We start from the raw sequence: 72,089 nt of genomic DNA, 5'->3' as shown, positions 1-72,089 counted from the left end.
AAGTTCCCTTCAAATCTATTTTCAAACATGCAAGAAAATCATCATTTTTAAAATAAAATTTTTATTTTTGATGTCAAACTTGCATGAATAGCTTTTCTGTAGCAATTCAATAATTTCTAGAATGAAATCTCATAATTAGAATCCAAACTTATATTTATTGATTAACTAAAATAATCAATTCTGGTAAAATAATTTCACAAATTAAAGTAATTTAATCAACAAAATATCTAATAATCACATTGTTGTTGTAAAAAGAATTTGCATAAAAATGTAATATTTTAATTAAGGAAGTTTTATTGAAATATCAATTAAGATGCTATCCACTTACTTGTAATACCCTCAAAGCTCAAAACTTATTTCTTACCACTCCATTTGAGCTATCCTTCTTACGATCACCCTATAAGATAATAAAATCTTAATGAATTTTATTTTTGAACCCTTGAATCCTTTTTTTGTCAAAAGAATCAGTTGAGTAGAACTAATAATAATAATTTTAAAATTTTAGCAACAAAATTCACATATAAAGGTTTCTTCCTAGGCTTTTTACCAACCACACATATATTTGCGACATTTCAAACCATTCAATAAAACATACAACATTTAATTCTCTTGCCCAACCATTTTCAACCATTTAAGTGTGACTTCTAAAACAATAATATACTTTATAAATTATAAATCATATAATCCTCAATAATCCAAAGTTGAGATATGATCTTCATAAATTCTTAAATAAACTCCTCTACAGAACCCAGTTTAAATTTACAAATACCAATACCTAATCCAAATCATATTTCTTGAAAAATCAACAATATTATATATACAAAATTAAACAAAATCCTCCTAATAAGCCTTTTATCCAACATCTTGCGAGCATGAATCCTTTAACTAAAACCAAACTTCCTTTTCTACCAATTTCATTTTCCCAAATTTTCTAACGTTCATATTTGAAATAATTTAGCCTTCCAAATTCTAGCCCTTCAACCATAATTAAATTTAAACACCCAAAGAAAATTTCCAACACTACACTACTTACGGTTAGTAGAAAAATAGATAACAAATTCACAATATCAATCCACAGTACACATATCCAGCAACAGAAAAAAATAGAATTTGAAACACCTACCTCAAATCAACGAAGTTAGTAGCAGGATGAGGAAATTTGCTGAGCAAAAATGGAGAATGAAATCGACACACCCACAACCACCTAGACTTGAACACCATGGCAACATTTGAATCAAGAAGAAGCAGGGGAAACCATCGCACGGACAAAGAAGAGCAGGGTAAGGACGATGATGATGGCACCTAAACCTCTTGCAGTGGTAGACAAAGCTCTCTCTTCGTCATGCGCACACCAGCAAGGTTTGGTGACCATCGAAGAAGGCAAAGAAGGCAAAGGGAAAGGTCGGTCGAAGTGCTCTCTCTCCCCCCTCTCACGACAGCTCTGGAGAATTCTGGCAAGGAGACAAGATGGAGATAGGGAAAACAACAGTTGAAAGTTATTCACAGTCGCCGGCGACGCTGAGGAGGATGAAGGCGAAGATCAATGGATGGAGGGTGAGGATTTCGGACGCTGCTCTCTCTGAATCTCTCTAGAACTCCCCATTTGATCGAAGGTATAGAACGCACACACGATTTTTCTGATCCCCCCTTTCTCTATTATTATTTATTTTATTCTTTTTTCAGGGGCAAGATTGTAATTTCGAGCAAAGAAGGTGAAAATAAAAATCTCCGTTAATACATAATGGGGATTCGAACACAAGACCCAAATAACAAGGATCAATAGAAGTTTCATTGAGCCACTAATGCATGTAGTTATCCTCTCTCCCAAGAATTGATGAAAATACAATAAATTTATCTTACTATTTAATCTAATTTTATAATTGTAATATGGGTTATTACATAAGGCTTGCTTGAGAACGGATGTGGTTCCACATTTGTGGATGTGGAAGATTTATCATGTCATATTATTGTGAAATAAATTTTAAAAAGTTTATGGTGATAATTTGATAATGTATAGAAGCACAAAAGACTCTTTACTTGTCCTTAGAAAACTAGTTGGAATGGAATTTATTTCAAGAAAAATTTTAGGATCGTATTTGAACACATTATCTTTGGAGTTTTAGTGGTGTTCACATTTAATTTAGATTATTGAGATTTCTTTGTTATTTTTCTTATTTATAAATTTTTTAAAAAATATAGTGCCTAATAAATATAAGTTTTAAGCAGCAATTTTTCATTGCAAATACATACGATATTCAAAAAAGATAATACATGCTATTGAACATTTGTTTCTTCTTATTTTAGCCAGATAAGCTGAAAATTCTTAAAGAATAATACATTTTCAGTGATATGAATACCTCAGCCAACCATAATCCATAAATAGCCCTAAATATAGTACAGAGAATCTGCACACTTGAGAAATTAGAAATTTTCACGCATGCAACTGAACTATTATTTGGGAAAAAGGGCATTCATCGATATGCAACGTACATTCTGGGCCTAGTAAAATTATAAAATTATTATGATACCATGTGGAGATCGCAAATAGGCACTATTGAAATTAATAGACATAATCTCTGTCACTATTTTAAGACATTATCTTCAGCAAGCAGTTAGCTGGTCAACATAACCTAGAATATGGTTTACATAGGGCTGTTCATCTAGCCCAGGCTGGAAAAAAAAATTTACCCAGCCCCACCTGAAAATAGAGCCCAAAAGAATTTGGACATGTTTGAGCTGGGTTGAACATCAAGCAATGTATATTCCCTACCCATTTGGCCCAGCCCAAGGTTGTGTGTGCATATTTTATTTTCACATGCAATATGCGCCTCCATCTTTTAGGAATTGAGAAGGGATTTAATTTTTATTTCCGACTAGATTATGCCCCTGTGCGACGCACAGGAACACGTTAGTGTTACTGATTTTTTTTTAAAAAATGTTACTGTTTTTTTCACTGTAGAACAAACAATAATAAAAGATTAAGTTTTACAAAAGAAAAGATTTATGCTATAAATTACTAGTGTGCTATAGAATCTTCATATTTTTATTGATAAAAATAATGAGTTTCTTGCATTTGTTTAAAACGCTATCATGATGGGGTAATTTAAATTATGTGCTCTTATAGTTTTTTTAATTTTAAATTAGATTTCTAGAATTTATTTTATTTTAATTCAACCTTTATAGTTTGATTCATTATATTTGTTAACTAATAATTTTATAAAAAAATAAAGTCGAGAACTTTCATATCATCATGAGCACAATAGCAACACCATTTGGGAAGGACGGCCCAATTTTGCCCAACCCAAAATTAAATGCTTGGGTATCCCACAAGCAAGAACGTTCCTCCTTTGGGCTAAGCATCAGGCAAGGGCCAATCTTACCCTTGCATGTACTATATATACATTATATCAGTAGCACAAACTTTATACTTTCTCTTGTCCCTATTTTAAGATGATTTTAAAGATTACATTATTGGAACTAGGAATTGTTAAAATATTTATTTATAGATTAACATTAATTAATAAATTCAAGCAGATTGGTCTTTATAATCTTGTGTGGACTGTGATAGGTGAACTATATAAGTAAGCTCAATGAGCAGAGGCCTAACTCACAACCCAATAGTTATCAATTATTTCCTATCTCTTAACTGACTAAGTCAGAGATAATGAATATAATTATTTAATTAATAAAATGAAGCGATTACTGATCTGATTTTTATTACTCGATCAGTTGATAACCACAAAACACATGATACATTTTTTTCTGATCTATTATCTCTATTTGCTCTGAAGACTCTGAAAACCAGTGGGTTGTGCGTCTCTTTACACTTGAGATAATCGAGCTTTCTCAAGTGATCAATGGATTTTTTAGATCCGCACATGTTTCTTTATTCTATCTTATTAGAACATATAAGAATTGAGATATTAGATTTAACAGGAATGACGTAGTTAATTTATTAAATGTCTTAAAATGAAATTTTTTTAACTTTACCCGTATTAGAAATAAGAAGAGAGATATACACAATATACAATGTGCCATAAAATTAAATCTATAATAGGAATAAAATTATAAAATTATAAAAAATAACCTTCAATGTGCCTTGTAATAAATAACCAAGCACATTGGATACCAATAGGCTACTGGTGGCTGAGAGAAAGTGAGCAGCACCTTGCCAAGATCCTTGTTATTTTTGCCCTCAGTGTTCGTTTAGGATTTATAAGTACCTAAGCTCGATTTTGGATCAAAACGCCCCAGCTGAAACGTTTAAAAATGCATCACTGATATACACGCGTGGCACTCCACATGGCATCCAAATAATGGACATCCAATCAGAAATTAATAAAATTACACTTCAAAAACTTAAATTATCCAAGAAGATGTCCAATCACTAATTTAAATTAATGTTTTGCCTATGACTCGACACAGGATATACATAGTTAGATTAACCCAAAATCAAGTTCAAGTATATATCCCTAAGCGAAAACTTAAAATAAACAAGTGACCTTTAATTGACTGGACATCCAACATGAATGCCACATGGAGTCCAGGAAAAAATAAATAGGTTTTTAATTTTTTTTTCAATGATGTTAAATTTAATGTGTAAATAAGACATGAATAGGTTTTCTTCGTTTATCTTTTTTGAACATCATGCCTGCACTTTGGATTTTCATCAAAAGCAACAATAAGCTTTACAAATTTTCTTACTATAAAATCAACCCTTATCCATCATAAAAGGCAACGACGAAAAATAAAATCGAGAAGTCATGGACTACGTAGCCCATAACTCCCAACAAAAGACACGAGATCACCCAGCATCATGCATACATATCAGTTCTCATTTTTTGAACCGTTCGGCTTCGCAAAATTTTGTAATCTGGCATTCAATGATCACAGTATCATTCCAATAGTAACCCTTCGTTTTAACTGCAATAAGGAACACCCAGACCAACTAAAAATTAACTTCTTGAAAATTAAATGTAAAAGACTTATTATCCCTAACACATACTGTGCAGTATCATTCGAAATATGCACACATCATAACAATAAGCTATCTAAATCATAAACTTCAGTGACGTACACAAATTGACGTACCGCTCCCTTAACCATGGTTATCGTTGATTCTTAATGCTTAAAGTGAACTCGACATACCGTTTCTTTGATGTCGTGCTTTCATCTTCATTCAAAATGAGAAAAATGGACAGACACTCTTTGATCCTACTGCCGTTTGCATGAAGTCTCAAATTCCTTAAAAACACGACACGAACGTTTGAATAATTAGCATCACAAATATCTAATGATTTAAAAAGAAGAAGAAGAAGAAGAAGCAGAAAATGAAATCACATCGCCACCATTTTGTTCCTTCAACAATGAATGATTCAGAGTCACAATATTTCTTTCCGATTTTGGAGAAGTTACATAACTTCCATGCATATGTACCAAATGATGGATCCTTAATCGCTGGGGAAACACATTCCCAATTCCCACAATATTCGTATACGAAGATTTCTGCTCCAAATGCACATGAATCATCAACAAGATATCCATTGGTGACATCTTCGAATGTATCCGTAGGAAGCAGTTCATCAAATCCCTGCTGTGTCTTTGCTACATGATATCGTTTCAACCGCTTTCTCTTCATCTGAAAATGAACAAAATTTCGTCAACGTTAATTAAAAATATGATACATTAATCTATACATTGAAAATTTGAAATTTCAATTGTTCATGGAACTGGGAGAGGCGCTCCTCACTGAACTAGCGTGAATTGGTTTTGACATCATCAATACATGCATATAACATATCGTACACACACATATATTCAATAATTCAATATATATATATGTAAGTGAAGAAAATTGTAATAATACCTTGAATGACGAAGTACTTGACATGGATCTGATCATCAACCAAAAATTTGAAATGAACAAAGACTTCCCAACCAGCAGGGAGATCCTCGGTTTTTGCAATTGCTACATATAGAGAGATACGCCAATCACTATTGGCTTCTTTCTTTCCACGAAGATGCAAGATCATCTTCCTGCAGATGAAAAAAGAGATGGAGATTAATATATATTCTAAACGAAATAATATAATTGTACACCCAGTGACAGACAATTCACCAGTTGTGGCCAATGACTTCAAACACGTGAGATTCATAGATTTCAAGCTCAGCCAGTGATGAATATGACTTTATCTAAATCAAATAGTGCGTTGGTCCATGCTGTCTATCATATCGGATGAGACCTCCACAAACGTTGTAAGGAATTAGTTAATTATAAGTATCATATTCACGTATCGAATGAGACTTTATCTTATTGTTGCTTACTAATTGTTGTTATACGTACCAGCGTTAGTGTCTGCCATGATGGACGTATCTGTTTCCTATTCTTCGCAATTTGCATGAAGACTCGTGAAATAATAATTGTAAAATAATAAATCATCTTCGTATCTGTCAAATTGAATTACTATAGCATATATAATTGTAAAATAATAAATCATCCTTAATCAAACAAAATAGGAAAAAAATACTTAACTTTTCATGGCCAATCACAATCATCATCATCATCTATCCAAAACAAACATGGTTGTGAAATAATTAGTCATCTTTATTAAAACCGAAAGTGAAAAACTTAGTTAAATTTTCTCGGCCAAATATTAATTTTTTTCCCGGGCAAAAAAATCATAGTTAAAACTTGAGTGATGAAGAAGTGTAGAAAGCAAAATGTTTCAACCAGATTAGTATTATTTTTTTAAAAATTATCTCAAAGATTTATATATAACTAATAATTGTTTATTTAATCTATTAATATACTAATATGTGTGTGTGTGTGTGTGTGTAAGTAGATTATGACTAGGATACCTAACGGCCTCGTTTGATTTGGCTGGAATATGAGAGAAGGAAAATGCCAGAATGGAAAAGGCTAAATTCCTGCGTTTGGTTCACTTAAAATTTCCTTCAGTATAATTGATTTACCGACAAGAACCTGAAATTTAAATCCTTTAGCCAGACCCAAGGAAAATATATTTTTTCCTGAGACTTTTTAAAATCCCAACAATAACATGGTCCGCCCACCACTCATTTCCATTAAAAAAATTATATTCTTGAGAAAACATTACTAATTCCTTAAGCACAAATTTCGTCTCCACTAATGTAACACTTGCCTCTAGTGTTATCCAAAAATCACATAATTCAAACAAACTAAGTGTGGTTAAGGAGTTGATCCTCTAACCAACTTAAGAAATAAATCATTTAAAACCTTAAAAATAATTATAGGTTCTACCTATAGCGCACGGAAGCAAGTTAGACAAAAATGGAATAAAAAGATGCTGTCATGACAGTAATTTATTGCTGTCATGACAGCCCTCCTGGGCCAACTTCCAGGAGGCGCCATTCCGTCATTTGACCTCCGATTGAAGTGATTTTAAAGCTCACACGTCACATTCAAAGGGTACTATAAGTGTATCAAATTTTAAAAAGATCCAACGGTCGGATTAAAAATTAGACATGTTAAAAGATTGACTATTTTTGCTGTCATGACAGCTAAAAAGCTGTCATGACAGCACCTCCGGACTAACTTCCGGGGTGCACCATTTCATCATCTGATCTCCGATCGGAGTGATTCCAAAGCCCACATGTCACTTTTAAAGAATACTATTAGCATACTAAATTTTGAAAAGATTCAACGGACGGATTGAATTTTATGCAGGTTACAACTTCAACACTGTAGCTATCATGACAGCAATTTAATGCTGTCATGACAGCACCTCCAGACCAAATTCCGAAGTGCGTCATTTCTCCGTCCGATATCCGATCGACGTGATTCCAAAGCCCACATGAAGCTTATAAAAGGTTTTACTTGTGACCCAAATTTTAGAGAAATCCAACGGTCGGATTAAGATTTGGACACCCAGATGCAAAAGTGCAGCTTTTTGGTAAAAACCATTTTCAAAATTGTCCAAATCTCATCCTAATGGTCACAAACCTGTGGGAACACTTTGGACACGTCAAATAAGATTAAAAACACCTGATAGAACATTCAAATGATGGAAAAACCCCATACATCAAAATTTTACCACCCGGGTGCCATTTCCCAAAATGGACCCTAAATCCCCAAAATGCACAAATCATACAAGAGTGGTCACAAATCAATCCAAATACCATGTATTTATATAAATATATATGCTAAACATTTTCACTTAGCTCAGAGCTTCTTGTGGGGCCCACGCACCCACTCTCTCTATCCAAGGTGTATGTTTGCCCATAGCACACCATTTGCAATGCAACCACTTTGCATTTGCTTATAAAATCACATATATATCAAAATAAAGATCTGCTTGTAATAGAAACTTGGTCTACTAAGTAAATCCATCAAAACCACACACCATAACCAAGTTTCCTAGCCACAAGTCTGCAAACAGATAAAAATTCATACACAAGCACACAATCCACACATATTCACACATACATACATAATCATATCCTACTGGCACCCTAATCTTAAATACATTACAATATATTTGCTCAAAAGAAAGGGGTTGCAGTTCTTTACAAATCACAAGCAAACCCCTAGCTTTGCTCCTTTCCCCGTCCACCACTGGATCCTTCGCCTGGACCTAGAATATTGAAAAGAAAGGGGTGAGACAACCACAGTCTCAGTAACAGTGAAATCTATATTGATTATTACAAAGCAAGCCATAATCAAATAAATGAATAATAAATTCAACATAGTATATAATTTAGCCATTTAAAATGCATGAATGCATGACCTAGGCCGGTATGGCCTTTCATGACCAACAGAATGCCCCCTGGCACTCTTTAACTCGCAGGTAAACCTTATACCTACTTGTACCTCCACAGGCACAAAACATAATCTAAGGCATGATCTAATCCACCGAACCTCCTATGCCCCTTCGACGTGAATCCTAAGCAGTTGAAGCTAACTCCCTCCCAGAGCCAGCCCAACTTACTTTCTATGTGAGGGCTACCTTGGCCTAGGCACTCAACCTCACACTTCATATGTTGGATTCCCTCCCCTACTGAGAGGTGTCGAACACTCAATACACTAACCACTTTAGTGCACTGAGCCCACAATACGTAAGACAACACTGAGTACTGACAGTGTGCCATAGAATATCAAAAATCCACACCTTCTCATTGGTGAACTCCCACCGAGATCATGCCTTTTACTCTTGTCTACCTTTCCTGAGTATTGACCATTCAACACTCTAAAGTAGTATAATATTTATAAATCTCATTTCCATAAAAACATTGTTATTAAACAATTAGAAAACATATTTGCACTATAATCAAAGTAGTACCCCATAACCCCTTATAAAGCACATTTAATCTTTTAAAACATGTAATGCATGATAACTAGTAATATTTATTCAAAAATAGCTAAAACAAAGTAATAAGAAATATAAATTTCCCTGTTACCTCAACCCTTTGATACTAAAAGGGTTCTCCTTGTGCAAAATAGGGCTCGGCTTGTTCCTTACTTCTCAATAAGTTCCACCAACAATTTTCTACAACATATAAGTGATCCACATCACTTATCATGACAAATAGCATTAATAAAGACTATAACTCATACTACACAACTTAGGTCAATGAGTCATAATTCATCCTAATGGTCCATATATTAAACCAACCATTCACATAGTATCACTTAACCACCAAAACCATTTATTAGCCATCACTAGGCTAATTTTCAATTTATATAATTTTTTATCAATTAAAAACCTTCACTTAGTGTCACCAACTTTCACCATTAGCCCTTATAATGAAAACCAAACCTTAATTTAAATCTTATTGGGCTCAAATAGCAAAATTATAACTAAATCAATAGGCTTAAACCATTGAGGAGCAAAAACCCAATTTCTCAAGGTTTATTTTGTGCCCAAAACACCTCTTTTCATCCAATTATTCACTCAAAACACTAGATCACTATATAGAAACTCAAAACATGCTCCCTAGAATCCAAAGAAACAAAAGCTTACAAGAATAAAGCCTTTAGGATCAAAATCCAAAAATTTTCTCTTCCAAAATTGAAGAAAATCAAGAGAAAGAGAAGAGGATTGAAGTAGGGAGTTTACCTATCGTGTAGCCGAGCTCGCAACGGTCGCAAAGACTCCTAAATCCAAGCCTAACTCCCTCCCTTTCTCTTCTCTTCTTCCTCTCTCCCTCTCATACGTTTCCTTTCCTTTCCTTTCCTTTCCAATTCAATTTCTGCATTTCTGCATCAATTTGGGTCTTTAAATTGCTGGTCAAAAAGTTTGGGGAAAATTACAAGAAAGGGCCCAACATTTTTTATTATTGCACAAAAGCCCGGGTCAACTTTGATAATTTTTTCCATAGTTAAAAATCAAATAAAACCAAAATTTTGCTTAGTAAAATTCAAACTCTGGGCCTCTATTAAATTATTCTAAATTTTAATTTAATTATAGATATTTTATTTATTTTTATTTATTTTTTTTAAATAAATTTGAGTCTTAAAATTTTTAGGATGTTACAACTAACCAATTTATTTTAGGTGTGGCAAAAAAAAACTAATTTATTTTAGATCTGTCATTGAATACTTCAGAAGTTTTAAGATTTTTTTTTTTAAGCGTATGGAATAGACACCACCAACTTTCTCGAAATACTGAGAACAATAAATAGATGTGTGTAAATCTTAATTAAATGATGAGAGCTTTTATCACTAACACCAATTTTAATTGGTAAATTTTTAAGATTTATAACCCATGACGATTTAACTCCATCATAGTGAAGATGTGTGTAAACTAGTCGTAGTATTCCCTCCACATCTTTTCATTAAAGACATTTAGCAATTTAAATTTTATTCTTCCAAAGTAACATTTTTTAACAATTTTGTGTGTAAACTCAAAACTGTGTTTGAATTAGATATTAAAATTTAAATAAATTAGTATGCATTTTTTAAAATTAAAAGTCAAAGTCAATTAAACAAACACATAATCAACATTATCCATTAAATAAGATTATGATTATATAAATAAATTATTATAACATTATAATAAAAAAAATTATCCAGGAAATAATGCCATTCTGTACTGAAGCAATATTTGTATATCTTCCATTAATTAAATACCCCCCGTTCAAAAATGTAATACATTTTTTAAGAAATTAAATATTAAAAAATATAAGACATTTTTAGTCTTTCGATGTGTAATCATTGCTTTTTTTTTCAAATGTGTCTCTATTGATAATGAATTTATATTTATTATAAGATATTTAATAAGGGTGAATATTTCAAGATAAGGTTAGTTTGAAAGTAGGTAACTACTTTATTAAGGGTGAGATTCGGTTAAAAATGCCTTACATTTTTCAACGGAGAGAGTATCTCATTGATTGAAGTTTCAAAACAAATATTTAACTTCACTAATGAGCACAACATGTGTACAAAATCCAGAACTATGAACTTTAATTTACTACTACTTTACCCAAAAGAAGTGGGAGTGTTCATTATAATCAAACACAACAGTTTTCTCAGTGTTTGAAATGCTCAACTTCACTAAGAAAAGTAATCTGGCATTCCATAATCAGAGCATCTTCATTAAGATCCTTCAACGATATGAATTAACTGAATCCCCATTTATTTGTCACGTGACTGAACCATGATGCACCTGCAACATCTAAAACAACCTATTAATATTAATGCTCAAAAAAATTGAATGATCACTAAAAATATAAATATAAACATTCGTGTCATAAAGATGTCGAAAAGTACCATTCAATTCGCGAGTTCTCGATGGTGCAGATTGATTCTTAAGGTGTAATGTGTACTCGGCGAACCATTTCTTTCTTGCCATCGAGCTTTCATCTTCATTCAAGACCAAAAATATGGACAGAAACTCATTTTTGGGAGACCTATCACCTCTGGGATAAACTCTCAGCTTCCTTAATTACAAATTAAACACAAAACAGAACATTAGCATTAAAAAATTTATGAAGATTCGGGGGGTAAAAACTAAGAAAAATGATTTTTCTTTTTTTACCATGTTTTGCCTTTAATAGAGAATGCTTCGGAATCACAAAATGCCTCCACAATCTGCGAGTATTTAGACAAATTCCATGTATAGGAATCCTTAAATTTGTCATCCAGTGTTGAAAGACATTCCCAATTTCCAGAACACTGAACAACAAAGACCTCAGCTCCAAATACACAAGAATCGTCAACAAGATATCTATTAGATCCATTACCAATGTCTTTGAATGTATCCATAGGAAGCAAATCATCAAAACCTCACTGTGTCTTCCCCACATGAAAATGTTTCAACTCATTCTCTACATCTGTAATAATTCAAGGGGGGAATCAAGAATTGTTAAGCACAAGGTTGCACTTGCTTACCATCCTCAAACTAACGGGCAAGCTGAGATTTCTAATCGAGAAATCAAGAAGATACTTGAGAAGACGGTAGGAGTGACAAGAAATGATTAGTCCACCAAACTTGACAATGCATTGTGCGCTTATTGAACGGCTTACAAAACTCCTATTGGAATGTCTCCATACCGATTAGTTTTTGAAAAAGCATGTCATCTCCCCGTAGAGCTGGAACATGGTGCCTATTGGACTATCCAAAAGCTCAACTTTGATTTTAAGGTTGTAGGTGAAAAGAGACTTCTCCAACTAAATGAACTTGATGAATTGCGGTTCAATGCTTATGAGAATGCTAGACAATACAAGGAAAAGACAAAGAGATGGCAAGACAAGAAAATTTTATGCAAAACATTTGAACCAAGCTAAAAAGTACTTTTATACAACTCTAGATTGAGGTTATTTCCTAGCAAACTCATGTCTAGATGATCGGCACCATTCACTTTAGTCCAAGCTTTCAATCATGGTGCCGTTGAGCTAGAGAGCATTGAATGAGAAAGATTTAAAGTCAATGGGCAATGATTAAAGCATTACTGGGGTGGTGAGGTACACTGTGAAGCAATCACCTTGCCCATATCTGATGCCTCTTTAAGAAGAGAAGAGTCAGGCTGAATGATTATAAAACAAGTGCTACTTGGAAGGCAACCCAAGCTCGAAACCTTCTCTTTTGATTTTTCCTTTGTAGTTTAGTTGTTTTGGTAAAGTTATGTATGATTTTGTGTCTTTTGTAGGTTAACATGAAGATATATATGAGGAAGTGTGAGCCTTTGAAAAAAAACAAGAAATGTGGCCAAAGATTAAAAGAATCTAAGAGGAGGGAAAATTTCAGGGAAGTCAAGCCACTTAAGTTTCTTTTATGATTATAAACTTGTCTTGGCAATTATTTTGAACTTATTGAAGTGAATGCAAATTTTTTATGGTTTAATTCCCATAAAAAATGGTTCTTTTTTAGGGTTGATGGCATTTTAATTGAAGGAAATTATGTATGGTTGATGAATAATGGTTAGAGATTGATTTTGGAGTGAATATAGTGCTTGGAAGAGGTTTTAAGTAGTAAACAAATCAGATTTTTGAAAACAGAGTGCTGCAGAATTTTGCTGTCAAGAAAGTTCTGACAAAAGTCATGACTTTGGGCTCACGACTTTGAGATTTCAGAGAAGATAAAAGTCGTGACTTTTATTTCAGGCTTAAACCTAAAGTCGTGACTTTCATCTTCTCTAGACTTGTTTTTTTTTATAAAAAAATTTGGGTTTTCTTTTTCAATATATATATATATATATATGTAATAATAATAATAATAATTTTCCTTTTCTTCCCCTTATGTGCTATGTTTTACAGTATTTAAAATATATATATATATATAATATTAATAATAATTTTTTTTCTTCCCCTAATGTGCTAAGTCTTGTAGTTTAAAAAAAATTATTTTTGACCCAAATTTGAAAACCCTCAGCTCCCTTTATTATTTTCCATTTCATTACCTCACCCGTACTCTGCCTCTCATCTCGCTCCACCGCTGTCCGTCAGCCTCTTTGCATCTACTTGCCTTCACCGTTGACCTCCATTTCTTCTCATTCCCTTCATTATTCACCATTAACACCCACACAGCCCCTTATTTCTCATTCCCTGTGCAACCACTGCTTCCTCCCTCACTCCACCATTTCTGTTCAAGCTACCGTCACGTTTTCTGATTCTCATCGATTCGTCCTTGTTTCTTCTTCATAAGCTTCAATCTTAGCTCTTCCCAGATCATCGCTGTCAACCACTTTCTCTGGTCCAGTCGCTCAAAAGCATCTCATTTCACTGCCATTTCCATTGGAGCTACACTATTCACCACAGCTTTCTAGCCGTAGCCCCTGCCACTGCTACTGCTTCTTCCTCCCTGCCATAGCCAATCATGGAGCTCTAGGGTGCTTCTGCTGTTATGAGTCTCATCTCACTCAATCTCCCTTGGTGTTTCCTTCATTCTTGCTTTCAGCCACAGTTCATCATCGTCTTCACCATTGTCCTGCTTGCAGCCACAAGCCTGCTCCTTGGTTCATGATTTTCATTCTTGAGTAGGTCTTCACTATCATCTCTTTCCTTCTTAAACCCATTTATGCTTTGTCTGTAAATCACAAGCTGAAATGTGCACTTTTTTTTCAAGATTCAAGTGCCTTGAATCTTGTCGTTGCCCAGCTGCTGTTATGTGCATTATGTTGTTATGAATTTCAAATCTCCTTTCATTGTTGAGTAAAGCTTTGATTATTGCTTTGGCTAGGTCTAAAATTACTCTCATAATTTCTGCCATAAAGCTCACTGTTTGAGTTTCTTCATCCCTATCCTTATCGTCTTCTCACTTCATAATCTTGCATTTATTATCTCTTTGTACTTTAAGGTATGCTATCATGCCAGCTTCTTTGTGTTCATGTGGTTTTGTTGGTTGAGATATTTTAGTATTAATTTTTGATTTGATTTTGCTACTGGAGCTGAATTCAATGGTGTTATAAATTTATGAGAATGCATTGGCATTTTGATAGTGATTTTGTGCCTTATTTCTAATTGTAATGCTAATTTGGATAGTGGTTTTGAGATTAGGTAGAGTTATATTTTTGGAATTCTCGCTGGGGCAAACTTGGGCATCAAAGGGTATAAGCACATCTCTGCTAGAGATTGAATTTTGGATGACAATGAATTGCATTTGCTCTAGTAATAATTTTTATTGTTTGACTGACACAATGGAGATGCTCGTTGCGAATTTTTCACTGTTAAGACTTACTTTTGTTGATTTTTGTGATTTACTCTGGCAATAAAGTTGCAATTATGATGATGCACTATCCTCACTTTGGGAATTTAAATTGTTCTTCATAATTATATAGCCTTTATTAGGTTTGTATCCTGATTATAGCCTCCACTGGGCCTGAGTCTTGTTTGTTTGGTTGTATGGCACAGCTTATATTTTAAGTTAACAGCAAGTTTTGTGTTGAATTCATTGTATTCTTATGCTTCTGATTTATAGGTTATTTTTGCTTTTGCTGTTTGTGGTCTCAGTTTGCTGTGTTTTGGGCATTTATGCAAGTAATGGGTAAGAAAAGTGTCTCACTTTCTAAAAAAGCCAAGGTCACTGAGGTTGGTGAAAGTTCCAAGGGATCGGGATGGGATAAAACTCGATTTTCCAATGTTGTGATTCAAAATTATTTTGAGCAAAATTTGAAGGAGAGAAAAATAGTCCAAGAAAGACCCTTCCCTTTGAGATGGTCTGAACAATTTTACAATAATTTACATGATGTCTATCATGCCACTAGCCTCATCCTATGAATGAAGTCATGCCTCTCAGCCGCTTGTTGAAGCTTAATATGCCTATGCTACTTATAAGGATACATTGCGATGCAAGATAAGGGGCAAATGGGTAGAGATCACTAAGGACATATTTCGAAAGGTATACAACCTTTCTACAATAGAAGAGTGCCAATATACCATTTACAAGAATGACAGAAATCAATTGCCATTTGATGATGTAGCCTGAGTACTATGCCTTCCTGATAAAAATATTTGGCAACATGACACTCATGGCAATCCCAAGAGCATTTTGCACTGTAATTTGAACAGGACAACTAGCATATGGTGGCATTTCTTGGCATTTAATGTTATCCCAATGATCTATATGAGTGATGTGATGTTGATCAAGTTGCCCTCTTGTATACTTTGATGATGAGGCAACCTGGTGACTTTCCAAAGATCATGTTTAAGTACATGTGAAAGTTACCCAGAAGTAGATATCACAAGCAGGCATTTGGATTTCAACACTTGATTACTCAAGTATGCTTAGAAAATAAGGTTCCCACTTATCTGAAGGATCTTATGCTCCTTCCTTTGCCAAAGTTCAATTACAAAAAAATTCAATGTGCTAAGGGACCAAGAGATGTGCCAGATCAAGCTGCGGATGGCAGAAGGCATATTAATCCACCTCATGTTAAGCCTACACTGAGTAACCTCATAGCACTCATCCAGAATATGCATGAGGGTCTCTAAAGCCAGCTGGATTAGATTGACTTCAAGCTCCACCACATTGAGTTATTCTTGCATCAAAGATTTCAGTTGGACGTGCCAGAGGAAGAAGAGGAGGCTAATACTGATATTGACTAAGACTCTGGCACTCACACTAACTAGCTTCACCCTTCTTTACTTTACTGCCTTTTATTTCTATTTTTAATTCTAACTAGCTGTTGATTAGCTCTTTTTAAATAAATATGGTTAGCCATTATCTTTTGATATCTTTTGTGTAAGGCTAAGTTTGATCTTTTTGTAGTTAATATGTGATAACTTGACTGATCTCTTGCAACCAATTATTCTATGATAACTTATGCACATATTGGTATAGTTAGTTGTATTTTTGGACTGCTTGTAGATATATTTCAATTATACTATTACAAGTTTTTGATTTTTGTGCCTCTTACGCAACTTTTTGGTTACTAAGTTGCATGAGAGAGGGCCCTCATTTTACCCTTTTGACAGTGTGGACACTGTTCAATTTAAGTTTAGGGGTGAGGGTATTATTTTGGTTCATTTGACATGAACTTCAATTTTAAAACTTAGCTATTTATTGTTCTTTTTTTCTACAATTTGAGCTAGATTGAGAAATTATTTATTGAACTGAATGCGTGATCCAATGATAGAATGTTGCTTAAACTGTATGTTTTATAGGAAGTTGTGATCAATATTTTGGCATGCTTGATTTACAGGGTTAAGGCTTGCTTTCTAGTAATTTGTCAATTTTTTTTTTACACTTTTGAATTAGACAATGATTTAAATACACTAGGAATTTTTATGGCAAGTTGATGTCCATTTTCTTTCTCAATTGAGAAACTCTAGAACCTATCTTGAAATCTCTTAAGGCATTTTAATCACTTCGCATGATATTAAAATATGATTTGGGCATTTTTTCAAATGCGTTTGAGCCTTTCAAGCCTACCTATTGCATCATTTCCACTTGAACCCCTTTTTGAGCCTTGAATTGAAAACCATGTGTATTTTCCTTTTGAAACCCACATTAGACCCTAGCCTTTACAACTTGAAAAACTATGAACTATATCCTTTTGAGATAAGTGATAAAAAAAATTATGTTAGTGGTGAAGATTGGTTTAGTTGTTAAAAGAGGTGTTGTTGTAAATTTGGGTATGAGGAATGGCAATGAAGTTTGGAACACTACTAATTGTGCTCCTAAAAAAATGTATAAAAAAAGGGAGATTAAAAAAAAGAGAAGAAGAGAAGTTTTAATTTCAATAAATTTAGAATTTAAAGAATGGTATTTGAAATAAGTTTGGGGGAAGGTATTTAGCTAGCAAGGATGGAATGGTTGGTTTCTCATTGTCATTTATCTCAAGCTCTTTGAATTTCATTTATCCTTTTCTTTCAATTAGCCCAAAACCTTTAGCCACGCTACAAGCTTACAAAGTCCTATTAATTTTGGATTATGTGAAGTGATCTTTTAGTGAAGAGAGAAGAAGAGTTTAGGCATATGAAGTCTTGATATTGAGTTGTTACATCTTGACTTGATAGTTGCAAAAAAATCATTCTCTGGTCTTACACACACACATTTCTAAATTGTTAAAAAGCATGATCTTAATTTGTGAATCGGGCATTCCTTTATATTTTACTGCTGTCCTCTTTGATATACATTTGGAGCAACTAGTGAGGATATTTTCATGCATGCTTAATAGATGAATAATTGGTCAATCTAGTTATTTTATTTCTTGTTTTACTCAAGGACGAGTAAAAATTTAAGTTTGGGGGTTTGTTAACCTTTAGAATTTCATGTTATTTCATCACATTTTTCTCATATTCTAATTCATTTTGGCTCAATTGTATATGTTTTTATTGCCCAAATTAGGAAAATGTGCATTTTGTTTTGGGTTTATACTCTTGGCTTTGATTTGATATTTTTAGCCTAATTTTATGTTATTTTGGTTGAAGTTTTGATTAGAAATATTTCTAGAAATTTGTGGATGTTTTTGGAAGGCTTTTGGATGAAGAAATCAAGAATAAAATGAATGATTTTCGTTAGCTAAAAAAATAGTACAAAACTGCCAAAGTTGTCTCAAAGTTGTGACTTTCGTTCACGACTTTTGCCGCTATTAGAAACATGCTGCGTTTCATTTATCAGAAATTAGTTGGCTAGGACATATATATGCTAAGAGCTTGACCCAAAACACAACACATTCTTCAAACTTTTAAACACATTTAAAACTTGGGCGTGCTAGGGTTTGGGCATTGGAAGTGCTTGAAGCAAGGGAATGGAGTTGTAAAGACATTTGAAGCTCTTTTTCTTCAGTTTTTCTATTCTTCTTCCCTTTCCTTTCTTGTATTCTAAAATAAGTCCACTTATTTTGTATATTTGTAGCTTGTGGATAATTATGAGTAGCTAAACTCTTTGTTTTAAGATTATTTAGAATCCTTGTATGGATTAACATAATGTTCATCCTCTCTTTTTATAATTAATGATATATATGTGTTTATTTTACTCCTTCCTTAATGCTTCTAAGTGATTAGCTATCATTTAGATATTAGGTTCACTTAATTGATACTTGAGAGGGCTAGGTTGAATGTAAAACTTAAGTAAAATAGTGCAAGAACTTAATATTTACATGTTGAATGGATGGTTTTGCTAGTAAGATAGAGATATACTTGCTAGCCTTGCATAACCACATTAGGGTTAGTGTTTAAAATTGAGTTTTATTAATTGTAATAGAAGATTGGGCAATTAATTTAACTAAACACTTGTTCATGACTTGAGAGAGCTTGTCCAAGTATTTTTAAAACCTTAAGTTAGCACTTATTTTTATTAAAAGCATTTATGAGAGGAGGTAAATTTGGTGTTATGAAATGCAAGGGGGATAAGTAATCCTAGGTTTCAATTTGTGTTTGAAGTTTGTGAATCAATTACTTTTATTTATTTTCTTGTGTTAATTTAGTTTAAAAATCATTTTCACCTAATTATGTTTAGCTCAACTTGATTGCATTTACTTAATCTTTTGTTTGATTATCATTGTTTTTGAACAAATCCTCAAGGAACGATACTTTACTTTTATTATATTACTTGTTACGACTCATGCACTTGCGGTGAGCAACAGTAATGTGATCAACTTTCTTTGAGACTAAGTTGTGCATAGGTTCGAGATTTGCCAAACCATCACAATAAACTAGGGAACCATGTTTACCCAGGATAAAACTAAGGAATTCATGAAGGATTATGGGATTACATTGCTCCATTCAACTCCTCATTATATCCAAGCCAACGGACAAGCTGAAGCTTCAATAAGATCATCATTGAAATCTTAGAAAAGATGTTGGAGAAAAGCTTGAGAAATTGGCACACCGCACTTTCAAAAACCACGTAGGCTTACCGAATGTTTTTTTAAACTACCATAAGTGTTAGCCCTTTTGCTTTAACTTATGGCATAAAGGACTTATACCAATAGAAGTGGTAGTGCCATCTTTAAGGGTGATCAAACAAAACAATCTAACTCCGAAGAAGTACACTGTAGCTATGATACAAGAGTTAGAAGATGCTGAAGAACTTCAATTCCAAGCATACAATCACATGACAACATAAAAACAAAAGGTCACCAAAGCATACAACAAGCATGACAAGCACAAAATGTTCCAACAAAGTGAACTCGTGTGGAAAGCAATCTTGCCTCTTGTAACTATGGATAAGGAATAGGAAAAGTGATCACCCAATGAAGGGTCATTCAAAGTTTCCAAGATCCTAAGGTCTAACACATATTGTTATCTAGTATTAAGCGAGAATCTCATAAAAGAGCAATCAACGAGAAATACTTGAAACCCTACCAAAATGTTCATAAAAAGCCTAGCCCCATGGCTAGGTAGTAAATCAAAATATTCAAGGATCAACTTGCTTGTCAAATAGGAAACAAAAGCAAGAAAACATCAAATTCTAACAACTGAACATCAATAAAGAAATGTAGATCACCTTATTTAAAGGTGGGAGAAGATCATCAAAGTTTCTAGTGGACAAGGTGGCCTAAAGTTTCATAAGCCCTTGATGCCTAACTCGAGTTGTTGCTAGCTCATCTTGCTAAATAGAAGCTTGTTCTACTCAACTCACTAAGTTGGTATGCTGCTACATTGCTCTCACCACAACAGCACCAAGCTCATTCCTACGAAGCACTATGGCATTCATATGGCTTCCTTAAATGAAATGCTTCGTGTAATTGAGTAAGATGGGCAGGAGTAAGGTTTAATGAACCTAAAGGGCACTTATCTTAGCAATATACTTATCTTCCTCCTAAAAAGTTACCTAGATGATATATCCAGAAAATCCACCTCATATATGAGTTTCCTTTAGTGATCTTTGAGACTCTTAAGCTTAAACCTATATGCCACCAGGTAACTATTTACTCAGAGATAGGTCGATAACTGTGGACACATGCCCTAACATCAGCCTCAAGTTGTTATAAACCTTAGTGATTTGGGAATTCAAAGTGCAAAGTTGTCACTACTTGTTAGATCTGGTTGATCTCATCTAGGTTTATTACAAGCAAGTCCAATCATAACAAGTCACGTACATAATGAAGCACTGAATGCATACTAGTAATAGTTAGATGAGGAGCCTCAGCAATATATAGATCTAGGTTGCGTCCTGAAAAATCCTTGGCCCTTTCTTGATTGGAAGGGTCATCAAGAGATTATTGGCAATAATGGGGAAATGATTTATGACTAGGCTAGCCAAAGTGATCACTATTAGAAGACAAAACAATGAGAACACTTACAAGAATAGCAAATAGCAATAAAAGAGCTAAGGCCCTAACCTAAATCAAACAGAGGATCAATTGAAGTAAGTGAAAAATCCAAATTTAGTTAGAAAGCCAATGGCTTGTTCATAAAGACAAGGAAAGCCTTAATAAAAAGGTGAATACTTACTCAAACTAAATGTGTGAGCAAAGCGTTGAGAGAAAACTCACAACATTATTTTTTTCTTATAACAACAATTGAAAATTGTAGCCAAAGGCATTAAAACTATTGTCAAAAGCTAAAAACAAGCATTAAAACTATTGTCAAAAGCTAAAAACAAGCATTAAAACTATTGTCAAAAGCTAAAGGCAACATTTTTGAATTTATGCATGTTCCAGTGTTACTTATGATAAAAGGCAACAGTTTTGCTTTCTATTGCTACACATTTCAAGAACTATTACATATATTTTAGTAATAAGCAATAGTTCTTATATCAACCTATTGCAATAGTTCTTGAATGTTGTATATCATATAGTTATTGGCAACAATTAAGAACTATTGCATATATGTAAAATAGGAAAAAAATTAAAATTTTCTGTCCATACCTAGTATTCAAGCCCCAAACCTCAATGAATTAAGGAATAACTCTTACCACTTTTCCAAAGCCATTATCAAGTCATTTGATGCAAATTATTTTATATGTTGATAATTTTTAAAGTTACTTTTTAATTTAACTAATTAATAATTTAATAAATCAATCAATTAATTATTTAATTAATAAAAGTATAACAAAAAATATTAAGTTTAAAAGTAAATTGTTTTGTATATAAAAATATAATACGCAACGGTTATTAAATGTTGCCAAAAGAAACATTTAAAAGCAACATTTATATAATTGTTGCTTATTAGAAAATGGAACAATTCTTAAATGTTATGAAAAAAGTTATTTTATAAACAATAGTTCTAATATTGTCTATTTGAAAAATGTAATTCAACAGTTTAAAAGTGTTACCTATCCTATGTTAAGCAATACTTTTCAAATGTTATCAAATATATTTGCTTAAAGTAGCGTCAATTGCAATGCTTAGAAAATGTTCCTTATATACACATAAGGCAACATTTTCAGAACGGTTGCAAAGCAAAGTATTGCTAGCAGCCAAAAATATTATAGTGGCACCTTGAAAAGTGAGTTGGGAAATCAAGGTTAGATCAAACCTTATGATAGTTTCTGAATCTTGGAACAATAAAAAAACTTGGCTTACCTCATTAGCAACGACGGAAGATGAAGAAACCATTGCAAGCTAAGGACATCGTAAGTTCTAAGAATTGTTGGAAGAAATCGTGGGAGAATAAAGAAAGCCAAAGAAAAGAGTAAAGTGAGGAGAAGAGAAGCCAAGAGTTTAAATATGGTTCTACAACCTAAGCAAGAAGAGCACTTAGGAAAATGATGGTAGTGTACTAGAAACATGTGTGGAGCAATCATTGCCCATATCCAAGCTTGACATATGGATTGTAGAATATGGAAAAGCTAAAGCATATGTAGCTATTTCTCTCCCTTGGCACTGAAACATCGATCATGAGGGGTAATTGTTTGGACTAAAAATGGTCTATTGGGTCTAAAGGAAAATTGGCAGAAACCTAATCCAATTCAAAGAAGGATACAACTTAACAACAAGCCAATTTCACATAGGCAAGATAACGCCTTGTTTAAGTAGTTAATGATGCAGTCTTGCCCACGTTTCTTATTACTCGACTATCTCGGCACACACTCTCTCCTTACTTTGCATGACAAGGCATACCTTTGATTATAAAATGGCACGGGCAAAAATTTACTCCTTTGTGGTGCCAAACTTGAATTCAAAAGGAGTGTAATGTTTGTCACTTTTTGTAAACAGGCAATGAGCGCATGACTAAAGGATTCTTGACACTCTGCCAAACTTATATAAGATTTGCCAAGTACAAAACACCAATCTTAACCTCACATCCATCAACATCTCTCAAGGAAAACTACTTCATCTATATAAGCTTGGCTTCCTAGGCTAGTTGTGTCTGTCCCTTCATATCCACAAAGCATCCATTGTATTAAATCATTTGTAATACAATTCAGCCTTAAGCATCACTTAACGCACTTTCTATTTTTTGCATGCACTTGGCTTTCCAAAGAAATTGTGATGAAGGACTTTGAAAACCCACTTGATCGTTTGATCCAACTCATAATTTTGAGAACACACTCCTCTAACATGCCTGGCACACCCCTAAAATCAAGCTAATACTATATATTAATATAGTAATGTGTGCGCACACGTGTGTAATAAGTAAATTATGACTAGGATACCTAACGCCTCATTTGGTTTGGCTGAAATATGAGACAAGGAAAATGCAAGGATGGAAAATGACTAAATTCTTGGGTTTGGCTGGTTAACTTAAATTTGCCTTCAATGTAATTGATTTACCAATTAGGACTTAAAATTTAAATTATTTAGACAGACCAAAGGAAAATATGGAGAATATAGATTTTCCTGAGACATTGTTTTTATCCCAACAATAACTTCATCTGCCCACCACTCTTTCCATAAAAAAAAATATATTCTTGAGAAAACATTAATAATTATCTTACGTGCAAATTTTATCTCCACTAATAAATTTATTTTAGGTTTGGCCAAAAAAAAAATCTATTTAGGTCCGTCACTAGATATTTAAGATTTATTTTTTTAATAAGCATATGGAGTAAACTCTACCAATAACAACAGAAAATATCTCCTCCAAAATTATAAGAATTATTGTTAGATTTCTTTTAATTAAGTGACAAGAACTTCTATCACTCGGATGTGGATCATATGCAGTAGGAATGGTAAAGTAGATGGAAATTGGAAAGTTGGCTCATCTTATCCATTCATTTCATCTAATGGTTGGGAAGAAAAGGATACATGGAAAGCTTTATTATCTGCAAAACGCTCAAAATTTTTCTATAATAAAAAATTACTTCACAATTTAAATTATAAAAAATTATTTATGATACTTTAAATATTCTGAAGAAATCGTTCGTGTTTTTTTTTTCCTCTACAAGTGTCCCTTCCTTAATGTTTTGTATATATTTACTTTTAACTTTTACTAATATTATTGACTATTTTCCTTAAAAAATTATTTTTATTTTTTATTTTCACATAAAAAATTTTACTTCTCAATTTAAATCTTAAAAAATTATAAAAAATTTAATTTAAATATTTTGCAAAGATTGTACCTATTCTATCTAATGAATTTTTTTAACAATAAAAAATTTATAATTTAAATCTTAAAAATTATGAAAAATGTTAAAAAAATATTTTAAAATATATAAAAAAATCGTACTTATTTAACTAATGAAAATTTTTTTATTTCTAATTTCAACAGTAAAAAAAGTCAACACTCTTAAGTATAGAAAAAGTTTGAGTGTTTTGCAAATAATAAAGCTTTCTACACATCCTTTTCTTCCCAACCATTAGATGAAATGAATGGATAAGATGAGCCCACTTCCCATCTACTTTACTATTCCTACTGCATATGATCCATATCCCTATCACTCACGTTAAAAGTTTAATTTAACTTCATTATAGCGCAGACTTGTGCAAGCTAATCGTGCTACTCCCTCCACACCTTTTCATTAAAGACATTTAACAATTTCAATTTTATTCTTCAAAGTAACCTTGAATAATGTTTATTAAATTTCAGGCCAAAAAAAAATGTAATGTTTATTAAATTAGTATAATATTAATTCTTGATATAATTATTACTAACTGTATAAGAAAAATAATTAACTAATCCTTTTGAAACGTGTACAATTTCTTATAAAACGATAAAAGATATAAAATATGATTGAACTTAAACAAAGTTTTATAAGGAAAGAAAACAAATATTCAAAACAAACAAAACCTACCTGACTCAAGCAAAAACTGAGTTCATTTGTTGAGGATATGAGAAGGCTGATTGGTTTAGATTTAATTTTTTATTTTATTTTTTTTTAAATTAAAAATTAAAAAATTATAAAAATTGTAAAAATTTTTATTAAATTCTATCATTCTAGAAAATTCAAATCTAATATGAATTGTTCACATTTAATTTATAAAAATTATAAAAAATTAATATTAAACCTACACTTTCTAAAATATATCTAAAAAGTCAATTTATAAAATATTAAATATTAAATGTGAATAATTCATATTAAATGGAAACTATCTATATAGGTGAACAGATTTATAAAAAAAATTTTATAACTTATATAATTTTTTTATTTTCCAGACGGTCCAAACTCCACAACTCCTTAGAAAAGTCAACTCCAACAAAAGCCAGACGACACTGGCAAGTAATAAAGTCCATAAACATGTCAACCAACAAAACAGAAAGGTGAGCAGTTCAAAAAACGACACAGCAAAATCTAGACAGAGAAACACCTCCACAAACTGTTCTATAAATATAAATTATCGATGAGGAAAATGGACGAAACACAAACGATTAACCAACAAATAATCAAACTCAATATTTATTTGAATTAAATATTAAAATTTAAAAGCATTAGTCTCCATCCATTTAAAGTTACAAATTGAAGTCAAAACAAACAGATAATCAACAATTACCCATTAAATAAGATTGTGATTATAAACATAAATAATTATAATTATAACATCATCATCATCATAATAAAAGACTATCCAGCAAATAATGCCATTCTGTACTAAACAATATATGTATATCTTCCATTAAATATCTCATTGATTGAAGTTTCAAAACAAAAATTTAACTGTACTAACGATCAAGCACAACACAAGCACAAAATCCAGAGCTATGAAGTTTAATTTACTACTACTTTACCCAAAAGGAAGTGGGAGTGTTCATTATAATCAAACATAACAGTTGTGTGTCATTGTTTGAAATGCTCAACTTCACTTAGGCAAGTGATCTGGCATTCGATAATCAGAGTATATTCATTAAGATCCTTTAGCGACAAGAATTGACTGAATCCCCATGTATTTCTCCGTTGACTGAGCCATGCTGCAACTGCAACATCCAAAACAACCAATTAATAACGCTCAAAAAAATTGAATGATCACTACAAATATAAATATAAACATTCGTGGGATAAAGATGTTAAAAAGTACCATTCGATTCCCAAGTTCTCGGTGGTACAGATTGATTCTTAACGCGTAATGTGTACTCGGCGAACCATTTCTTTCTTGCCACCGGGCTTTCATCTTCATTCAAGACCAAAAATATGGACAGAAACTCGTTTTTGGGAGACCTATCACCTCTGGGATAAACTCTCAGCTTCCTTAATTACAAATTAAACACAAAACAGAACATTAGCATTAAAAAATTTATGAAGATTCGGGGGGTAAAAACTAAGCAAAATGATTTTTTTTTTTTTTTACCATGTTTTGCCTTTAATAGAGAATGCTTCGGACTCACAAAATTCCTCCACAATCTGCGAGTAATTAGACAACTTCCATATATATGAATCCTTAAATTTGTTATCCAGTGTTGTAAGACATTCCCAATTTCCAGAACACTGAACAACAAAGACCTCAGCTCCAAATACACAAGAATCGTCAACAAGATATCCATTAGTAACGTCTTTGAATGTATCCATAGGAAGCAGTTCATCAAAACCTCACTGTGTCTTCCCCACATGAAAGCGTTTCAACTCATTCTCTACATCTGAAATAATTCAAGGGGGCATCAAGGGTTGCTAATGCTAAGTTCACAACAACACACATAGAGAGAGTGATGCAGAAGGGGGCAGGGGAAAGAAAGAAGAGAATAGAAAAAAGAGAGAAAGGGGATAGAGAAAAATTAGAGAGAAGGGGATCTTACAATAGAAGCAATAGATCAATAGCAATTCCTATTGAATAATATACATGTACAAAACAAATGAGTTGAGATAAATAAATGAAAGAATATTTTTAAAATTCTAAAATTAAATAAAAAGATAATAAATGTTGATAGATAACAATAACGACAATTAAAAAATAAACTAAATTTGACAATTAAAGAAAATATATCCAATCTTCTCAAGTCTTCAATATCCTTTTCAAATATTCAATATTTTTTATTATGTCTTTTTGTTCCCATCATAGAGGGAGCTAATTACCTTGAATGACCAAGTACTGATCACGTATTTGATCGTAAACAAAAAACTTGAAATGGACAAAGACTTCTCGAACAGCATTGAGTTCCTCACGTTTTGCGATTGCCAAGTACATTGATATATGCTGATCTCTGACTTGATTCTTTCCACGAAGATAGACAACCATCCTCCTGATAAGTAGACACAGATTTTGCCATAAATATGGAAAGAAAAACGTATATATATATATATATATATCTATATATATTATAATGCACAATTAACATAGAGAGGGAGTGATAGATATAATTCACCAGTTGAAACCACCAGCTTCAAATACATCAGATTCATAACTTTCAAGCTTAGTAACAGCCAGTTTTGAATATGAATTTATCCTAAGCATGTAGTGAGCAGGTCTCTGCCCTCTCTTTGATCTTAATATTCCTGCATATCAGAGACGACGTTAGAATGTTTTCGTTTGCCGTGAGACCAAGGCGTTAATATATAATTTCGTTCTTAATGCTTCCCCCCCCCCCCCCCCCCAATTTTTGGCCTTCAATGATTATAATATCTTATTTGTTAACCATATTATAGAGATGCACATGAGCTCGGTGTTGGCAAGAGTAATCTCGAACGAGGTTAATTTGATTGAACCAAGGCTAGACCCAACTTGAAATTGCATGTTTTTCTAAAAATAAAAAGTTATACTAAACCACAAAACAAAAATAGTTTACAGTGTAAAAGTATTCACTCACCGTTGCAAATTGTAGTATTTGGCGTTACGTAGCGATTTTCTTCCAATTTGATCGTTTCTTCGCTCATTTCCTTTCTCTTTTTCTCCATTTGCGTCATCTGACTCATTATAACTTGGCAAGGGAGAGGGATTCTCCTGACTAGTAGTCTATGGAAAGAGCTGTCAATAGTCAGGAACCTCTGTGTTACACCTCTATTTATAACTCATCATGGAGGTTATTTTATCATTTAATTTGGACCAATCAAATCTCTAAACATAAATACAATCAGCTGATTTGGGCCACATTCAAGATATGTTATTACAATGATATCTTAAATTGATATATTAGATTTAAATCAATGTTTATGTAAATATAATATAATATACCAAACAAGATCAACATTCACTATTCTTGATAGATGAAAATCTCAAGACGTAATTTCTTTGGGAATGCTCTATTAATTGTCCGTTGGAATATGGGTCGATTTGAGAACGAATCTCCTTTAACATTTAAGGATGCTATAGTGGTATTTTTAAATATAAAAAAATGGGTGAAAGGATAACTTATAATATGTGATAGAGTTGCATATGGACAAGCCCAGACTGGGTGTGCTGTTTAGGTTGGGCTCGATTGACTCCAAAAACTTGTACAATTTTTTTTTTTGAAAGATGTATAAAAAATTCTTTGAAAAAATTATAATTAATGTCATTTAAGATATATTATTTATAAAACTAATAATAGAATCAAAAGTAATATTTTTTAAATTACTTATGATTAACAACTATCAATTATTTTTATATAATATTAAGTTAAAAAACAAATTTCAATAAGAATTTGTCCTGAAAAGCTAGAAATTAGGAATTGGTTAGAAACAAGGCAAAAAAAAAAAAGTGAAGAATATCAATAAAAAAGAAAAGAAAATAGTGATCTTGAAATTAGAAACCTAATGAACACGCATTCCAAAAAAGATTGGGAATACCCGCACCCAATGGAAACAATGGCTCAAAAACTCCAGATATAGGAACCCAAGAGTCGATCAACATCTTAAGTCAATTAATTAATATATGAACCTCACCCTAAAGTCTGCTGAATAAACTCTTTTATAAAATCTGCCAAAAAAAAAATTGTACATCAATTGTCTTTAAATAGAAAATAAGATTCTAGACTAACTGGAAACCCTAAAAGCCCTAAAGCCCAATAATCTGATTAGGAAAAGGAAAGTGACAAGGTTAAGACAAAGATCTTAGGTTAGGTGAAATCAGATTTAGTGGTTTAAAATATTAAAGGACATTAGAGGGATACGGTGAATATTAAAATTGCATATGGTGATTTAGAATTCATTCAAATCAGATTTGATCTAATTTCAATAAATTCAATAGATACTGGGCTTTTTAAGCTGACTCCTAAATAAATAATTGACTAAATCCTAATATGCCATATTTAATCAAATAACGGCACCTAAAACTTAAAAAATAATTAAAAATTCGTTTTGGGTTTATTTAAAACAAGTTTAGACCATTAAAAATTAAATACAAAAGAATGACCACTTACAAATAGACATTAAGGACTTCAATGTCATGACACATAGTGAGAAGGCCCACGCAACAAAAGCCCAAGAACCCAAATTAGGAAACAATTCTGAGGGAACCACGAGGGATGAAGGCTTACGCAGGAGCACACGGATGCGGCGTGCCACTTGGAAGCTGAGGGGAGAATGATTGAGTATATATATTCTGTTATGGCAGAGTAGTGCGTGAGCAGAAATTGTGGATTGTCTTCTCTCTCTCATTTCTTCCTCTCTGGACCACTTGTGGTTTTGCTGTTCTTTTTCTCTGATTTCCTTCTAAATACCCTATGTTGTGAATCATTTATACTATGATGTTAGAATGAACTTTATGTTTTCTGGGTATTTCTCGTTATAGACTGCTCTGAATTATTCCTGAAATGATATAACCAGATTTTATATCCATTTGTTTGTTGAGAAACATCTGTTTAAGTTCATAACAAACATCTTGGGCCTGATGAAACTGGATCCAAACCCATCTCTTCAACTATGCCTAAAATTTAAATTAAATATAAAATAAAATACTATTAATTTGTGGCATTCAATAATCAAAGCTTCTTTCACATGAGAGAGGCGTTTCTCCATTTATTTATCCTCCTTTTTTTTTTTTCAACTTCTCAATTATGACCATTTATCAAATCTATGATTAAAACAAATTTATTTAAAAGAATTACATCAATGGCCACAATTCAAAGGTAGACAGAACTACAGGTTAAAGGACAATTTAAACTTTAAACTCCTATTTAATACATTTTCAATTTTAAACAATTAAATTTAGTGTAGTTTTGCCTCCACAGTTAAATGTTGATTACTTTTTGAAAAAATGGGGTTTGATATGCAATTTTACTCAATGGAGGGTAGGAGAAAAGTACACATTAGACTCCATTTTTTTAAAAAATAACAGACCTTTACTTTAATTTAACAATGGGAGCAAAATTGTTTTAACTTTAATTATTTAAAATTCAAAATGTATTAAATAAGAGTCTATAATTCATGGTTCAAATTACATATTCATCCTCTAATATAATGAAAATTATATAAATAATATGTTAAAATTTTAAATTTTATCATATCTAATATTTTCTACAAATAATAAAGTTATTTTCTTTCCTCCCTATTGTCTCTTAGCCAAGTACTATTTGGTTTCTATTTGTAAGAGGAATTATCGCTTTTTACTTATTTTTTTTATATTAGCAAAATTACATATTTTAATAAGTATTTATTACATATTTTTTAAATCACCCCTTATAATTTACATTAATGAAAGAAAATTAATGCATGCTTATATTGATTAACATAGGGCATTTTAGTCTAATTTTTTTATTTTTAGACATAATTATTATGGTTAACTTTCTTAAACTGTGTGATACAATTTTTTTTTCTTATATATAAAAGCGGAGGGAGTATAAGGAGAGAAAATCACATCCCTCTACTTTTCTCTTTTCTTTATTTTCTCTTTACAATTTTGTTTCCTTCTTATTATTTTTGTTTTAGCCAATCACTGCAGTAATGTCTTAAATTCTAACAAAAAACCTTAAAACAGTAGAAAACCACACTTGTGGTTATAAACAATAACGTCAAAGACTACTTTCTTAGGGACCAATAGAAATTATAAAGCTAATATTTTAAAAAATTGAAAGGTTTGTGACAGATTTTTTAAGTTTGTGGTAAACCATTTGTACGGGGAAGACCTCGAGCATGCTCATATGATAGCTAGGATTTCCTTAACTCAGATATTTAATTTTGTATCATAGATCAACCACCATCTCTGTTTTCAGAGATGGATAATGATGCTGGAGACTAGGGGCTGTTTGGCTTCTGTTTTCAAAAATAATTTTTTTAAAAAAATTAGAACAATTGTTTGGAATACATTATAGTTACATTATATTTAATTATTTGAAAATTATAGTTACATTAACCAATAATTATCATAAGCCATTACTATTAGCAGTTGGTAACGATCACTATTAAATAGTTTTTAGTTCTAAAATCATTTTTAAATGAATACAAACAAACATATTTTCTTTTTTTAAATAATTTTAAAAATTGTATTGTACACAGTTTTTAAAAACAAAAAATAAGAATAGAAATCAAAACGGCGCTAGGTTGTGCTCTCTTGTTTCTTGTTTTTTTTTTCCCCTTTCCATTGCTTTGTTTGTAACTGTTAGTTCTGTAACAGATTTCAGCACTATTCAAAAAGAAAAAAGTTTGAGGTAAACTGCTCTATGTTAAAAATATCAATTTCGTGCCAATCAAATATACATTCATTTAAAAAATTTATATTGTATTTCAAAAGTAATGACTATCAACAGTCAACACGATAAATGAAATTTGAATTATTCCAACAAAGGAAAAATTGATTATTTTATTCGTTATCGTACAATACGAACATGTCGACATTAGAGTGATCTATGGACACACTTGAACACTTGATATATTCTGTTAATTTTTCTCTATAGCATATATATTCTGTATCAGGATTAAATCATGCACTATTTTCTGTCTTTCTCCGTCAAATACAAGGTTTTTAATTTGTTAAATCATCATACATGCGAACATCATAGCATCCAGGATGTCGTCACTCACTAGTGATTCACTTTTTGGATATCTTGATAAAACGCAAATTCTGTTATTTACTTATTTTCCCCACGGTATATGTACATCTTGTTTAGAAAACGATAATAAAATGACGATTTCATTTTGGTTGAAACATAAAAAATACCTTGAATAGTTGACGCAAAATGAAATTAAATTTGTGTGAAAACTTTTTTTTCTTGGGCCAAATTGTGTGAAATTAGGTGTCTTCTTTGATTTTTTTTTTTTCATGTTAATGAGCTTTGATAATTTGTATGGACAGGAGATAATTGTTGGAATAGTTTTTAAATATTTTTTCTAAAACGTTTGAAAATTTTTCTTCTAATGTAATTTATATAATAATTAACTTATAATATATCCCATAAATAAAAGAGTTTTTACTTTTTATGCAATGAATTTTAAATTTAAAATATTTAAGTTATTCTTTTTTAAAACGTTGGGAAGTTATGATAGTAACTAGATTTTCGGGTTGGAGAAGTTATATTCAAATTTTAAATGTTCTTAAATTCAACATTATTCAAATGTAATAAATAATTAAATAGTTTGTCATATAAAATAAAAATAAGCTGCTGATATATTCGCTAACCTCCTTATCATTCATTTTTCAAATATAAATATTAATAACTTATACCCGAACATTTACTTCTGTTGAAAACCACGGTTTGCACCTTTTCAAAGGCCATGGCGAAAAGCACCAAAATCTACACTTTCTTGGCCTTCCTCTTGCTAGTCCTTCCAGCCCTAGCTGTTTCAGAGTGCACATGTGACAAAGAAGACGAAGTTCATGACAAAGCTGAGGCTCTCGAGTACAAAACAGCAGCCCTAGCTTCTATACTCTTTGCGAGTGCAATCGGAGTTCTGATTCCAGTCCTCGGAAAGTTCACTCCGGCATTAAGTCCCGAGAAGGACATCTTTTTCATGATCAGGGCCTTCGCGGCTGTTGTGATACTATCCACCGGATTCATTCATGTCTTTCCTGACGCATTCGAGAGCTTGACTTCTCCTTGCTTGAGTGAGCATCCATGGGGTGATTTTCCCTTCACTGGCTTTGTATCTATGTGTGCTGCCATGGGAACGCTAATGGTGGACGCTTTCGCCACTGCATATTTCAAGAGACTTAATATGAAGAATGGGCATATTGAAGCCGACGGAGACGAAGAGAAAAGTGCGGCAACTAGAGGCCAAGATCATGATCACAGTCATGGATTATCGGTTTCTTCTAGTTCTTCTCATCAACTCCTTCGTCAGAGAGTCATATCACAGGTATATATGTTAGTGTAAGTTTTTCTGAGCGTTTTTTACCTAGAGGTCAGAAAATACTTACATGGAATGAATTAATGGTGAATATGAAGGTATTGGAGATGGGGATCATAGTGCATTCAGTGATAATAGGAATTTCTTTGGGAGCATCTCGGAGTGCTCAAGTCATAAAGCCACTTGTTGCTGCTTTGACCTTTCATCAATTCTTTGAGGGCATGGGACTTGGAAGTTGTATCACTCAGGTAAGTCAAAACTTTACTATGTTCTGTATAAAGTCTTGTAGTATATCATATGTATAACCTTGCAATGTTCTGATTATTACAGGCCAAATTCAAGAACAAAACCATAGCCACCATGGTATTGTTCTTTGCTCTGACAACTCCAATGGGAATAGCGATTGGAATAGGAATTGCGAATGTGTATGATGAGAATAGTCAGAATGCTTTGATCGTTGAAGGAATTTTCAATGCAGCATCAGCAGGAATCTTAATCTATATGGCTCTCGTTGATTTTTTTAGCCGCTGATTTCATGTCCGATAGAATGCAAAATAGTTCTCATCTTCAATTTGGAGCAAATATTTGTGTGCTATTAGGTGCTGGTTTAATGTCCCTTTTAGCCAAATGGGCTTAGATTGAAACTGGGTTGTTCTAATTGAAGACGTATTAAGAATTCTTGTTAGATCGTGAGGTTTCATTAATTTTGATTCACAGTAAACATTTAAATAAGTAGCAATTTTTTTGTTTAATTTGTTGCATATTTTTTTTGAAGGAAATGAAAGAAAAGAAAATGCAAGTCAAATTCTAATGAAATAATATAGTACTCAATATAGAAATTATGTAAAAGCATATCATTTATAAATGGTGTTATTTATTTCAAACTTAATTTGTGCATACATAAGGGCAACATCTAATTTAACTCAAACTTATTTATTTCAAGGCTGCTATAAAATAAAACTTATTTTAATGCTAGTAATTCAAATTTAAAGTGTTTCTATTGAAATATTTTTCAATAAAACTTATTTATATTTAATCCTTAAAAGAATGTTTTTATCAAAATTATTAAAATAATTAAAATATAATAATAGTGAAGGTATAGATTTAATATGTACATAATTATTTTTCATTTAATTATTTAACATGAGAATGAATGTGTAAAGTCATGCGTATTGTGCATAGATGTTAACATTTAAATAATTTTAAATGTTAACATAAATGAATTTTTTAATTGAAATCCTCTCAATTTAGCTTTCAAAAAAATCTAGGAAATAATATGTGCGCACGCATGCATCATGCATGTATATTATAATTTAATGAATTATATATACTTTAAAAAGGAATAAATAGGGTTACGGAATTTTAGTAGAGAGAAAATTTAAAAGAAAGATATAAGGAAAATCAATTTAAAACATTTGATCTCATTTCTCTATTTTTAAATTAAACTCATTAAAATTTAAATAATGTGTTAAAATAATGTTAAAAAAATTAGATAACAACCATCCTATTTAATATTTTAGAAAATTATTTTAGAAGGTAGAAAACAGTTTAAGTTATTTAAAAATTAAAAACCAATTTAGAAAGCACATAAATTTAAATTTTTTTTTAAATGTTATCACAAAATCTAGATAACAACCCATTCTATGTTATAATTTGTTATTATAGCTGTATGGACAGAATGAGGCACAAGCTATTGAAAATATTTGTTTGCTTTTGCATCCTAGCTAGTTCTGCTAAATTGATTTGGAAAGGAAACAATGAAGATTGTTATACTGTGAAGATACTACTAGAAAAAAAAAAATAAGTTATGGATAAAATCATCATCAATCAGTAAAATCTATCACTAATTTTAGATTTAATAATGGATCATTTGTCACTAATTTCCGTCATAAATATGACATCATTAATTTAATAATAGACGTGAATCCATCACTAATTTAGTTACGAAAAATGTGTGACTAATTAATAAATGTTCATCACTAATTTGTTTTATAATCAAAAAAATTTTAAATTTTTTGCGGGTCCAAACACTGCCATGTCACTGTCACACCCCGAAAATTAGATATGACCAGCACAAGATATATGTAAAAACATACATCTCTTAAGCCTTCTTTTATAGAAATTTCAGCAAAACCTCCTCTATAAATAGGTCCTCCTAAATTCTCCACAACAACCATTTACGAAACCAAATCATTAATACTGAGCTCAACTTCTCCATAACAAATAGACAACATAAATTACAATTTAGGATTCTATCTATAGTTAATGTGAAGCACATAAAGCAAATTATAAAAATAATGCATAAACTCACATTTAAATCAAGTTGAGATTTGTCCAAAAAAATTCTTCTACTTCAATGAAGCAATAAATTCCATCAATGATCAAAAGATTCAAGTCTTGCTATTATCTGAGGCCAAAATATTTTTTCAGTTGAATAATGTCCCAACTATAACATTTTGTAGAATCAAAATGAATAAAATACAATAGTCATACAAATTAAATGAGAAAGCAATTCAATGTAAATAAATTTGTAAACTTTGAATAAAAGTTCTATATAATTTAAACAACAAGAACATTTATATTTATAATAACAAAACAGCTTTAACATTTTGATCTTGATAAATTAAAGTGATTAAATAAGAAATAAGAATAACAATATTTACTAATTGAAAACCGTTAAATATGAAATCACCAATTAATTAAAAATTTATATATTTGGGAATTTATCAGAACAATTCACAAATGTGGACACACAGTCCACAAGGGTAAGTAACCAAATACGGCTTATGCCACGAAGACAAACGTGGACACACAGTCTATGAAGGTAAGTAATTAAACACAGCCTGAGCTATGAAACAAATGTGGCCACACAGTCTATAAGGGTAATGCTAACCAAACGTGATTTAAAACCACAAAACAAACACATGTAATAAAACTATAAATATCAAACATGAGAATAGAGCTCACGAAAATCAAACTAGCTAATCTTTGATCATGACGCGCCAAGGGTTAACAGAATTTCCGTTAGCAACTAGTGTTCTGTATAATATCTCCTTCAAATTTATTTTCAAACATGCGAGAAAATCATCACTATAACATTAAAAACTTTTGCCAAAATAAAATTTCATAACTAGTGTCCATCTTTGACATTTATTGAGTACCCAAAAATAACAAGAGTTGATAGAAATAATTTCATCAATTTTTAAAGTATTCTTCGTAAAGAAAAACACATACGCATGCCATAATTTAAATATCTTTTGACATCTCTTTATAATTTCCCAAGATAAAAAAAATTAATAACAAAATATTCAATAATTAACATAGTTGTTATTAAAATGATTTACATAAATATAATATTTTAGGAAAATAATTTTATGGGTAAAGCAGTTGGATGCTATCCACTTACCTGAAATGCTCCCAAATTCTAAAATTTACTCCAAACAACTTTTATCAAATTTTCTCTTCCTTCATACCCCAAGCATAGCCAAGGAGGGACGATGGAAGAAAATCGAAGCTCCCACATCCTCATCAATCAGGCTTCGAATAGAGAGGAGGAGGAAAATCCGGCCACATGTAACAGGGGAGGAGAAAGGTGATCTCACATCCCAAACCTCCAGCAGTAGCAGCGTGGATGAAGCTCCAGCATCCACTCATGCCGGTGACAAGATGGAGACGAAGGAGGAGTGGTGAAAGAATAGGACAAATAGAGGAGTTGATGATCGGGTTCAGATCTGTTTGCCCCCTTTTTCTCCTTCTGATCACACAAAAAAATCAGGAAGGGAAGGAAAATATTTGATATACATGGTCCCCTCTAGGTTTTCTTTAAGGGGTATAAAGGTAATTTCGTAGGGTTGAAAAAAAATGATTCCTTGTGCAGGAGGAAGATTCAATCTTGTAACCTTATGATAGGATGCAAGCAACATTTCCACTAGACCACTAGTCTCTTTTATTGTATCACTCCAAAACTATATAAAAGTACACTTAAGATATTTGATTATAAATTTTAATTAATAAATTTTTTTTTTTTTTTGACAGGGTTATTACAGTCACCTTCCCAATGCATATCTCAAGTACACATTATCCCCGCCGCACGATCATCACTTGGATCTCTAAGTCACATCACTTGTCATGTTAAAAATTTATTTTAATTCTCTTTACTCATGACATCATTTTGTCTTAAACTCAAGAATTCTATCTTTTCATCAGCATGTTTTGCCAGTTGAACTATAATGTCTTTTCATTCTTAATACGTAAATTTAACATACTATTTAATTAAACACTTATACTTAACTTAATGTATTTATTAATATATTTAATATATTATTATTTAAATATATTGATAATATATATTATTTAATATCAATATACATACATACATACATACATACATACATATATTGAAAATAAATATTTGTTTATATCATTTTATATTATCTATGCTATAATTAAAATATTTTTATATCATAAAATTTTTAATTATATATTTAAATTTACATAATAAAAATATTTTTTATTCTTTCTATATTATCTTATATTATATATTTTAATTATAATAAGAGAAAAAAATTATTTGTGCAATTATTTAATTTAGTAATTATTAATATTTTATTCATGTAATTCACTCAATGAATATTATAAATATAATTTTTTTTATTTTTATATAATATTTAAGCACATTTTATTAATTTTTAATTAAACATATCTGTAATAACGCCAACAAAATTTAAACTAAATAAATAAATAAATATATATATATAGGGTAACTTACTTAAACTGTGTTTATATTAGTTTTTGGGATAAATATAGCAAGTTAGAGACTTGGTCAAGTGGCAGCTAAGGAAGGCTTCATATAACAGGTTCCCAATTCGAATCCGGATGAGTACAAAAGAAGGGTTGAATTTTTTTTTATTTTTCTGGTTATGCGAAATTAACATAGTGAGAGTGATTATTTGCATCTCTCTGATCAAATATCACTTGTAGCAAATGCTCCTTTTTTGGACCATTCTTTGGAAAATCAAATTGCTTCTCAAAAGCAACTTTTATACATCTAGAAGTTAATTCACTTGGCAATTCCTCTTGGTAATGTTCTTCAACATCACCATTTAAATGTTCAATCACATTGTGTTTTTGGTGTTGTCTGAGTCCTTGAGTCCTCAAACCATCTTTTTTGGGATGTCATTATGTAAGATCAATTTGGTTTGGAGACTTATCCATTAAGTTGATCTATCTAACTAGATAATATCCAACTTTTTGGAGTTACATAACAATGGCTGACACCAACAACTCAGAGGAATTATCATTTTCCTCCAATTTAATTTGGAGACAGCAGAATCTGGCTTTTCATAAAGGTGTTGTTATACAACCTCCAGGAGAGGTAATCGAAGAATTCCATCACTTGAGTTACTATCTAATGGAAGTTTGTCAGTGGTCTCCAGTTCTTCAGAACCCACCTTTTGTTGCATCATTATTTCAACATTGATTTTGAGCAGAACTGTTGCTGAAGTTGCTCACGTCAAATCGAATGTTAGAATGAAAATTAAAATACAAAACACATGGTTTACCATTCTGCCTTACTATGATTTTTGTTAATGGAGATCATCTACACAGCTATATATGGAGACGTTCAAACAACACAGATCCAGACTGATTTAATCTTTTATGTATTCGGAATGTGTTAGCCTGGATCATGGAACTTACGAGATGAATTCCGTGTAGGACAAGACGGCATGTTATTTTAATGCTTTCAAGGAAGGCTGTGCATTGGTCTATCTTCAAAACATCATCTTCATCAACCTTTGATGCAGGACATTCCCAAGATTGCTTGCTAGTCCCTTTAGTTCAATTATTTTCAATGTATCTCTTGATGATCATCTTTCCTATCATCCTCTTTCTTGAAATTTTGTAAATACTTTAATGATATAACGTTTGTTTTTCTTTACTGTTACATTTGGTTCCAAGAGGAGGAGGGATCCCCCCAATTTGGGGGAGGATTTGGAGGGGCTCCCAACCAAACAAGCTCTAATAGTATTGATCTTTTTATTAAAACAAAAACTAAAAGTTCCGTTAAGATTATTGATATTTTTTTATTTTTGAAAAATATAATTCATTGTAAATATATATATATATATATTAATCTTTAACTAACAATTAAAAAATGAAAATTTCAATAAAAAACAGAAAAATATTAAATTTAATGCATACTATACTACTATTCAAATATGTAGGAATATATATACTAGGCTGGAAAAAAAATAGAAATGTACTGAGCATTCTTAAAGAATACACACAAACACATATATGCTCACACATTTTCTTTTGTCTTTTTACTATTATACACATTTTCACAAATACGTGCGGTGCAGAGAATCTTTTTTTCCCCCTTTTTTGGGCCTGAAGGGGTACAGTGAATATGGGCTATTGGGAAACTAGAAATTTTCATGCATATAGTGGTCAATGGCCATTATTTGAAAAGGTATGATCCAACGATATCATGAGATATGCATGTAGTTAAATTATTATGAAATTTGGATGATAGACATCTTTATTGACTCAAGTTGACTTGATTGGTAAGGAATCCTATCATTTAATTAAGCAGGCGATTGGATATTCGAATTTTAATTCTTGGATACGGAGCATCTTAATTGAAAGCAGTTTATCATTTACCTTTAATCCCCGAGGAAGATAATTTCTATTTTTATCGGACTGTACTTGTACTCACCAAAATAAATAGGCACATTTTTGTTGTTTTTTTAGTTAAAAGGCACAATCGGAATTGAAAGTAATGGAATAATCAAGCTCCATACTTCCAAAAGTTTTATTTTTTAATTTTAAAGATAAAATTAACACTCATAAAAATCAAAGCAATAATAATATTAGGATATTTGTGATATTTATTTATCATTGATGACGTGTGAAATCATAAATCATTGACGACATGTGAAAGAGTATTTAGTTAAATTTGCTTGGCCAAATATTAGTTTCTTTTCGGTTGCCAATCCAAAACAAATAAATTAAGAAGAAAGTGAAACGTTCAACCACATATCCGTATAACAATTAAAAAAAAGGGAAAATTACATCCAAAGATCACTCAAGCAAATTATTTACAGAAAAGGACTACCAAGTCTCATTCTAAGAAACACAAGTCACATTCTTATTTTAACGATAATCTATTTTGCACTTATCTTCATCTGAAAATAATTTTCTTGAGGGATCCTTGAATGTGATTCTCCCTAAAAAAACATTTTATCTCAAGGGTTTTGTTAAGATTCTATCCAGGGGGTTTTGAGATTTTCTCAATTAACATTGCTGGAGGATTGAAGATGCAACGAATGGTTATATTAATATTATGCTATCTCTGTTTTTCTTTTTTCTTTTTTTCCAGCAATAATATTATGCATCCCATATTAATAATCACGGGCAGATGAAAGTTGAGAGTTGTAATTAAGCAACTAGTCATGGGCAGTATACCAAGAAATGCACTGGTAAAAGTAAATCAGAGAGGAAAATATAAATGAGAGGGGGAGAGATAAGTTATAAGTAGTAAATATTAATATTAACGTTAATATATAATTTTCAAAAAATTATTAATATATAAATAATATATAAATTATATCAAGACAATTCACTTCCATTTCTTTCAACTTGCATCAAGAAGGGTTACATGACAACCTTAACACACGCAACCACTTTTCCGACGAAAATGATTCAAGAATTCATTGACGGATTTAATAGAAAAACACACACATACATGCACAACACAGTTCACAAAGCATCGTACATACGAGTTCTCATTTTCTGAATTTTTCAACTTCACAGATTTTTGTAATGTGGCATTCAATAATCAAAGTATCATTCCGATAGTAACCATTGGTTGCATCTTTTAATTCCTCCAGCAAAATGAACTAAGGGTATCCCCAGCTAAAGTTCCCAATGAACCACTTACCACCTGCAAAACAAGGAAACACAGAACAAATAAATTAACTTCCTAAAAATTAAATATGAAAAAAGACTTATTATTCTCAACACAACACACTAAGCTTACAATATCATTCAAAATACTACTCCTTCCTTTTTTTAATATATGCCATTGTAAGTCACATTCTAAAGGTAATTGATGATCCGATCCTCACTTTGCATATAGGAGAAAAATGTTTGTAAAAATGATATAAAATTGGAAAATTTCTTTTTAAAAGAATATTAATGATTTAAGGAGATCGATGTAGTTACAACCATAAGCTATCAACTAAACTAAAATGTCAGGAACCAACACAAATGAAAAGTATAGAAATTATGTACACAAATTGACGTACCGGTGTTCCGTTCCTTACTTTTCAAGGGTGGTTGTTGATTCTTAATGCGTAACGTGTACTCCACAACCATTTCTTTCTTGATGTGGTGCTTTCACCTTCACTCAAAACCAGAAAAATTGAAAGAAACTCATATTTGGGAGTCCTACTGCCGTTTGGATGAACTCTCAATTTCCTTAAAAACACACGACAGGAAAATTTGAAGAATTAGAACTGCAGATTTCTGATGATTAAAAAGACAAAGAACAAAGCAAACAATGAAATCACATCGCTACCATTTTGCGCCTTCAACAGTGAATGATTCGGAGTCACAATATTCAGTTCCAATTTTGGAGAAGTTCGTTAGCTTCCATGTGTATGTACCAAATGATGGATCCTTAATCGCTGGGGAAACACATTCCCAATTCCCACTATATTCGTGTACGAAGATTTCAGTTCCAAACACGCATAAATCATCAACAACATATCCATTAGCGACATCTTCCAATGTATCCGTAGGAACCAGTTCATCAAAACCCCACTCTGTCTTCGCCACATGAAAACGTTTCAACTGCTTTCCTTCATCTGAAAATAAAGAATATTTCGTCTGGTTAAAATTAATTAAACATACAATCCATGTATTGAAATTTCAATGGTTCATGAGCTCCTCATTGAACTAGTGCGAATGAATTGGTTTTGACGTCATCAATCCATGAATATCCCAATAAAAAAATTGTAATTATTGTAATAATACCTTCAATGACCAAGTACTTGTCATGGATCTGATCATAAACCAAAAATTTGAAATGAACCAACACTTGCCAACCAGCAGGGAGATCCTCAGTTTTTGCTATTGCTAAGTAAAGTGAGATATGCCTATCCCTTTTGGCTTCATTCTTTCTATGAGGATACAAAATCATCTTCCTGATGAAAAGAGATCGAGATTATTAAGTAACAAATGAATTAAACAAAATATATTCTAAACGAAATAATTGCACAAAGTGACAGAATTCACCAGTTGTAGCCACTGGCTTCAAACACGTGAGATTCATAGCTTTCGAGCCCAGCCAGTGCTGAATATGACTTTATCTTAATCAAGTAGTGTGCTGGTCCATGTTGTCTATCATATCGAATGAGTCCTGCACAAACGTTGTAAAGGAATTCGTTATGTACCATATCCACATTCGGTAGCATCACTTAAACGTTGCTGGTATTAGACGTATACCGTTAGTATTTTCCATGCCGAACGGATCTTAGTTTACTATTCTTCGCAATTTTGTGTGAAGACTCATAAGACGACGTACTTCATAGTTCATATATACTCGTGTGTGCGTGTAAAGAACCCACAAGCGTCTCTTCGATGCCTGGAATGTTAGTAATTCAATCCCCGAGGAAGGACTTTGAGAACGAAGGTGATTCAACATAATTTATGGTGATCATTAACAAAAGCCTCTTAGGAGAACAAAACGTCACCAAACAGTCTCCAAGGTTCATATAATTTTAAACTAACAATAAGGATTTAAAGATGAAAATTTTTTTACAATAAAAACAAAAATATTTAAATTAAATATATTCAAATCAAATAAATACATTCTTCTGCTATTCGAAAGACATAAATACTCATAAATGCTCAGGACAAGTTAGGTTAGGTGTAGCCCAAGATATATAGTGTTGGTAGGGGCAATTACCACTTTTTGGCTCTTTAAATCTGTTCTTTTGTGTAGAGGGAAGTGTGTAAATGATGTATTTTGTATCTTGAATGTGGTAAGTGGAGGACTGGCGTCTCGAAAGCCAATGAGTGTATCTGTGCTTGTGGCTGCGATATATCTTTATAATTATGATTTCTGTATTGTAACCAGGGAATAGGGTTTTAGTGTGAATCAGGTAGGTCTTTTGTAGCTCTGATTCAGTTCTTCATATTATTATTAATGTTAAAACCTCACGGTTTCCCTTAAACTAGTCTCTAATCCCGTGAACGCACGGGCATGACCTATATAAATTATTTATATAAATAGATGTTAGAAAATATAAACTTTAAAATTTCAATTCAATCATGATTTTTACACAGGTTTTAATATAAATATAAATTTAATTTAATTTAATTTAATGTGAAAGATGTTGTTAAGGCAATGAAACATCAAGTCAAAGTAGGAGATTTTAATTAATGAGGATTGCAACTCCTATTGAAGCAATAGATTATAATGACAACAAACAAACCATGGCAGACTAAAGAATTCTGTAATCATTGAAATGTATATTACCACTGAATAGGCAATGACAGTCTCAGCATGAATACAGTCTCATTTGATTCTTTCAAAAAAAAAATGAATTCACTGGAGATTTTGGAAAACTTCCTTAAAAACAACATTTGTTGTGACAATCTTCGGTTTGAAATCTTCATCATGTATAAGTATTTTAAGTCCATCCATTGATCTAACCCTGGAAAAAGCAACATAAAGCTGGTCATGAGAGAAAACAGGCTTAGGTAAATAAACACCAACATTTGATAAAGATTGTCCTTGATTCTTATTTATTGTCATTACAAATGATAAAACGCATGGAAACTGTCTCCTCTTCATTTGAAATGATAGATTGCATTCAGAAGGATTCAAATCCATTCGATGAATGTAGACTTCTTCCCCAGGCTTTGATCCATTAAGTATGATTCCCTTTATAAAGTGGTCTCCCAACAAAGTAACACGAAGTCTTGTTCCATTGCATAGTCCATTAGCTTGATCAATATTTCGCATTAGCATGATAGGAACTCCTACTTTAAGAGTCAATTTGTAAGGAGCCAATCCTGAACCTTTAATTGTGTTGAGGAATTCAGTGTCATAAATGTCGTCAAATGAATCTGAGCTGTAGTCAGTCTTACATATTGAATATGAACTAAAGTATGTAATAGCCTCACCTAGGAACTGTGATCAAATGAAATTATTTAACTGATCTACTATTTGTAGAGTTGGAGCAAGAATTGCTCTTTCTATAAAGAATTGTGGCTCATTGTATTTTTCACATAGCTTTGGATAAATGGAGTCAACAATAGCCTGCAATGGATCAGAGAAGTCAGTAATTAACAACTCTTCTGGAATAGTGATATCATATTTACCATTAGATGAACTGCTGTGATCTCCATCCCCAATACTGAGAAGCCATTTTGAAAACTTAGTTATTTTATCCATTTCACAGCTTGATGTTGTAGTATATAACCTCATCTTTTTTGTGAGCTTAAATATCTTGCATTGATACCAAAGATATGATGAGTTTAAAGATGCATTAACAACATCTGCTCTATCACCACCAGGCAGTACAGGGAGTATTTGGCGAAAATCACCTCCAAAGACCACAACCTTTCCTCCAAAAATTCTGTCATCACGCATTATATCTTTCATAGTTCTATCAAATGCTTCAACATAATGCTTCTTGACCATAGGAGCTTCATCCCACACAATTAAATCAGTAATTTGTATAAGCGTTGCAATAGCTGATCCATGCATAATATTGCAAGTGGAGTCTTCAGTTACATTTATGGGAATACAAAACTGAGAGTGGGCTGTTCTTCCAGAAGGTAGTAATGTTGCTGCAATCCCACTGGAAGCAACATTCAAGACAATCATTTTTTGGGACCTAATGAATACAGTGAGAGCATTCCATAAAAAAGTCTTCCCAGTCCCTTTAAAACCATAAACAAAAAAGAATGAACCTTCTTTTAAGTTCACTGCAGATAGGATTTTTTCATAAATCTCTCTTTGTTCTATTGTTAACTGTTGCTCAAATTTGTATCTCTCAAAAATGTACAACTCAGTATCAAAACTTAATTCTTCCATCATCAAGTTATTGACATTATCATAGTTAATGCTACATTCAGGCTTTGCCATCATTGGGAAATCATCAAGCGACCTTCCATTTTGCATTAACATTTTATTAATCTCTGTAAGAGAAGCATTTTCCCTATCTTTATTTAAAAATATTACCTGCAATAGAGATAAGGTCAACTGTGAAAAATAGAAACTAATTTGCATGTGGTTATAAGAAAACAAACAACCATATCAATATGCGTCGAAATATAAGTTATTTCATTAAAAAGACCCATACCAGAAGTATGTTGGTTTGCATATGGACTATAAAAAATATCTTCACAAATTAGACTTGATACTTCACTCCAAACATGTTCAGGCTGGCTAAGACAGTTATTCATCAACATGTATGAAAAGAATCTTCTAAGGTATAAGCTAGATGCCCAAACGGAAGCCTCTTTAATGGCATTTATATACTCTTGATCATCATCTAAAAGTCCTAGAGCATAGCATGTTGATCTAAAAGTTGGAAAGACAACATTATTAATAGTCCTCAACTCTTCGTATGACTTCGGACCCCTTACCTTAGTTAATAGACATCTCAGATAGTAACTTTCTCCCTGAGAAGGGAATGTTGAGAACCCTCTCTTATGTGATTTCCAGATCTTAGTTTTCTTGTCAAAAACATAATGAGTAGGAAATTCTGCATATGCGAGAGTTCTTGCAACATCGTCTTTTTCATCAGCATTCTTTTCCATCCAAGCTATAAACATGGATTCTTTTATAGTAGCTCTATCCATCAAGCTTGACATATTATCTTTTGCTTTGTATATTATTGATTGTCTATTAGGAAGATGGTAGCTTAATCTTTCAACTGATGGAAACCTATGATGGATATCAAATCCAAAAATCCTCCAAGAACCTTCACATGTAGATATATATCTGTAATTTAAATAATTTGCAATCTCATCAAAAACCATCTCAGAATTGCTATCGTTATTATTATTGTACAATCCTACTATAACCCTGTCATCCCCCTTGCTAACATACTTGAATAAATACTTTATTGATGTAGACTGATTGGTCTTCTCAACATTTATATGGGCTTGAAACATAAGCAATAACCTAGGATTGTAAGGTATATAAAATGATTGTCTAAAACTACCCCTTTCTTAATGATCCTCCTTCCATCAATCCTCCTATGATAAGTTGGATAACCTTTCTCATCAATAACAGTTTCATTAACAAATTTTTTGAGAAAGTACTTTGTACATTTACCATCTTTCATACATGCAGATGTTGGATTTGATCAACCACATGGTCCATGAGTTATATAGTTGCACACTAATTCATATAACATTGGATCTTGATCCTTATCTGGAATTTCTGCTGAGATTAATTTGTCTACCTCTTCAGGATTCTTTAGTTTGTCCTTATCTTCCAAAAATAGAATGATGTGAGCATGTAGTAGTCCACACTTTTGAAACTCAATTGTATAAACCTCTGTATCATTTAGAAATAAATGAGGATTAAATTAGAATCAAATGATTACCATAGTAAAAAAAATAATGAGACAAAACATTAAGTTCCCTAATAAGTTAAGATAGTTAAACTACTTGCTTTGACAGAACCAAAAATCTTTTCGTCCTTGATAACCTTCATTAGTTTGTTCAATTTGAATTGGAAGATTCTGCTCAACAAATCTGGACAATCACTTGGCGATAAATTCTCCTTCTCACAATATCTTTTAATTTCTGGCCATGCTGGATTACAAGTAAATGTGATGAAAATATCTGGATATCTAGCCCACCTCCATATTGCCATTGTATCATGATAGTTGTTTATCATGTATCTAGCTCCTCCTGTAAAAGAGGAGGGAAGAATAATTCTTTTACTAGTTGCAGCGGCTTCAGTTTCCCCTCTAATTAGTGCATCTGAAAAACCTTGATACAAGTCAACCCTTAGTTCATGTTGATGCATATGAATAAAATCTAAACGTTGACTCTCCATCATAGCATATCCATTAATTATAAACTGTTGTAAGAGCTTCCCACCATGAAGTAGCAGTGAAATTTCATTATCCCTGTCCATCAGTCTATAGCACATATACTCTCTTATTGAGAGAGTCTTTTTCTTTGAAGTGTTTGTTAGGCTTTCTTTACTATGTTGAATGTGAGGACTATAGCCATTATCTCCAAAAGGAAACAGTAAAGGGTATTGTAAAGGGAGATAGGACTTATGAATCTCATCTATTCTTTTCAATTGCCCATGTTTTTCAACTATTAGATCACATTTCTTGTAGTTTTCATCAAAGTCTCCAACTACAAGAGCTGTAACTTCTGAAGTAACTGGCAATGAGTAATTCCTTACTTGTATATTGTCTTGTCTTATCAATGCTATTTTAACTTCATCTTCTGGAAAATCTTTCAATACATCTCTTGCCCTTCTGTACTTCTTAACCAAAGCATTTTTTGAATCCAAAATCTATTTGATGTAAGAAACTATGAATGGATCGAGTTTATCCTGTCTTGAATTTTTACTACAGGAAACAATGCATTTGATTAAGAATAGTTTGTAAGTTAAAGAGATTAATGAGTAAGAAATAATTGTATAACATAATACCTCACAGCATTGATTCTATTTATAATTTCATTATCTATATCATAGATATACAGCTATGAATAAACTGGAGGAGCACTAAGTGAAGGTACAAGACTTCCTAGACTGTGGTAATTTTGGCCAGTAAGAACAAAAGTGTAAGGTCCTCCACCATTGTTTAAACCATGATTAATCTAACCCCCTATTGAAGTGAAACAAAACATATTGTTATATGATCTGATATTCTTATGAAAGGATTTGAAATATGGAAAATCTTTGTCAAACCAAAGCTTCTATAGCTCCATTGGTGGGTCTTTAAAGTTTTGAACTTGAACTTTACCATGACAGCAGCACGTTGAAAAGACAGAATTGGATTTAGTTGATGCACGCTTTAGTCGCTCAGAGAACCACATTTTTGCTTTGCAATGTTCACATGGGTATGTAGCATCTCCATCATCCAAGTACACTAACACAAGTGGAATTTGGATTAGTGAGATAGAAATGATCTTTAAAATACCCTACATAATTATGACAATCTAAAATGGGTAAAAATTGAATATATAATTACTTGAAATCCGATTTGTGCGAGGGTTAGGATTTTGTTCATACAATTCTTCAATAATAGTAATGTCTTTAGTAACTGTAAAAGAATTCACTATCAAAATAGAATTGATAAGAATACTAAAAATATTATAGCATTGTTTAACATCCATTACTATATTTATCAAGGATAAATATCATTTGCTTGGATATTAAAGTATGCAAAAGAAAAGAAATAAATGTAATTCAAACCTGGTAAGTAGGCATAATTGAAACTTTCATTAAGATTAGTTGAAATAGCTCTAACTGGGCATGGAATATGTGCTCTGGAATTATATGTGGATTGCAGATTTTGAGTAATGATAGTATTTTTACTGATGACATGGTTCTGAACAATAGGATTTGAATTCTCTTTATGTGGATATGAAGTAACTGGATAATGGAAAGTATTAAGATTAATGTGTTTTAATTTGAAGGAAGACCCTACTGAATGTTGGAAATTTGATTTGCTCCTACTTGTATTGCAATCAGATTCTGTGTGAACAAAGAAAAATACAAGATATATGATTAATATTGATATTGATATTAATTTCATGATTTGTAAAAATATCATTCCATATAAAATAGATATATTGACAGAATATTAACCATTATGTATCACTTTCAATAGTGTTCTACTCATTGTTGGTGACAGAAAGTGGAAAGGGACAATAGGACTATGGAATGATATTGTTGAGCTGATCGAATTTACAAGTTGATTAACAAATGGTTCTAATCTTATGACATTTGGAGCTTTCGCATATTGGTTCTTAGTAGACTGAGAATCTAAAAGACAAAGAAATCTTGTTAAGAACTTAGAATTAAAAAATATTTAGGCCATGGAATTAAGGACAATAATAATATTAGTTGAGGATGTTTTACCTTCATCAGCATCATTAAGTCGCTCATAAACAATTCTTTGATCTAAAGATTTCATCAACCTAGCTGCTTTCCTCATTTGAATGACTGAGTTTCCACCTTGAACTTTCATTGGTTGTGCAGTAGCTGAATACAAAAATATTTAATTTTATGTAATTAAAATTTAAACTTAACATCTAGTGGATTTAATCTTTATGCTATTGAGAAGTTATCAATTAATTTATAAGAAAAATATTATCACCGTTTGGTATCTCTTTAAATGGAGTTCTAATCAAATCTTTTGTCATTTCTTGAGTAGAAGCTGCATAAGGTGTCTGGAATGTCAGTGTTGAGGCAAATGGACTTGTAAATTGATTTTCTGCATAACCCTTCCTTATAGTGAGAGGTCCTGAAGAAGGCATAAACCATGACATGAATAAAAGATGATACAGTCATAAGGCTTGAAAAATAAGTATGACATCTATTTCTCAAATAGTTATGTTACCATTGTCAGTAGCAGTATTCTGATAACTAACATTTGCTTTAACAGTATATTTTGAAATAACCCCTGCTTTCCTCTTTTAAAGGATTGACTCCATATTTGATTCATTCTCATCACTTTTATCTATTGAAGGCAAAAATTGAAGAATTTTGGATGTAATTAATAGATCTTATAGTTTAAAGATATCATATATTACTATCTGAATGAACTAAATTTGCATATAGTTGAAAACTTAAATTTTTACCGTGAGAAGGTTTGTACACATCATTCATATTAACACATGCTGATGACAACCTAACTGCTCTCTTGGAAGGATTTACAGACTTTCCATAAACTTTCATATCAGATAAAATAATGAAATTCATTCAATCAAGAAAGAGATAAAAAATAATCATCATGATATTATGATAGTAGACTAAATATAATACTAAATTATAAGTTTCAAAGTGAAGCATAAATTTGAATGAAAGTATATAAGGAAACAGAGGAGACAAAAGAGAAGGGATAAAAACCACCTGAATTGTTCCGTTCTTGTTTGCTACTCATTGTGAGAAGAAGGAAGAATATAAGATTTGATCAAGAGAAGATTGTTTGAATGATAGAATAGATGAATGCCACGATCAAAGAGAGTTGTTTATGGCTTTTGTTCATCATCCAAATGTATGGAATGTAATAAACAAACTATTCACTTAACAGAAAGCTAGTTCGTGCAAGGATTTGTTCTATTTTCCCTTTAATTCCATATATTTAATCATTAAATTTTCTAAATAATTGGTTGACTTTAAATCAGATTACCAATGAGCACGCTTTTTCTAATATCATTAATGTAAGACATTAAAAACATATACCTAATACATGTGAGATATTAAGAGATAATATAATTTCAGTATACTAAATGGACTTGCCGCATTAGATAAATGATCTGGGGAATGTGAGAAGTATTGAAAATAATATATAATATAAATCACAACATTTTATTGAAAAAGAATGTAGCATTGGTTTTCGAATTATCTGACCTATTTTCTAATTATACCTTAAAGCATCTTAACAACTATCATGATTAACTGTGATAGTATTAATTAACCACTATAACAAACAGCATAGGGAATTGGTTATCATTTAAAAAATAATGTAAAAAAATTAAATTACAAATTAAAAATATAAATAATCAAGGAATTAAAAAAATTAAAAAATGAATGTAAAGAAATCCTTTAAAATGAATTAAATTATGAATCCTGGATATTAGCAAGGAATTAAAGTTAAAGGAATTTAAAAAATGAATGTAAAGAAATCCTTTATACAAAATTTGATATATGAATGATTTTTTTTAAATTACAAATTACAAATATAAATAACCAAGGAATTAAGAAAAGAATTAAAAAATGAATGTAAAGAAATCCTTTAAAATGAATTAAATTACGAATCATGGACATTACCAAGGAATTAAAGTTAAAGGAATTAAAAAAATGAATGTAAAGAAATCCTTTATACAAAATCTGATATATGAATGTTTTTGTTTAAATTACAAATTACAAATATAAATAACCAAGGAATTAAGAAATGAATTAAAAAATGAATGTAAAGAAATCCTTTAAAATGAATTAAATTATGAATCCTGGATATTAGCAAGGAATTAAAGTTAAAGGAATTAAAAAAATGAATGTAAAGAAATCCTTTATACAAAATCTGATATATGAATGATTTTTTTTTTTCATTGCTGTACCAGGAGTTGTAATCCATGCTCTATGACTTACTTTTATTAATTAATTTTATTAATAAGAAACATAATAATTTAAAAAGTATGGACTTTAAAAGTCTTGTCCTGAAAATGAATAATCTTTTTATATTAACGTGTGATTATCTTGCATGTTTAATTCTATGTAAGCAAATTAATGTTTAAAATAAAGTAAATTGTTAAATGGAATGATTTTTGTTTCTTATTTGGTGTTGGGTAATCTGTCAAACATCCCATCTCATGGAACATTCTAATTGCATGATTTTTGCAATGAGTTATATGCTATGGAATTTAAAACTTCAACTGAAAGAGCATTTAAGTAATAACGGCAACATATAACATTCAAAATATAGCAAAGGAGGTTGAAAGATGGACATGGTGTACCTGTTGAACACACCTATGGTTCTGTCAGAGGAACAAAGACTAAACTGAAAGCACATAATTGAAAAGACAAAGCAAATTGATGGTTCTGACAAAGGAACAAAGTCTTAAGTGAGAACAACATAACTGAAATGACAAAGTAAATGAAATCAAGGACAGCAAAATAAAACAAAATGATAACAGGAGACAAATCCTATCAAACTACAGAATAAGTCACTTTTCTTTCTTGATAAATCGAGGATTTTTAGTGGAGCTAAAATTGGGTGTGGACATGGCACCAATCCCTACACCAACTTCTTCTAAGGACATATGCACGATGTTCAACCTGTTTTTGTGTTTGGTGTCAAAAGGATTAGCTATCTTAGGAGTTGAAAACTCTTCATCATCCAGCTTAGAATGCTAAAGAACTTTCTTCGATACAGATGACTCAAAAGGAGTAAAGATGATGCCATTAGATACAGGATGTGGAGAAGGAGTAAGCTGTAATTTAATGAAAAGAAATCATAAGATCCCTGAGAGATTATAATTGAACTCATAAAAATTTAGAATGAGAACAGATGTAACAAATTAACCAACCTGAATTTGGTCATCTTCACTTAGATTAACCAACTTTTTGATACATGGAGATCACATAATAGAGTAATTAGTAATTAATTTGATGAAAGTAATATTCATAAAACATAATCTTAAAACTGATAGAAATGTACCTGAGTTTATGTGTATGTAAAACTATTAACAATTTCTTCATCTACAGATTGTTGGGAGACACTAATACTAGTAGAACGGTTTTAAATATTGTAATCAGTGACTTTAAGCATCAATACCATTTCTTTGCCAACTAACTTGTTAAGAATTCTTGGAAATGAAGATGGTCTTCCCTGTAATATTAAAATTCATTTTTCATTATCGCATAAAGATTAAGATGGTCTATACATAAGACAAAACTATGATTCCTTTGACATTTCCAAATTTAAGACGCAATATCATATCTCCAGCATCACCTACAACTAACAAATTTGTTGGAAATAAAAGTGGTCTAATAATTTTACTCCATTATAATGTTTGGGATAAAAATTTTATCAATTACAAGTAAACACATATACTTTCTATGTTCTAACCTTTTTTTACATAGTAAGGAGGTCAGAAGTAGTTTTTTCAAAATGCTCCACAGCAAGACGATTGAAAAATACTTCTGAGCAATGTCCAGAGAAGTCACTTACAGTGTAATGAACTCTAAACCTAACAAATGTGAAGAAGCACCAGTCATCTAATTAGTTTGTACACAAATGAACTTCAAAATGAAGGAATAATTGTATGTGTTAGTCTGTCTACTTCTTCTTACTTTGGTTCTAAAACTGGGTTCTTCAATTTACAGGTGCAACAAAAAGATTGGTCATTCTCATCTTTTCTTGGTTTTGCATCACAAGGACGACGACCATCATAATACCATCCATCTGCAGTCTCCAGCTTCAAAATTTTGTACTTTATAACAACTTCACTTTGCTTTTTTTTCCCATTATAGCAGAGAAATAAAGAATCAGATGATATTGAATTAAGTTTCAAAGTTGAAGATAAAAAATGCATGACAGTGTAAAAGATATTACAATAAAACAACAACCTTTTCGAGTAAGACCAAGTTGCATATAGAAATCCTTATTGGAAAGGTGAGGAGATAATTAGGACTGAAATAATCAACTTTCTCAGTAGAAACATTGGAGAAGGCTTGTGAAAGTTCCTTAGAATTACTGACACTAATAAAAATTAAAGAGAATATCATAATTACATGAAGTGAAAAAAGATGTTCAATAGAATTAAGGCAGTTGAGGGACTACATTTTCAAGAGATTATCAACCTCCACAATAGGAGGATTGAAAAGGACACGAGTAGTATGACCACTATTACTAAGTTGAAGTTGAGCTGAATAAATGAAAAAAACAATAAATCTAGTTACTTTGCAATGTATAGATAAATTCGATGGCAAATTTTGAAAAGCCATAATTAAGTTCACCTCTATAGAAACCAACAGCACAAAGTTGAATAACAACAACTATTGGAGGTCCAATAGCAGATATTCTTGCTTCATAAGCTTTATATGCGCAATCACCAAATAATGTAACATTGATAGACCTCTCCTTGGGGAATTAGCAATTCAAAAAAAAAAAGAACCTTTGATGTGATATAGATGATAATATGATTATTAAAATTTTTAATATAATTGTGAATGAAATTCTAAAATTATATAATAAAAGTACTGAAAAATTACTGTTAATCAGCAATTGTGAATGAAATCCTGGAGTTTTGTTCTAGTCCGGACTTAATGTTCTTGAATGTGTCCAAATCCTTGTAAAAAAACCAAAGACATCTGAAATAGTAACAAAAAATGTGATTGGAAATTGTGAAAGTTAATAATAGTACCATATCAATATTCATCAGATGCAGAACATGATTAAAGTGGGAAATACCAACTAAATGATCAATATTTGTTTTGGATTTTTTAGTGTCAGCTTTACTAATAATCTCATGAATAGGGACAGAGTTGAAGCCATAGGTAGGAATGTCAGCCTGATGCTTTTGGACAAATGTGTTTGCATGAAAGTTAATCTTTCAAGGATGAGTGATAGCCTTGTTTTCTGTATTTGGAACAACCCCAAAATTCTCAATGAAGTAAACACTTCCTTCAGCAGGTTCACTTTCAAATTGTTTGAGGAGATATTTGGATTGTAATAAAGTTTGAATCTAGCTTCCCTATACAGATCAGGAAAATAATACATTAAACGTCACTATGCAACATAAGTGTCTATATTACAATCCTACTCAAGTAATTTCGCACCAACAAAAGGAAAAGTAATACAGAATACCTTCTCATCCATCAATATGATGGACATGTTCCAAGTGCTGTATGGAGGTTTTCTCTGGAATAAAGGCCACTTCCTAAATACCCTCACTACAATGCACCAAGTTTCTTGAGAGTCGTTGATATTTTCTACCAAGTCATATTCATCAAATGTCAGATCAGATGCCATTGAGTTAGATATAGTCAAGAAAGGTAAAATACAGATCAAAAAAATATTTTCTACCAAAACACATACTTCCAACATGTGAATAGGTTACTTTTATATTAGGATAGAATTGTAGGAATTATAGGAAGTCAAGAGTCAGATAACTCGTGAACTTTCTTATTTCTTTTTTCTTAATATTTGAAGAAAAAATTGGTATTGGAAATGAAAATGCATTGGAAGGAAGTAATTGAAATTGATGTAATCTGGTAAAGTACCAAGAAAATTATGAGATATGCTGTAATTGGAAATGGAAAATTGTCATGGGAAATTGCATACAGAAAAAATTAGATGGGAAGAATAACAAAGATTAATTGATACACAAAGACATAAATGAAAGGGGATTTCTGTTGATGTAAATATAAATGTTGAAAATCTCATAAGGGGCCAGAAAAATTATGAGATATACTGTAATGGGAAAATGGGAAAATGTCATGGGAAATTGCATACAAAAAAAAATAGATGGGAAGAATTACAAGATTAATTGATACACAAAGACATAAATGAAAGGGGATTTCCGTTGGTGTAAATATAAATGTTGAAAATCTCATAAGGGGCCAGAAAATTATGAGATATACTGTAATGGGAAAATGGGAAAATGTCATGGGAAATTGCATATTTTAAAATTCACATAAGAAGAATCATGAAGATTAATTGATACAGAGAGACAAAAATGAAAGGGGATTTCCAATGCACATAAGCAATGTTAAATTAAAAATGAACCTTTCCAGCTGATTAGGAGTTGAAAACGAACCAAATAACAATGGAACTTGTGAAACAGTTGCAGCAGAGTTATAATGAAGGCGACAAAGGAAGTCAATATTGATTGGGAATTCGGGTAGTTTTCATTCCAATTTGAAAACAGCTGCTATGTTTTAAAGCAGAATAATTTTTTTTTAATTCTGCAAAAGAAATGAAACCATTTCATCAGCCAATGGGAATTCAAAATATGCCAACCTGAACCTGTATTGCCCAATTGCTGATTAGAATAAATTTTAAGGCTAAGTTGAGTTAACCAATGAGAGACCAACAGCTGCACCAATAGCAGAATTGAAATCCACGAGGTTTGTATATGTAGAGTTGATTTTGCCTCAGCTGTGTTATTTCCTCTGTTTCAGCTCACTAAATCAGTTGGGTTGTATCAAATACCATGACCCATCCATAAATATAGTCACAGACTAAGAGAATCTGCACTACTGGATGGGAAAATGTTATCCATTCACGCGGTGGCTAATTAAATTATGTTAACTGCGCTTGAAAGTCCATTTTTCACGGTTCTACATGATGAGAATTATATTTAATTTGATTTAAAGTTTATTAAGATTTGATTTAGTATCTAGATTGTTATTATTTCTTTGGTACCTTAAATTTATTTTATTTTTAAGTATTATCTCAAATAAAATAAAATATTTAGCCTAGTTAGATACCTTATTTTCATCTTTTATATTATGATTTGATTTAGATTTAAATTTATTATTATTTTTATTTTATTACTTCTAGAGCTCTATAAATAACTTTAGAGTTCTGCAATTGTATTCAGTTTTGACATTTGGATCAGACTTATATAATTTTTCTCTTCCTCCTTTCTCTCTTTTCTCTCTTTCCTCTTTCACGTCACTATGCTTCAGTAATAATGTATGAAATTTTCTTTAAATCTGAGTCGAATTTCATATATTCATTTTATGACCGCCAACTGTGAAGTCGGCTTTATCTCATTCCCATATAAAAAATGCATTCTTCCAAGAGCTTTTCCTTTATCTGTTAACCATATGGCTACTTGGTTCTAATTCGACAGTATATAGTATCTGAATATGATCTTTGCTAGAAGCTTAACTTATATTTTTCTCATTATGTCACATCTCAAAAAACGGAAGTGACCAACACAAGATATGTATACAAATACACATCCCTTAAGCCCCGAGTCAATGCAATTTTCTTTTTTTTTTTCTGTAGTTATATTGGTATTGAATTTAGAACATTCTTAATGTTTTTCCTTCAAACAAAAATCTTAATATTTTCGTAGAAAATTTGACCAAATTTCTCTTGTATATAGAACCTCCAAAAAACTATACAATAAAATTCTCAAATAGAAAGTCACTGTAACTAAGAGCTCTGCTCTTTTCATAACAGATAAAATGTATAAAAAAATAAGAACCCTAACTATAATCTATGTGGAATACCTAATCATATTTTTCATGACATAATTCATAAATTTCATATTTACATTAATAAAAAAAATATTTATAGAACAAATTTCCACCCAGCTTAGCAAAAATTCATTTTTGATGAGCATGATGTACGGCGTCAACTATGCTATCTAAGACCAAAATAATTTTTCAATGAATAACGTCCCAACTATAACATTTTGTAAAATCAAAATGAATAAAATACAATAGTAATATAAATTATATGAGAAAGCAATTTCAATGTAAACAAATTTGTAAGCTTAAAATAAGAGTTTCATATGACTTCAACAATAAGAACATTTATATCTATAATGACAAAGCAACTTTAACATTTGATCTTGATAAATCAAATTAATTAAATAATAAATAAGAATAATAATAATATTTACTAATTGAAAACCATTAAATATGAAATCACCAATTAATTAAAAAATTTATATTTTTGGACATCTGTTAGAACAATTTACAAATATAGACACACAGTTCCATGAGGGTAATGCTAACCAAACGCGACTTAAAACCATGAAAACAAATGTAGGTACGAGACCTACAAATAACAAACATGAGTACGATACTCACGAAAATCAAACTAGCTAGTCATAACCATGGTGAGCCAAGGACTAAAAGAACTAAAAGAACTGCCGTTAGCAACCAGTGTCCTATATAAAATTCTCTTCAAATTCATTTTTAAACATGCGAGAAAATTATCACTATAAAAATACAATTCTCATTTTTAAAATCAAACTCACATGAAAAAAAACTTTGAGCATTAACAACTTTGCCAAAATAAAATTTCATAATTAATGCCCATGTTTGGCATTTATTGAATAACAAAAAATAACAAGAGTTGATAGAACTAATTTCATCACTTTTAAAAGTATCCTTCGTAAGGAAAAAAACACATACACATGCCATATTTCAAATATCTTTCAACATCTCTTTATAATTTTTCAAGATAAAAAAATAAAATAATTTAATTAACAAAGTATCAAATATGTAATATAATTGTTATTGAATGATCTATGAAAAAATATCCTGAAAAAGAAAAAGTTTCAATGATAAATCAGTTGAGATGCTATCCACTAACCTGATAGATTCCCAAAAATATAACTTACTCCAAGTCAATTGCTTAAATAATATGGCCGCTCCTTAATTCCCTAATACCCAATGTAATAGCATTGTTATTTTTACATACGTTTTAACCGAGTATAAACTCAAACTCTTTAAATTACTTGAAGTTAGTATTCATCAACCCAAAGGGCACATCCCCATCCCAAGTCCATGTCACATTAAAAATAAAATATTTAATATAAATTTTCCACAAATAGAATATAGTATTGGATTTATACTATTCTCCAAATAACAATCCGTCAAGCATATATAAAAAAATTATCAACCTTATCTTTCACATATAATATGTCAAGGTGAATTTAATTCATAGATCTCCAAAAATATCTAATCTGTCACACCCCAAAATAGAAGGTGACCGGCACAGGATGCGAACCACACATACATCCCGTAAGCCACAAATTCAAGGTTTATTTCATTTAATTACAAAAAAGTACTCAATTATTCACTAACATTTTAATACTATTACTACTAATTATTTCAACATCTCGTAAAAATTTTAACAGAACCATCTCTGTAAATAAGATCTACCAAAAATTCTGTATCATAAAAATTTTCCTCAAACATTATATCTATCAAGAACTCGGCTCCTTCAAGCAAACAGACAAAATGTATAATAAACTAAGGATTTTAATTATAAATTATGTGGAGCACCTAATCATATATCTCATGACATAATACATAAATTTCATATTTACATCAATAAGACATGTTTACAAAGCAAGCCTCCACTCCGAAAACATCCATCATTGGTAAGTAAGACGTACAGCGTCAATTATGCTATCTAAGACCAAAATAATTTTTCAGTGAATAACGTCCCAACAATAAATAATTTCACATGAATAAAATGAAAAGTTTGAAATAATTGTGTAAGTTAAATAGACAACATCTTTATAAAAATTTAATAAACTTCACAATAAAATGGCTATGTAAATTTCAAATAAAATCTCAAATTATTGAACTATCATATCAAATGTTAATTTCACTTGATTTTAAGAAGTCTTATAACGGAAATAAATACTTGTAAATAAATTACTCAATAAAAACCAATGGGATATCAAATCACCAAATAATCAGATTCATAACCATAGGGACTTATCAGAACAATTATCAAACGTGGACACACAGTCCACGAAGGTAAATAATCCAAACGTGGCTTGTGCCACGAAGACAAACGTGGACACACAATCCACGAGGGTAAATCACCAAACGCAGCCGAAGCCACGAAACAAACGTGGACACCCAGTCCACGAGGGTAATACTAACCAAACGCGGCTCAAAGCCACGAAATCAAACGTGAGTACAATGCTCACGAATAACCATCCCTCCGTTCCACGTGCGTTGGCCATCGCACGGGGCTAGCACCTCCTATAAACACCCTGCTAGCTAGGTGTACCATGGCGCACCAAGGGCTAATGGAACTGCCGTTAGCAACCAGTGTTCCGTATAAAGTCCCTTTTTAAAACCATTTTCAAACATGCGAGAAAATCATCATTTTCAAGATACAGTTCTCGTTCTCAAAATCAAACTCACATGAATACTTTTGAGCATTAAAACATGCCACGATAAAATTTCATATCTGAAGTCCATATTTGACATTTATTGCATAACTCAGAATAACCAGGGTTGATAAAAAAAATAATCTCATCAATTTTTTAAAAGTATTCATTATAAGAAAAAACATACGCATACCATAACTCAATTATCTTTCAAAACTTCTTTATAATTTCCCAAAATAAGAATTTAAATGACAAAATATTCAATACTTAACATAATTGTCATTAAAATTATTTGCATAAATATAATATTTCAGAAACTAATTTTATGATAAAGCAGTTGGGACGCTATCCACTTACCTATAATATGCCCGAGCATCAAAATTCATTTCTTAGAACTTCAATCAACTCCTCCTTTCTCTTAGCATCCTATTCAATATAAAAAAAGATTTAATGGACTTACTTTAGTTAAATAAGTTATTTTCTAATATTGAAAACACTATAGTGAATTGACTTCAAATCATTATAATTTAATCAACCAAATCTTAATTTCTTCCATCCTTTTAATACTTTACATGCCTACTTCCCATCCAACAAATTGCTTATATCTTAATTTGTTTTCCCAACCATTCTTTAAATTATGTAACCAAACATTAATCAGGTTGCGTATAAACATATCTAAATACACACACACACCCCCACATTTACTCTCTCAAGTCATCGAACATCTTTCATGCATATCAAGATTAAATAATTCAACAACACTAAGGTTTGTAAGTATCAACCATTAGATTCTCAATAGCTTAGCTAATCAATTCTTCCTCAAATCTCAAGTTAATACATCAATAACCTATACCAAGTATGTTAAAAAATTTTTTAGTAAACATTCAAAAAAATACATATTCAAGTAGACTCCACCCAACAGACATTTCATCTAACAACTTGTAAACATCAAATCTTAATTTATAATTCCAAATTAATTTCTTATTAATTCTCATTCTAGTCAAATTCTCAATATCAACCAATCTAACAAAATTTAATTTAGATTAGAATCCAGACCCATATATATATATATATATATATATGTGTATATATATATATAATGAAGCTTTGGAAATCACTTTCTAGCTCCCACAACAACACGAGCAACAGCAGTAGAATACTCTAAAAAAAAATTCTGTAATTTCAATATCAACTCACACTTTCTCTCACGCAAGTTCATCAAGGAAGAAAGCTGAAGAGTTCTCACCTTAGTTAGCCGACAGTGCACACACACAGAGGGAGGAAGAAAACTGAATCCACAACTGAACAGGGGAAGAAGAATATAGCAATATTTCTGCCTCAACCCACGAATTAATCCTTCCACAGCACCATATCAGCTCTTCCTTCACTTCCCAACCACAAACGAACAAAATAAAGGAGGAAGAAACCAAGAGGCTGTCAACCGAATAGGAAGAGAAGATAAGATTTTTGTCTGAACCAAAAAGAAGGAAAACAGAGCATCACTCACGAGAAGAAAAAGGAACTCAGCGCTGATTCAGATTGGCGATCAGTACACCCACTCCAACGACCTGATTTCTTCCATCAGCCAACGACCCAGATGTGCACAGCAAGATAGAACAGCAGCACGAAAAAGAAAAGGAACAGAGGCAGAGAGTATGAAGAAGGACTCGCTAATGGCAGCACCTACAGAGACACACTGACAGAAAAAGAACAAGAAGGACGTTTCCAACCGTCCACAGCCTCCAGAAACTCAGCCTTTTACGCACACCGACGACGTAGATACAGCAAGGAAAACAAAACAGAGATAAGAAGAATCATGGAGAACCTGGGCATTTTTGCAAGGCAGTGCTGAGCATCCACGACCGCCGGTGACACGGGAAGAACATTGGAGAAGGAAGGATGAGGAAGACCGATGGAGAAGACAGAGAAGCTCGAAATTTCTAGACCTAGAATTTCTCTCCCTCCCTCCCCTCGTGCTCTGTTCTTGACCGACCAGGGAAAGAAATTTAAAGAGATAATGTTTATTAGGGAAAATTACAAGAAACTCTATAGATATTTTTTAAAATTACACAAGAGGTAAGGGCATTTTGGTAACTTCATTCGATGCCAACAAAAATGAAATTTTCTCTAATATAGGTAAGATTCGAACCTCCTACCTCCAAGTAACAAATTACCATAGTTCCCACTAAATCATTACTCCTTATTTATTATATATTTAAAACAATAAAATAAAATATCTATTGAAAGAAAAAAAAATCATTTAATTTATCTTCTTCCTTTTTTTTGAAAAAAAAAATTTAAGGTTATTACATAATCAATATTCACAAATTTCAAGTCTCAAAGTAGAAAATAATTCACTTCTATACAAGCAACTTTTCAAAATAAAATCATTAGACCCTTGTGTAAGAGTTATTAACTAAAGGGAGTTCTCTTCCTAAACTCTGTGTTTCTCTCATACCACAGATAGGATGACTATGAAACTATCAAGAATTTAATATTCCACAACACCATAATTTGTACACCATAGTTTCACTATATAGCTTTAGCCATAGTTAGTTACCCATATGGGATAGGATTTTCTCTTAGACATTTTAGCAAATATCTTGAATGCATCACCTTACAATCACTGACACAAGGTTCCTAACCTTCAAATCTCCTACCCAAAAATGTTCAAACATCAATATTCAAATTTATCAGATTTTCTAAAACACAACTCCCACCAAGAATCAAATTTTTAAGATCAAAGAAAACTAACTCAAATTCTTCCTCTAATAGTAACTAGCGTACATAAGCAAAATTACATACCAAACACATGCTTGGCTCATATTTCAACTTGATTAAACCCCTCTACTCTTTGATTTCGGCATCCACTCATAGTTCAGCTTCACTTATGAACGAAATCTGGCATTCAAGAATGACAGTATCATTCATGTAGTATCCCTTCGTTGTATCTTTCAGATCAGGCAGCGACATAAAGTCACTTAATCCCCATGAATTGTCCGACGCACTGAACCATTTTTCACCTGCAACAACCCGTTTATTTTTAAAAAAAAATTACTTAAATATATTAACACAAATAACACACACTATCAAAAACCTAACATTCACTGTCCAGTTTCTCAATGTTAATATCTGATTCTTAACACGGAACGTGAACTCAGCATTCCATTTCTTTTCTGATATCGTCCCAAGTTCATTTTTCAAAATAAGAGAAGTGGACAGAAACTCGTATCTGAAACCCTTACCACCTTTTGGCTAAACTTTTAACTCCCTTAGAAACACAAACAAAAACATTAAAAATTCATATTCAAAATTAAATAAAAAGAACACAATTAAGAAAATAATGAAACAATTTACCATTTTTTGCCTCCAACGGTGAAAGTTTCAGAATTATACGAATCCGACCACATATTCGACAAGTTTCTTAACTTTCCACATATATGTACCATATGCTGGAGGCTTTAGTACAGTGGTAACACATTCTCTTTTTGCAGTACATTCGGCTACGAAGACCTCAGCTCCAAATGCACAAGAATCATCAAGAAGATACCCATAATTAACATCTCTGAATAAATCCAGCGAAAGCAATTCATCAAATCCACACTCCATCTTCGCCGAATAAAAACGTTTCAAGTGGTTTTGAGCATCTGTCACAAAAAAAAAAAAAAATTGTCATTGGCTATTAAACAACTATTTAGGTATCAAGCTATAATTATTCCCTTGAGCTCCCAGCCCAAACTAAGCTCATAAATAATTAAACAAAAATTGCGATACCTTGAATGACCATGTACTTGTCATTCATCTGATCATGGATGAAAAATTTAAAATGAACCCAGACTTCCCCATCAACAGGGAGCTCATCTTGGTCTGCAATCGCTAAGTACAGAGAGATATGACCATCCTTGTTGACTTCACTCTTTCCATGAGGATACAAAATCATCCCCCTGATGAAAATACAATAGATTTTGTGATAAATTAGGTATCACCTAAAATAAATGTAATAATGAAGAAATTAAGGTGCAGAGATATCAGTGACGACATTATTATTACCACCGATAACCACCAGTTTGAAATACATCAGATTCATATCGTTCAAGCTTACTAGCAGATAGTCCTGAATGTGACTTAATTTGAAGCATGCAGTGAGCTGGTCGATATTCTCTATGATATCGCATGATTTCTGCACAACAGAGACAATTTTTAACATTTTCCCTTTTATGATACTTGAAACACAAACTTTGTAAGCATCGAAGGACTACGTACCGTTGCAAATTGTAGTTCCTGACTGATTTCCTTCAACGTTGATCACTTCTTCGTTCGTCTCCTTCCTTTTCTTAGCGTTCTGCGCCATTACAAAGTCTGCAAGGTAGTGACGTGTGCTCTTATCTTGATGTGTGCATAATATGTCAATATATATGGAGAGAGAGATGCATATACCTACTAGATGTATGTTCGTGACTGGAAATATTCAAGAAAAGATAAAGTTATAGTGAGAATTAATTAATTAATTAATGATGATAATGATGGCCACCAAGAGGCACAACACATGTCTCTTTGTTTCCTGTGGAAAACTACTTAAAAATGTAATAACATGTTTTACACATTTTTGGAGATTGGAGATTGGAGAGATATAATATAGTGCCAACTCGTGTTATTTTAAAACACCTTACGCATGCACGAAAATTCCCATTTTCAAAGGAGTGCAGATTCTCTGTACTATATTATATTTAAGGGTGTTGAGGAATGCGTAAGGTGTTTCATCTCTAAAAATGTGAAAATCTTTAAGAATGTAATGCGATAAGTACGTTCCCGTTCAGTGAATAGATCTATCTGTCTGTCTATTTATTGTTGTCGTTGTTGTTGTTGTTTTATACATAAAAGCATGCTTGCTGGCCATAAAAAAAGAAAATGTGGGTTTGTTTCCTTCATTAACGGGAGAGAGGAAGGGAGTATAATATGGATTCGTAATTAATTTCTTATTCGCCAGAGGCGAATCCTATGTATTCGCGGTAGCTTCGCATTAATTTATGTTTTCTCAAGAGTTTTTTTTTTTTTGGAGTATTACTTTAAAGCTCCACACATCACAATTAAGGCCATTGTGATGTCAGTTTTTTAAACTTAACTAGTAAAGAACCCGTACGATGCACGGGTTTTATAATACAATTTTTATGAATAGATTTAAAAGAATAATTTGTAATATATATCTTATCCATATATATCATCTAATATATAATGGGATTGTGTAATTATAATAATTAATATTATATATATATATATATATCAAAGTAAAGTAAATAGTAAAAACTAAATGCATATTGTGTAAATGGATGCAATGGAAAATATATTAATAAAAATTCATAATTATTTATATCAAATTATCGAAGACATTTTTATAAATGATATTAAAAGTAATATTTCTGGAACAACCATTTTCATCAAGAATTAATATTTTTAGAGTCTCTATGCTTTGAACAGGAGAAACAACAACATATAATTGATTGTTGGTGAAAACATGATGAGATTTGCACAAACCAATATGACACGAGATCTAGTTTTATTTTTATTAATGAGCATTGCAAAGGCTAACATAATGGGAAACTTCTTGCTTTTTATAGTAAATGAAAAGTTGACAATCTTAAATCAAATAGATACATAGCAATACATGATATACATACTTTCGTCCTTGTAATTGATCCATATATTTTTCAAGCTTCAATAACATGTTTTCTAACTTATATAACTATAAAACATGTACCATTGTAGAACTCTATAAATTTATCAATGTTTCGATTTGCATTAAAGTAATTGGACCACCCACTTTAAGCTTTATTTCATAATTCAATATGCTTGACATTGTTATTTAATTTAAAAAATCTACATAGTGTAAGTAATTAATTATCCCCATCATCTTTAATAACACTATCAAAGTTTAAGTATACAACTCTCTTTTCGAGGAGTAGGACCAACACGTAGTTGTTTACTTTTTCAACAACAACCAACATAAGAGCTAATATAGCCCTATATTTAAAATATGAAGAATTATATATATTGGTAAGGAAATCTAAAAAAGTTGAATCAACAATAGACTTTATTGGATTATTTAAATCATTCAATAACAAATTAGTTAGGATCTTAATATTCATAAATCCTTCATTAGCTCCAACAACAGTTTCCATTACCAAATGAGATAACCCAATCAGTAAAATCCATAAAAGCACTAATAGATGCTCCATTATTTATTGCTAGTAGTTTTATCTTTATTATTAGTATAAGAAGTTGACAATTGTCTTAAAACAAAGAGTTAATGGTTGCAAAAATAATGCCTTCTCTTAACCCACTTAGAATAAAAGGAAGGCTAGATTTGCTTTAAGTCTTCATTAAACATAGCAACTTTTCCTTCAAAAAGAGGATCACCAGCTCATGGTTACTTAACTTTAGAATATTCTTTAAGCATTTGTCAAGAATTTCAAGACAAAACTTATGTGTCATTAGAGCCTCATCTCATCTAATCAATAACTTATGAACTAATAATTTAGTCAAGTTACTCCTCTGTTTCATGCTACATATAGTGTTTTCAATCACAGAAAGATAAATAAAACATTTGAGGGAATTGTTTATCTTCTTGAGTGTATTAGAGAAGCTATCTTGCTTGATGTTATACTGAAAACTATTTTATCTCTAGATCTTAATGAAGCATAAAGTGTCTACCAAACACACATTTTCCTAGTACCACCATATCCATAGAAAGAACAAAAATATTTCCTTTTTCAAATTCAATGGCATTAATAATTTTATCATAAATCTTCTTCTTTCTAAAAAGTTAGGCTTTGATGCAACCTTATCACTTCATCATATATTATGCAACCCTATTATAATTTAGTTTACTTCTTATTAATTTATTTTCACTTGCATTCAAATGTGACATGTTAGATAAAAATATAAGCTCGTAATCTTTAAGATTTTTTTTATTAGATTGTAGTATTTTCTCAATTTTAATTAGAGTTGGTAATATAAGTTGAGCCAGTGGGTCTAACCCTGCCAAAGAGTGATGCGTTGGGTTGTATAGTTTAGAGCTCAATTAGATGTTGGCCAGTTTTGGCTAGCACCATTTAACTCAACCCGTCAACCCATAAGCTAACTTGCTTATAATTTTCATTTTAAATTTTTAATTGTTTAATTATCCATTCCTTTCTCTTCTAATCTTCTTCACTTTATTCCAACATCTAATTAGAATAATCTTCCTTCTTTAATTAGTATAATATATGGCTAGAGTGAAATATATATATAGTATCTAATAACATTTATTTTAATTAGAGTAAATAAAATCATCTGATCATCTCCCTTCCATTTTGCTAAAATTACATGGGCCTCCCTTTTATTTTTAAAATCCACACTTTAGTCCAATTTTTAGTCCTGATAGGAATATTCAAGGAAAGATTTTAAAATACTTTAATTTTTTAATTTTAATTATATTAAAAAACCTAAGTATTAATTTTCCCTTATAATGTATTTGTCTATGCTCTCCCTCCTTCAATTTAAGAAACTTTAAATAATTAAATGTAAAAAATTTTAAAATAATTAATTTAAAAATTTTGTGATCAGATTAATAAAATTTAAATAAAAATAAGCATAAATTATACTAACTAATTTATTCTCATTATATATTACTTTCCTATTTCATTAAGCTTCTTGTATATGAGTGTTTAAAATATTATTTTAGATAACTTGTGCATTTACATGTTAAAACATTATTAAATACATAAGTTTGAAAAAATAAAAATTTTAAAATATGAATAAAATGTTAAGAAATATATATGCATTAAAATTTTTAGATATATTGAATGATTGTTAGATAACATACATACATACATACATACATACATACATACATATATATATATATATATAAAGGATATTTTTATTTAATATATAACTTAACAATCAACTAATAGTTAGGTGAATGAAAATAAAATTTTAAAATAGAAATGAGGTTTGTGTTTTAAAAATAATAATTTTAGTCAAGGTTTGTGTGTGTTTAAAAAAAATAAAAAAGATGTATATTTAATTACAATAAATTATAAAAGAAGAAAATTTATTTTACTCTTTAATTATTACAATATATATGTGGATGAAAATTCAAATTAATGTTGACAATCCTTTTGAAATTTTAATTTATCTAGTTTAAATTTCAAAATTGAACTTAAAGTCTTTTATATTAAGAACTTGGAGTCTTTTTATTATTAACTACATTATATTAGTAGTACAAAATAGCTTAATATATTGACCAATATTATTAATTTATCCTACTCCAATTATGGCATTACCAGTATTTTAAGTACTTCTCCAAGTTAAGATTAATTTAGTGAAATCATTTTACCAAAGGTATGTTTTAGAGATAATTTTTTGTATATTTAATTGGTCAATATTTTTTACACTTTTAAATTATTTAGATTACATAGTTAGATTTTAAATTTCATTGGTTAAGTAAAAATATCGTTGAATTAATTAATACTATTTTTTAATAAACAAATATAAATAAAATTATTTAATTAGAAAATATGAGTATTTTTAAATTTGAAACTTCACACAATAAATAATCAATATCTTACCCTTTCGACAATATTTGATTTTATGAAAGTTCATCAAATTTTAATATTTTATGATAATTTGAGTTTTAAAGATTTAAATATAGATGAAGATATGGATAAAAATAATTTATATTTTTAAAATATATACTGTAACTATTCTTTTTGTTTTGTATACATAAATATTTAAAAATTGAGTTTGAACATATCTACAAACCAACAATTAAACTTAACTTCTAAAGCATAGAATTACTGAAAGAATACTAAAAAAAAAATCTTACTTTTGTATAAATTAGTCATGCAAAATTAGACTCTAGGATGTTACAAAATTAATTAAAGTGTTAAATAATAAATTTTTCTCATAAACTCATTTTTTGTGTAATGTTTTCCTCTAATTTTTGAAGATAGTGTAATATCACCCATACAGTTAACAAATGATAACTTAGATCATTAGTTGGCCCAAAAATTACTAAAAAGGACCATAAAAATTACAAAAAAGAGACAAAAAATTCCCTTGATCATTATGTGTATTTTTTGCTCTTTGTCTATATTTTTGGATCCTTTTTCATAATTTTTCATTCACTAAAATATTTTATATATGATATTAGTGTAAATAATTAAAATAACAACATAAAATTTGAATTATATTTAGTATAAATAATTATTATGAGTAATTTTAAATTTTAAAATTTGAAATAGAATTCATCTTTAAAACTCAAGTCAATATATCTTTGATTACTTAAAATAAGATGCTAATTCATCAATATAAATATTTAAAATCAGATTGTAAAGTAAATTTAACTATATAAATATATATTTTACACACACACACACAAAACATGACCACTATTTTAGTTTAGTTATAAATATTTAAAAATTTTGTCCAAATTTATTTACCAACTAACAATAAAATCTAACTCTCCAAGCATCAAATCACACATAAGATGCACATAAAGTTATTAATAAGAGTTGGTCTGATTCTTTTAAGCCTACCCTTTAAGAACTCAAGCCCATAAATTTAATTTTTTATAAATAAATATTTTTTTGAAGTCCAATTTTTATTGATAAGATTTAGGGTTAAGCTTGAAAGCTTGGATAGTTTTTTTTAAAAAAATAAAAAATTTAATTATACTAATACATATATAGATTATAAAGTACCTTAATTAAATATCTAAAAGATAATAATAACCTTTGATATATAATCAAAATTATACAAACCCTAAAATATAATATAAATTATACAAGTCCAAATTTTCTCTCATTGAAAATGTAAATATAATGTTAAAATATTTTGATAGAAATTTATTTTTGACTAAACTTTTTAATATGATTTAAAATTGATTAATTGTAATTTAATATATATTCAACATTTTACAGAAATTCTTTTTTATTTTTATATGAATGATAAAATTGCATCTAAAAACTGTTCATGGTCTCTTTTCTTGGTTAAAAAATCATATATTATTGCATCCTTAAAATAAAAATATTAAATAAAAAATGATCGATATATCTAATAAACATAAATAAATTTCATTATTAAAATATATCATAATAAAATAATTTAAAAAAATAAAAAAGTAATTTTAAAATAAAATAAAAAACTAAATTGAAAATACATTGAAAAAGCACCATTAAAAAATAATTAAATTATATTTATAAAATTTATGATGAAAAATAAAATTTAAAATACTATATTGTAATATCTAGAAGAACATAATTAAAAGTTGCTAAAAAAATCTTAGTTGATTAGAATTAAAACTTAGATTGAAAATATAATTTTAATATTTATATTTATACTTATTACAATTATATAATATATTTTTTATTTTATTAAAAATCCTAATTTATTGATTGTATATGGTAAATAAATAATTATATAATTATCTCATAATTAAATAATAATTTGAATTTCAAATTGACAAATCTATATATTTTATTTGTTTATTTTTCAAGTTGGACCGGTCAAAATATAACCAAAATTTAATTTTATTATTGTATGAAAATATAAAATAATCTGCTTACTCCATTTTAAATTGTTCAATTTGAATTTCAAATAGATAAATCTAGTTAAAATAAAATAAAAATATATAAAAATGGTAAATTATTTTGAACCTAATTTCATAGTCTAAACCTATCAAATAAATAGGTTCAAAAGAATAAATAATTCTTTCAGATCTATTTATTTTATTTGATAGGCGAGTCGTACATATCAAATAAACACTTTATTATTTTCAAAAACAAATTCAGCAAATTTAAATGCATACTAACTAAGTAATTATATTTGTTGTCTCTCTATTTGTAAGTTTTAGAATATTAACAAAATTAAACCCAAAATAATAAATGAAACCTGTTTGAAGATGCAACTTAATGTTAGTAGAGAATAGGAAAGCTAATCTTATAAGGATAATATGTTGTTCTATATGATCAAAAATACTAAGAAGTCTTAAATTTTAAAATTTCATATATTTAAAGGGATGCAACATATCTTTAACATGTCACACAAAAGGCTTTTAAATGATTGCAGAAATCTGATCACCCTATAGCAATATTGTCCTATAGATAGAATAAGTATTATATATTGAATGTAATAAATGTGATTCAAATTATAAAAAAGAAATACAAAAGATATAAGCACTTACTCCAGTATCCTTAAAAACTAATTCAACGTTGAATGAGACTCATTTAAGAGGGGAATTAAGAGGTGATTTAATTAAAAAATTAAAATGATATATATTAAATATTTATTTTTTGAGTGTAGATATTAAAGGAATTTAATTCTACCAAACTTAATATATGAATTTAACATAATGAGACTCTAATTATTGATATATGAAATTAACAGTTCAAACAACTGGTTGCAAAATTCAAATTATATAAATATGAAAAAAATTAATATATGAATTTAACATAATGAGACCCAAATAATTAAATATATTAATATCTATAATTTTTCATATTTATATTTTTTGAAATTCATGAGGATTGATTTAAATAGTAAAAAACATATTCTTTTCTAAATATTTAAATAGATGTATATTAATTTAAATTTGGATCCTAATATATAGCCGTATATATATACTCGAAATTATGAATCCATATTTTCACCATATATTTCAGTTAGATAGAGTTATTAAATAGATAAATATTAATTAGCAGTTTAAAAAAAATTTAAAGAATACTAAGTAAAACAAAGGAAAGTGTATTGATTTTTAATTCTAATGTCAAATCCGAAGGATTCCCTTCTAAATCATGCATCAAAAAAATATTTATATTTAATATTAATAGATAGATATTAATTTACTAAGTTATATATCAAAAAACTATTGAACCTAGATTTTCACCATATATTTAGATTGGATAGAGTTATTAAATAGATAGATATTAATTTGAACTTAAACATGCCCATATTTAAATTTTAAATAGATAAAAATAGATTTTTATATACATATAAAAATTAATAATTCATCCCACACCTAACTCCAAACCTAAATAATATCTTTTATATTTCTCAAAAAACAATAAAACATCC

At 30.6% G+C, this 72,089-nt stretch overlaps 6 protein-coding genes, 2 long non-coding RNA genes and 1 pseudogene across 11 annotated transcripts; 1 reads left to right on the top strand and 8 right to left on the bottom strand.

The window, feature by feature from the left end:
- Positions 1-4,827: 4,827 nt before the first annotated feature.
- On the bottom strand, positions 4,828-6,400 carry LOC129295034 (uncharacterized). The gene is made up of 6 exons (XM_054933515.1): positions 6,344-6,400; positions 6,119-6,192; positions 5,931-6,036; positions 5,349-5,638; positions 5,149-5,244; positions 4,828-4,873 (listed from the first exon to the last, which is right to left on the bottom strand). Exons 1-6 carry the CDS (start codon positions 6,398-6,400, stop codon positions 4,828-4,830), a joined length of 669 nt encoding a protein of 222 aa, XP_054789490.1.
- A 5,195-nt stretch (positions 6,401-11,595) lies between these two features.
- LOC129295033 (MATH domain and coiled-coil domain-containing protein At3g58250-like) lies at positions 11,596-13,988 on the bottom strand. The gene is made up of 4 exons (XM_054933513.1): positions 13,876-13,988; positions 12,015-12,203; positions 11,747-11,916; positions 11,596-11,642 (listed from the first exon to the last, which is right to left on the bottom strand). Exons 1-4 carry the CDS (start codon positions 13,986-13,988, stop codon positions 11,596-11,598), a joined length of 519 nt encoding a protein of 172 aa, XP_054789488.1.
- A 12,033-nt stretch (positions 13,989-26,021) lies between these two features.
- Positions 26,022-28,067, bottom strand: LOC129295032 (uncharacterized). The gene is made up of 6 exons (XM_054933512.1): positions 27,980-28,067; positions 27,539-27,668; positions 27,249-27,415; positions 26,530-26,731; positions 26,260-26,429; positions 26,022-26,158 (listed from the first exon to the last, which is right to left on the bottom strand). The coding sequence occupies exons 1-6, from the start codon at positions 28,065-28,067 to the stop codon at positions 26,022-26,024; spliced, it is 894 nt and encodes a 297-aa protein (XP_054789487.1).
- A 4,731-nt stretch (positions 28,068-32,798) lies between these two features.
- LOC129295031 (zinc transporter 5-like) lies at positions 32,799-34,008 on the top strand (annotated as a pseudogene).
- Positions 34,009-41,158: 7,150 nt separating this feature from the next.
- Positions 41,159-43,067, bottom strand: LOC129295030 (uncharacterized). The gene is made up of 7 exons (XM_054933511.1): positions 42,882-43,067; positions 42,672-42,795; positions 42,411-42,580; positions 41,953-42,241; positions 41,789-41,852; positions 41,314-41,316; positions 41,159-41,272 (listed from the first exon to the last, which is right to left on the bottom strand). The coding sequence occupies exons 1-7, from the start codon at positions 42,895-42,897 to the stop codon at positions 41,159-41,161; spliced, it is 780 nt and encodes a 259-aa protein (XP_054789486.1). The 5' UTR covers positions 42,898-43,067.
- Positions 43,068-43,986: 919 nt separating this feature from the next.
- LOC129295029 (uncharacterized) lies at positions 43,987-50,773 on the bottom strand. The gene is made up of 7 exons (XM_054933510.1): positions 50,235-50,773; positions 49,751-49,897; positions 49,513-49,635; positions 48,392-48,517; positions 46,862-46,956; positions 44,608-45,630; positions 43,987-44,526 (listed from the first exon to the last, which is right to left on the bottom strand). The coding sequence occupies exons 1-7, from the start codon at positions 50,353-50,355 to the stop codon at positions 43,987-43,989; spliced, it is 2,175 nt and encodes a 724-aa protein (XP_054789485.1). The 5' UTR covers positions 50,356-50,773.
- Positions 50,774-52,153: 1,380 nt separating this feature from the next.
- Positions 52,154-55,496, bottom strand: LOC129295026 (uncharacterized). 3 transcript variants are annotated; one of them, XR_008589490.1, is made up of 4 exons: positions 54,370-55,496; positions 52,814-53,609; positions 52,683-52,715; positions 52,154-52,586 (listed from the first exon to the last, which is right to left on the bottom strand). It is a non-coding gene; the product is annotated as an uncharacterized LOC129295026 (long non-coding RNA). The 3 variants fall into 3 exon arrangements; XR_008589489.1 differs by having other exon boundaries at positions 52,683-53,609; XR_008589491.1 differs by having other exon boundaries at positions 52,154-52,984; positions 53,225-53,609.
- Positions 55,497-59,090: 3,594 nt separating this feature from the next.
- LOC129295025 (uncharacterized) lies at positions 59,091-61,939 on the bottom strand. 2 transcript variants are annotated; one of them, XR_008589488.1, is made up of 4 exons: positions 61,483-61,792; positions 61,222-61,409; positions 60,333-60,401; positions 59,091-59,260 (listed from the first exon to the last, which is right to left on the bottom strand). It is a non-coding gene; the product is annotated as an uncharacterized LOC129295025 (long non-coding RNA). The 2 variants fall into 2 exon arrangements; XR_008589487.1 differs by lacking the exon at positions 59,091-59,260 and adding an exon at positions 61,801-61,939 and having other exon boundaries at positions 59,312-60,401; positions 61,483-61,671.
- A 1,425-nt stretch (positions 61,940-63,364) lies between these two features.
- On the bottom strand, positions 63,365-64,326 carry LOC129295028 (ubiquitin C-terminal hydrolase 13-like). The gene is made up of 4 exons (XM_054933509.1): positions 64,239-64,326; positions 64,026-64,155; positions 63,750-63,919; positions 63,365-63,622 (listed from the first exon to the last, which is right to left on the bottom strand). Exons 1-4 carry the CDS (start codon positions 64,324-64,326, stop codon positions 63,366-63,368), a joined length of 645 nt encoding a protein of 214 aa, XP_054789484.1. The 3' UTR covers position 63,365.
- Positions 64,327-72,089: the final 7,763 nt, after the last annotated feature.

The sequence above is a fragment of the Prosopis cineraria genome, unplaced genomic scaffold (genome assembly GCF_029017545.1).
Source record: "Prosopis cineraria cultivar Desert tree isolate PC_DT_omini unplaced genomic scaffold, ASM2901754v1 PC36, whole genome shotgun sequence".
NCBI lineage: Eukaryota > Viridiplantae > Streptophyta > Magnoliopsida > Fabales > Fabaceae > Prosopis > Prosopis cineraria.
Note: the sequence above shows the minus strand (reverse complement) of the source record. Positions and strands in the feature narration are given on the sequence as shown.

Bases quoted from the DNA above. Each gene is read 5' to 3' on its own strand.
- LOC129295034 (XM_054933515.1), bottom strand. From the start codon at position 6,400: ATGCAAATTGCGAAGAATAGGAAACAGATACGTCCATCATGGCAGACA. The intron at 6,193-6,343 runs GTACGTATAACA...TATTTGATTTAG, and splicing joins CATGGCAGACACTAACGCTG to ATAAAGTCATATTCATCACT. The intron at 5,245-5,348 runs GTGGCGATGTGA...CGTGTTTTTAAG, and splicing joins ATTGTTGAAGGAACAAAATG to GAATTTGAGACTTCATGCAA.
- LOC129295029 (XM_054933510.1), bottom strand. From the start codon at position 50,355: ATGAATTTCATTATTTTATCTGATATGAAAGTTTATGGAAAGTCTGTA. The intron at 49,898-50,234 runs GTAAAAATTTAA...TGCCTTCTTCAG, and splicing joins TGTGTACAAACCTTCTCACG to GACCTCTCACTATAAGGAAG. The intron at 46,957-48,391 runs GTAAAGTTCAAG...TAAATGATACAG, and splicing joins TTCAACGTGCTGCTGTCATG to AGGTTTATACAATTGAGTTT.
- LOC129295033 (XM_054933513.1), bottom strand. From the start codon at position 13,988: ATGGTGAATAATGAAGGGAATGAGAAGAAATGGAGGTCAACGGTGAAG. The intron at 12,204-13,875 runs GTAATGAAATGG...TGGATCTAATAG, and splicing joins AGAGGCAGAGTACGGGTGAG to ATATCTTGTTGACGATTCTT. The intron at 11,917-12,014 runs GTAAAAAAAGAA...TTTGTAATTAAG, and splicing joins TCTATTAAAGGCAAAACATG to GAAGCTGAGAGTTTATCCCA.
- LOC129295028 (XM_054933509.1), bottom strand. From the start codon at position 64,326: ATGGCGCAGAACGCTAAGAAAAGGAAGGAGACGAACGAAGAAGTGATC. The intron at 64,156-64,238 runs GTACGTAGTCCT...TCTGTTGTGCAG, and splicing joins AGGAACTACAATTTGCAACG to AAATCATGCGATATCATAGA. The intron at 63,623-63,749 runs GTATCGCAATTT...TTTTTGTGACAG, and splicing joins CAAGTACATGGTCATTCAAG to ATGCTCAAAACCACTTGAAA.
- LOC129295032 (XM_054933512.1), bottom strand. From the start codon at position 28,067: ATGGAGAAAAAGAGAAAGGAAATGAGCGAAGAAACGATCAAATTGGAA. The intron at 27,669-27,979 runs GTGAGTGAATAC...TCTGATATGCAG, and splicing joins AAATACTACAATTTGCAACG to GAATATTAAGATCAAAGAGA. The intron at 27,416-27,538 runs GTGAATTATATC...TCTACTTATCAG, and splicing joins GAAGCTGGTGGTTTCAACTG to GAGGATGGTTGTCTATCTTC.
- LOC129295030 (XM_054933511.1), bottom strand. The intron at 42,581-42,671 runs GTGAATTCTGTC...TCTTTTCATCAG, and splicing joins GAAGCCAGTGGCTACAACTG to GAAGATGATTTTGTATCCTC. The intron at 41,853-41,952 runs GTAGCGATGTGA...TGTGTTTTTAAG, and splicing joins ACTGTTGAAGGCGCAAAATG to GAAATTGAGAGTTCATCCAA.